At 46.2% G+C, this 72,089-nt stretch overlaps 2 protein-coding genes across 2 annotated transcripts; both read left to right on the plus strand.

The window, feature by feature from the left end:
• Positions 1 to 11,650: 11,650 nt before the first annotated feature.
• Positions 11,651 to 15,923, plus strand: LOC139259412 (secreted phosphoprotein 24-like). The gene is made up of 8 exons (XM_070874874.1): positions 11,651 to 11,753; positions 11,896 to 11,999; positions 12,448 to 12,576; positions 13,293 to 13,424; positions 14,499 to 14,543; positions 15,196 to 15,240; positions 15,524 to 15,568; positions 15,691 to 15,923. Exons 1-8 carry the CDS (start codon positions 11,702 to 11,704, stop codon positions 15,721 to 15,723), a joined length of 585 nt encoding a protein of 194 aa, XP_070730975.1. The 5' UTR covers positions 11,651 to 11,701; the 3' UTR covers positions 15,724 to 15,923.
• An 18,547-nt stretch (positions 15,924 to 34,470) lies between these two features.
• LOC139254848 (secreted phosphoprotein 24-like) lies at positions 34,471 to 45,603 on the plus strand. Its single transcript, XM_070873847.1, has 4 exons — positions 34,471 to 34,522; positions 34,664 to 34,767; positions 44,935 to 45,099; positions 45,448 to 45,603. Exons 1-4 carry the CDS (start codon positions 34,471 to 34,473, stop codon positions 45,601 to 45,603), a joined length of 477 nt encoding a protein of 158 aa, XP_070729948.1.
• Positions 45,604 to 72,089: the final 26,486 nt, after the last annotated feature.

The raw sequence follows: 72,089 nt of genomic DNA on the forward strand, positions 1-72,089 counted from the left end.
GAGAGACACTCATCAAGGACACCAAGGCAGTCAGGATCCTCTGGAAGGAGCACTTCGAAGACCTCATCAGCCGAGACTCTGCCTTTGGCTAGCATGTCCTCGACTCCATCCCGCAGCATGCTACCCGATACCACCTCAGCAAAACCCCAACCCTGCACGAGGTAGAAAAAGTCATAAGTCAGTGGATGGAATCCCCATTGAGGCACTAAAGTATAGTGGAGAGGCACTATTGGCATGAATGCATGACCTCAGCTCTCTCATCTGGAAGGAGGAGAGCATGCCGGGAGATCTCAGCAATGCAGTAATCGTGACCATCTTTAAAAAAGGGAACAAGTCTGCAAAGTCCTTACTCTACAGCATGAAACCACACAAGGCACATTCCAGACAAGGCCACTCTGTGACCTTAACTCTTTATTGCAGGACTCCAGAAGTGATGACCCTGCGTGGGACCTCCCTTTATATACCTGTGTGATCAGGTAAGGAGTGTCTCCCACAAGTTCACCCCCTGTGGTCAAGGTGTGCATCTAAGTTGAGTGTGTACAGTAATACAGTGGTGTTACATTGTAGTTACAAACATGACATCACCTTCCCCCCCAAAGTCTTATTGGGATCACAGGTTTAGTCTTTCAGGTGGTCTACGCTCCCTCGTGGAGTGCCGCAGTTGGGGCTCTGGTTGTTGGACACTGACATGAGTGTCTGTCACCTGTGGTGATTCCGGCCTGTCCGGGCTGACCTCAGGGACTGTGCATTCTTCTGATTGCTCTTTTTGCACGTTCGCTGGTGGTAGTGCGAACTCCATCTCATGGTCTTCTTCAGGTTCCTCCATGTCCATGATGAACCTTTTTTTTACTTGCTCCAGATGCTTACGGCATATCTGACCATTGTTGAGTTTTACCACGATGATCCTATTCCCCTCTTTGCCAATTACAGTACCCTCAAGCCATTTGGGTCCCATAGCGTGATTGAGGACGAATACAGGATCATTTATTTCTGTACATCTCCCCCTTGAATTACGGTCATGGTACTCATTTTGTGACTTGTGCTTGTCCTCAACTATGTCGATCAGGACTGGGTGGGTGAGGGACAACCGAGTTTTGAGTGTCCGTTTCATGAGTAGCTCTGCGGGCGAGACCCCCGTGAGCGAGTGCGGTCGGGATCTATAAGCCAGCAGGAGGCGCGATAGGCGGCATTGCAGGGAGGGTCCTTGAATCCTGAGCATACCTTGCTTAATGACTTGGACATCCATTCTGCCTGGCCATTGGAGGCCGGCTTGAACGGTGCAGTCTTGACGTGGTTGATGCCATTGCCCGACATAAAATCCCGGAATTCATAGCTCGTGAAACACGGGACATTATCACTAATCAGGATGTCCGGCAAGCCATGGGTTGCAAAGATCGCATGTAGGCTTTCCACGGTGGTGGATGACGTGCATGAATTCAGGATGATGCACTCGATCCATTTTCAGTACGCACCTACAACAATGAGGAACATCTTCTCCATGAACGGGCCCGCATAGTCAACGTGAATGCATGACCATGGCTTGGTGGGCCAGGGTTACGGGCTGAGCGGGGCCTCCCTGGGGGCATTACCCAGCTGGGCACATGTCGTGCACCTGCGAACACAGTGTTCCAGGTCTGAATCAATTCCAGGCCACCAAATGTGTGACTGGGTAATGGCCTTCATCAGCACAATGCTTGGGTGCTCGCTGTCGAGTTCCCTGATGAATGCCTCCCTGCCCTTCTGGGGCATAACTACCCGGCTGCCCCATAGTAGGCAAGTCGGCTTGGATGGAGAGCTCATCCATCCGCCTGTGGAACGGTCTGACCTCCTCAGGGCATGCTCCGTGTGCGGGCGCCCAATCCCCAGTCAGGACACATTTCTTAATCTAGGATAGGAGGGGATCTCTGTTTGTCCAGATTTTGATCTGACGGGCTGTGGTGGGGGAGCCTGCGTTGTCAAAGGCATCGACAGCCATGACCATCTCAGCGCTTTGCTCAGCTGCCACCTCAATGGTGGTCAGTGTGCTGAGCGTGTCAGCGCAGTTTTCAGTGCCAGGCCGGTGCCGGATGGAGTAGTCATAAGCAGCCAGCGTGAGAGCCCATCGCTGTATGCGAGCTGATGCATTGGCATTGATAGCCTTGCTGTCTGACCACAGGGATGTGAGTGGCTTGTGGTCCGTCTCTAATTCAAACTTCCTACCGAAGAGGAACTGATGCATTTTTTTTACACCATAAACACATGCAAGCGCTTCCTTCTCGACATCCCATATCCCCGTTCTGCCTGAGAGAGCGACCTGGAGGCATAAGCCACAGGTTGTATCTACCTCAGCATTACCCTGCTGCAACACGCACCCAACCCCATAGGACGATGAATCACATGTCAGAACTAAACGTTTACTCGGGTCGTACAGGGTCAACAACTTGTTTGAACAAAGTAGGTTTCGCGCCCGATCAAAAGCCCGTTCCTGACAGTCCCCCCAAAACCAATCACAACCCTTACGCAGGAGCACATGTAGCGGCTCCAACAATGTGCTCAAGTTCGGCAGAAAGTTCCCGAAATAGTTGAACAGTCCCAGGAATGAACGCAGCTCCAATGTGTTGCAGGGCCTGGGTGCTTGTCGAATCGCCTCTGTTTTGGATTCGGTGGGCCGAATCCCATCTGCAGCAACCCTCCTGCCCAGAAACTCAACCTCAGGAGCTAAGAACACACATTTAGACTTCTTGAGTCGCAGGCCCACCCGGTCAAATTGCTGAACGCCCATGAGTGACTGGCTGGCCCCGGTGTCCAGCTTCATGCGTACAGGGATACCATTCAACAAAACCCTCATCATCATTGGTGGCGTTTTGGTGTATGAACTCTGAATATTCGCTGCATGGACCCGCTGAACCTCGGCGTCCATCAATTTGCCCCAAAAGTCATCCTGCCTCACAGAACCCTCTTCTGGTCCATCTGCCTCATATATTAGTCTGGTTGCAGGTTTTCTGCACATTCGAGCTAAATGGCCACTGAGATTGCAGTTTCTGCAGACAAATTGTTGGAATCTGCAAGATCTGGCTGAATGTTTTCCCCCACACCTCCAGCATGAGTTAAAGTTTCCATTAGGGACAAAGGGACTATGGCCAGGAATTCCGCGCTGACTGTCCCTTTGACTGCTCTTAAGTACCCTATTAGTGGGTGTCAATGGCCCCACCCCGGGCCGCATTGTCCACTGTGATGGCGTGAACGTCCGTTCAGCCTGCCATTGTCTCTGTTGGAGTCCTGCTCTGGGGTCTATTGCTGCCTGGTAAATGTCGGACTGCCCCTGCCTGCCTGCAGGGCTCTGAGTAGCAGTGATGTTGTTTACTCCCAGATCCATCGCCTCGTTAGAGGCAGAATTGCGCACGTAAATCATTTTCATCTCTTCCTCCCCCACCATGAAAGTTTGAGCTAACAACACTGCCGCTTCCAAGGTCAAGTCCTTGGTCTCAATTAACTGGCGAAAAATTCCCTCATGACCGATACCCTCAAGAAAGAAGTCCCTTAGCATCTCCTCGCTGCAGGCGTCTGTGAACTTACAGAGGCTGGCCAAATGGCGGAGGTCCACTACAAAGTCTGGTATGCTCTGTCCTTCACGACATCCGTGGGTGTAGAATTTGTGACGAGCCACATGTACGCTGCTTGCCGGTTTGAGGTGCTAAGCTCTTCAAAGATTTTGTCCGATGGCTTTTCGGGTGCCAGTAAGTCCTTCACGAGCGCATAAGTCTTTGGTCCGCAGCTGGTCAGAAGATGAGCCCGTCGCTTGTCGGCCGCTGCATCCCCCAGCCAGTCTTTCATAATGAAGCTTTGCTGAAGCCTCTCAACAAAATCATCCCAGTCTTCCCCAACACAGTACCGTTCCTCTGTGCTACCGGTGGCCATTCTCATGGGTCGTGAATTCCCGTTTCTCATCGCCAATGTAAAGTCCTTACTCTACAGTATGAAACCACACGAGGCACATTCCAGGGACAAGGCCACTCTGTGACCTTAACTATTTATTACAGGACTCCAGAAGTGATGACCCTGTGTTGGACCTCCCTTTATATACCTGTGTGATCAGGAAAGGAGTGTCTCCTACAAGTTCACCCCCTGTGGTCAAGGTGTGCATGTGAGTTGAGTGTATACAGTAATACAGTGGTGTTACATTGTAGTTACAAACATGACAAAGTCCGGCTACAGAAGAATCTCCCTGTTATCAGCCATTGGAAAAGTCGGCGCTAGAATCCTCCTCAACCATCTTCTCCCTGTGGCTGAGGAGCTCCTCCGGAGTCACAGTGCAGATTTTGACCCCATGGGGTACCATGGACATGATTTTTACAGTGCGACAGCTGCAGGAAAAATGCAGCGAACAGCACCAATCCTTCTTTGACCTTACAAAGGCCTTTAATACTGTCAACCACAGGGTCTATGGAGCATCCTCCTCCGTTTCGGCTGCCCCCAAAAAGTTCATCACCATTCTCTGCCTTCTCCACGACGACATGCAAGCCATGATCCTTACCAACGGATCCACCACAGACCTAATCCACATCCGGACCGGGGTCACACAGGTCTGCGTCATCTCACCAACCCTCTTCTCAATCTTCCTCGCTGCCATACTCCACCTCACACTCAACAAGCTCCCTGCTGGAGCGGAACTAAACCACACAACCAGTGGGAACCTGTTCAACCTTCTCCAGGCCTGATCCAAGACTGTCTCAACCTCTGTTGTTGAGCTACAGTACACAGACGACGCCTGCATCTGCACACATTCAGAGGCTGAACTCCAAGTCACAGTCAACATCTTCACTGAGGCGTATGAAAGCATGGGCCTTACACTAAACATCTGTAAATCAAAGGTCCTCCACCAGCCTGTCTCTGTCGCACAGCACTGTCCCCCAGTCATCAAAATCCACGGCGCAGCCTGGACAACGTGGACCATTTCCCATACCTCGGGAGCCTCTTATCAACAAGGGCAGACACCAAAGGGCAAAAAACGTTAGTGGGAGTTGTGTACAGACCTCCAAACAGTAGTAGTGATGTTGGGGAGGGCATCAAACAGGAAATTAGGGGTGCGTGCAATAAAGGTGCAGCAGTTATAATGGGTGACTTTAATATGCACATAGATTGGGCTAACCAAACTGGAAGCAATACGGTGGAGGAGGATTTTCTGGAGTGCATAAGGGATGGTTTTTTAGACCAATATGTCGAGGAACCAACTAGGGGGGAGGCCATCTTAGACTGGGTGTTATGTAATGAGAAAGGATTAATTAGCAATCTCGTTGTGCGAGGCCCCTTGGGGAAGAGTGACCATAATATGGTGGAATTCTGCATTAGGATGGAGAATGAAACAGTTAATTCAGAGACCATGGTCCAGAACTTAAAGAAGGCTAACTTTGAAGGTATGAGGCGTGAATTGGCTGAGATGGATTGGCGAATGATACTTAAGGGGTTGACAGTGGATGGGCAATGGCAGACATTTAGAGACCGTATGGATGAATTACAACAATTGTACATTCCTGTCTGGCATAGAAATAAAAAAGGGAAGGTGGCTCAACCGTGGCTATCAAGGAAAATCAGGGATAGTATTAAAGCCAAGGAAGTGGCATACAAATTGGCCAGAAATAGCAGCGAACCTGGGGACTGGGAGAAATTTAGAACTCAGCAGAGGAGGACAAAGGGTTTGATTAGGGCAGGGAAAATGGAGTATGAGAAGAAGCTTGCAGGGAACATTAAGACGGATTGCAAAAGTTTCTATAGATATGTAAAGAGAAAAAGGTTAGTAAAGACAAATGTAGGTCCCCTGCAGTCAGAATCAGGGGAAGTCATAACTGGGAACAAAGAAATGGCGGACCAATTGAACAAGTACTTTGGTTCGGTATTCACGAAGGAGGACACGAACAACCTTCCGGTTATAAAAGGGATCGGGGGGTCTAGTAAGGAGGAGGAACTGAGGGAAATCCTTATTAGCCGGGAAATTGTGTTGGGGAAATTGATGGGATTGAAGGCCGATAAATCCCCAGGGCCTGATGGACTGCATCCCAGAGTACTTAAGGAGGTGGCCTTGGAAATAGTGGATGCGTTGACAGTCATTTTCCAACATTCCATTGACTCTGGATCAGTTCCTATGGAGTGGAGGGTAGCCAATGTAACCCCACTTTTTAAAAAAGGAGGGAGAGAGAAAACAGGGAATTATAGACCGGTCAGCCTGACATCGGTAGTGGGTAAAATGATGGAATCAATTATTAAGGATGTCATAGCAGTGCATTTGGAAGGAGGTGACATGATAGGTCCAAGTCAGCATGGATTTGTGAAAGGGAAATCATGCTTGACAAATCTTCTGGAATTTTTTGAGGATGTTTCCAGTAGAGTGGATAAGGGAGAACCAGTTGATGTGGTATATTTGGACTTTCAGAAGGCGTTTGACAAGGTCCCACACAAGAGATTGATGTGCAAAGTTAGAGCACATGGGATTGGGGGTAGTGTACTGACATGGATTGAGAACTGGTTGTCAGACAGGAAGCAAAGAGTAGGAGTAAATGGGTACTTTTCAGAATGGCAGGCAGTGACTAGTGGGGTACCGCAAGGTTCTGTGCTGGGGCCCCAGCTGTTTACACTGTACATTAATGATTTAGATGAGGGGATTAAATGTAGTATCTCCAAATTTGCGGATGACACTAAGTTGGGTGGCAGTGTGAGCTGCGAGGAGGATGCTGTGAGGCTGCAGAGCGACTTGGATAGGTTAGGTGAGTGGGCAAATGCATGGCAGATGAAGTATAATGTGGATAAATGTGAGGTTATCCACTTTGGTGGTAAAAACAGAGAGACAGACTATTATCTGAATGGTGACAGATTAGGAAAAGGGGAGGTGCAAAGAGACCTGGGTGTCATGGTACATCAGTCATTGAAGGTTGGCATGCAGGTGCAGCAGGCGGTTAAGAAAGCAAATGGCATGTTGGCCTTCATAGCGAGGGGATTTGAGTACAGGGGCAGGGAGGTGTTACTACAATTGTACAGGGCCTTGGTGAGGCCACACCTGGAGTATTGTGCACAGTTTTGGTCTCCTAACCTGAGGAAGGACATTCTTGCTATTGAGGGAGTGCAGCGAAGGTTCACCAGACTGATTCCCGGGATGGCGGGACTGACCTATCAAGAAAGACTGGATCAACTGGGCTTGTATTCACTGGAGTTCAGAAGAATGAGAGGGGACCTCATAGAAACATATAAAATTCTGACGGGGTTAGACAGTTTAGATGCAGGAAGAATGTTCCCAATGTTGGGGAAGTCCAGAACCAGGGGTCACAGTCTAAGGATAAGGGGTAAGCCATTTAGGACCGAGATGCGGAGGAACTTCTTCACCCAGAGAGTGGTGAACCTGTGGAATTCTCTACCACAGAAAGTTGTTGAGGCCAATTCACTAAATATATTCAAAAAGGAGTTAGATGAGGTCCTTACTGCTAGGGGGATCAAGGGGTATGGCGAGAAAGCAGGAATGGGGTACTGAAGTTGAATGTTCAGCCATGAACTCATTGAATGGCGGTGCAGGCTAGAAGGGCCGAATGGCCTACTCCTGCACCTATTTTCTATGTTTCTATGTTTCTATGTTTGACGATGAGATTCAACATCACCTCCAGTGTGCCAGTTCAGCCTTCGGCCGCCTGAGGAAAAGAGTGTTCGAAGATCACGCCCTCAAATCTGCCACCAAGCTCATGGTCGATAGGGCTGTAGTAATACCCGCCCTTCTGTATGGCTCAGAGATATGGACCATATACAGTAGACACTTCAAATCACTAGAGAAATACCACCAACGGTATCTCCGCAAGATCCTACAAATCCCCTGGGAGGACAGATGCACCAATGTTAGCGTCCTTGACCAGGCCAACATCCCCAGCATTGAAGCACTGACCACACTCAATCAGCTCCGCTGGGGAGGCCACATTGTTCGCATGCCTGACACAAGACTCCCAAATTAAGTGCTCTACTCAGGACTCTTTCATGGCAAATGAGCCAATGGGGGGCAGAGGAAATGTTTCAAGGACACCCTCAAAGTCTCCTTGATAAAATGCAACATCCCCACCGACATCTGGGAGTCCCTGGCCATAGACCGCCCTCAGTGGAGGAAGTGCATCCGGGAGGGCGCTGAGCACCTCGAGTCTCAATGCTGAGAGCATGGAGAAACCAAGCGCAGGCAGCGGAAAGATTGTGCGGCAAACCAGTCCCACCCACCCTTTCCCTCAATGACTATCTGTCCCACCTGTGACAGGGACAGTGGTTCTCATATTGGACTGTTAAGTCACCTAAGAACTCATGTTTAGAGTGGAAGCAAGTCCTTCTCTATCCCGAGGGACTGCCTATGACGATGATGGATCGATTTGTGTTTGGTAAGGTGGGAAAATGGAGTTGAGCTGTAGATCAGCCATAATCTAATAGAATGGCGGAGCAGGCTCAAGGGGCTGAAGAGCCCACTCCTGCTCTTAATGTTCTGATGTTCCTACAGAACCCATTCCACCTTGTAATGCTGCGGAGAGTGTAACCCCCAAACATTGCCTATTGCCCCTTCTCAATGCCACTCTCTAAATGTTTCTCCTGATCCCATTCTTGTTTATAGATCTGCCTTCAAAATCCTCAGCTCTTCAGACATTATCTTCATTGGCTGAAACTTTGGTTCAAGCAGGTCAATGATCTTCAACATTTAAACATCAGCAGTAGTTGATGTTAAAACATTCTGTAAAGTAAAAGCTTAACGCAAACTAAACAAACAGCAGGAAATGGAGACAAACAGCCTCCTCTCAAAGTAATTAGAGACTTTTATATCATTTCTTATTTTAATGGTTATTTACAGTCACATAATGTTTATTAAATAATTGATTACATACGACGAATATTTTTGTGCAGAGTTTGACACCTGTTTCCCTACGGGATTTTATCCTTTCCTTAAACTAATATTTATCTTCTCCCTGTGTTTATACATTTCTCACTTTTCCTCTCTCCTCCCCCTCCCACACAAACCCTGTGGCCTACACACAGCTCGTGAGGCAGGAAGCCTAACCGCAGATTTCTGCATCACTGTCAATAATCCCCAGTCCAAAACAAATCCCTGTATGCAGCTCCTACGCTTGTGGAGCTGAATGGCCTCTGTTGTCAGGAATATATTGCAGTGAAGGCCTACTAACTGCTGTGATTTGGTATGCAATGGTATATTTTCAAGCACTGGTCAGGATTTAGATGCTGCTATAATCTGTACTCAGAGGGATTTATATTTACCCTGACTGGTCATCAGTTTACGTTTGGTTGTTTCAATATGTGTGGTGTTAGCCAGTCACAGTGTGAGTGTTTAGGTTCCTGTGAGATAATTTTGCTGGCAATCCTTTTGAAACATTTATCTGTCCATTGCAGACTGAGATATCAGCTAACTCTGATGGTGTTTTCCTGTATATGACAGGGAACTGGGAAATGCATTCCACCCGACCACAAAAGAACTTGGGCACCAGATAGAGAGACCATCAGTTCCTCAGATGTAGAATAGAGCGGGCCCATAAAACCACCATAGAATCAGGCACTGTAAAAACACAGCTCCCGGAGTAGTACAGAAAAGTCACACCCACACAAGACACTGTGGATCCCCTCACTGGCCAGCGCTACCCAGAAATACTCAACTGTGTAACATCGTTATTTTGTGTGCCTATGTGAACTTAGATTTACCAAATGTTACATTTTAACACAGTTTTAACCCTTTTAAAATGAATGAGTTAAGATTAGCATTAAAACAATGAAGACTGAAAATTCTCAGATGTGTAACTTACCACAACCCAAGTAAGTGTGTGCGACTACTATTACCGAACTCCCACCTGTCAGCTCAGCAGCGACGATGGAGCCAAATGAATTCAGTCCGTTGTTGACGGTTCTGATCTGTATCCTTCCTGCGACAAGTCTCTCTCGACATTGCCTATCGGAGGAAGACCAAGGAAGCGCTGGATAGACAATGTCAAGTAAGTGAAGAAACTTCAATAAAACTTTGATTTAAGCTCTGTCATTAACTAGTGGATAAAGGCATCTCCCCATCTAGAGGTAAATCTGTACAAGGCAATGGTGAGATCCTCATTATAGGAAGGATGTGAAACCATAAAGCGTGTATTGGACAGGCTCACCAGCATGATATCAGGAATAAGAAACTGCAGTTCTAAGTTTTGAGATACTGGGACTATTTGCACCAGAGCAGAGAAGGTTATTTAATCGAATTTTTTTTAAATTATGAAGCATTTTGATAGGCTGAACAGAGAAAGACTATTACTCCTGATTGGGGAATAATTTACCATGGGTCATCAATTGAAAATTGACACTGAGAAGGGAGGTTAGGAGACATTTCTTCCTGTAGAGTTATTAGAGCACTCAGTGCTTTGCCACATGACATGGTTCATGCAGTGATCATTTTAAGGAATAAGTAGAAAAATATTTGAAGCAGAAGAAATAGAGAGATATGGAAAGACAGCAATGCAATGGAGTAAGTTCTGTTCCAACAAAGAGTTAGCATAATGTACAATGCTCTCTTTCTGTGCTGAAAACGTCTATGGTTCCATAGGTCTGTAAAGTCAAACAGACCAGAAGGGCCCAAGCTCAATTCCTGGTCCGGGCTGAATTAACTCATCTCAGTTCAACAATTTGCCCCATATATGTGGGCTATGGATGGAAATATTCAGCCAGTGTTCCTGCAGTTGTGCAGTATCGCTTGGTAAGAAGATCGGGAGAGAGTAAAATCAATACATTATGCAGCAAAACAGCCTTGTTTCAGTCACTGTCCAGGCTCACACATGAAGAATAGCCAAATGGGTCAGATGCTGCAAGTCCTGTGGTCCCCATGCAAATGTATCACAACAAGAGACAGCACTTCTGTAGATGGGGAAAATGTGGAAATGTGGGCCGAGAATGTGATTTAAATACAAAAGTAACACCACACGTGGCACAGATATAACTTTTACCCACAATATGTCGTGGAGGGCAAAACGCCACTGAATACAGCAGAGTCTCTGCGTTAATGGTTGGTGCAGGAAGGGACCCAATCATTGACACTATCCTCAGTTAGGGTTGCCAAATCTGGTTGCACATATTCCTGAAGGTTTCATCACATGACCTCCCAACACCAACCACTCCCCACCGCCAGGCAAACAATCTTTTTCACCATCATCAATATTATTATAACTAATAGACATAGTGGTCAAAGAAAATGAAACAATAAATAATTTGTTTTTTTGCCCTTATGATTAATCTCCTGTGTTGCCTGCAGCAGATTAATCTTTAATTCCTGGAGACTCCATGATAATCCTGGAAGGTGAGCAACCCGATCGAAACTGAACAATTCCAGGAGTTAACTCCAGTGGCCTGAGTGTGACTTTGTACAGTTTAGAGTTGATCATTTCCTCTCCTGTATCCGTTCATTATTCCATATTCTGAGGAATAATATCTGATCTCATACTTTTGCCACCAAATCTAAACCTGATGACGATATTTGGAGGAAGCTCTGCCCACATTCGAACCCACTTGTCAGCAGATTTCCGTGCCCAGGATCTCCACACTGAGCAAATATGAGTCAGTGTTTGAATGTGGTGGAGGTGCTGTATATAAAGACTGAACGCTGCAAGGGAAAGGCAGAGCAAGAGAGAGAAGCAGCTCCTTTACTCTTAGAAACCAGCCAGCTGATCACACAAGAGGCAGAATGAACTCCTTTCTCCTCACCATTGCTGCAGTGCAGATCCTCCACTGCTCAGGTACGTACTGGAGAGAGCGGCTCCTCATAAAGCAACGACTTATTGGCAATGAACTTCAGTCAGCGATAGTTTACCAATGTTCCAAAAGAATTCACTGAAGGATGATGGAGCGTTTTGTACAACTTTCCTTTTCTCTCTGCAGGAATACCAAGCCCTAAGGATGCTCTGAGAGAGTCAGTTATAAAGCTGAACGAAATCACCGAGACCACCAATCTCTGTGGTATAACCAGGAGAAGAGTGAAGGATGTAAGTGTGACCTGGTCTAAGTGTGTTTCACTGTCTAAAGTCAACAAGAATATTACTGAGTGCAGTTAGACACTGATTATTAAACATGAGCAGAATATTATATTACACACACAATGATGGGTAAATCTCAGTTCAGGAATTTAAATCCCAAATCAGTCTTTGATTTTGGAAAATTGATTTGGAGCAACGTTATTAAGTGAAATTTGAAATTCCTCCAAGGTTGTGATTTGGGATTTATTTTCATATGAAGTATGTCCAAATTCCAATTGTCAGTTGCTTGTTTGTTAATTTACTTCCATTATTAAAGGTTCCAGCACATTGAGTATCTCCACGGCGATGGTTAAAGAGGCCATTTTGTGTTTGGACAAATGGCGTTCTGAGCTTTATCTGACCAGAGTAAGAACACTGGATATGGTAACACACTAATCACCTGTTTCCCTTTCATTAGATTTATCGCACAGGCAAATTGTCATACAAGGTGGATTTAACATTTTCGGTGAAAGAAACCGTCTGCTCCAAGAATTCTGGACTGGAATTTGATGATCCCAGCTGTCACTTCCGCCCCAGAAAGACTGCTGTGAGTCCTGAGTTATATTGTGGCATCGAAACCCCATGTGTACTGAGTTATATCATAGAAAGGGCCACGTGTATTGCGTTATATCACAGAAATGGCCATGTGTACTGAGTTGTATCATAGAAAGGGCCATGTGTACTGAGTTATATCATAGAAAGGGCCATGTGTACTGAGTTGTATCATAGAAAGTGCCGTGTGTACTGAGTTATATCATTGAAAGGGCCATGTGTACTGAGTTATATCATAGAAAGGTCCGTGGTTACTGAGTTATATCATAGAAAGGGACGTGTGTACTCAGTTATATCATTGAAAGGGCCATGTGTACTGAGTTATATCATAGAAAGGGCCGTATGTACTGAGTTATATCATAGAAAGAACCGTGTGTACTGAGTTATATCATAGAAAGGGCCGTGTGTATGGAGTTATATCATAGAAAGGGCCACGTGTACTGCGTTATATCACAGAAAGGGCCATGTGTACTGAGTTATATCATAGAAAGGGCTGTGTGTACTGAGTTATATCATAGAAAGGGCCATGTGTACTGAGTTATATCATAGAAAGGTCCGTGGTTACTGAGTTATATCATAGAAAGGGACGTGTGTACTCAGTTATATCATTGAAAGGGCCATGTGTACTGAGTTATATCATAGTGATTTTCTGTGTCAGTGCTGAACTTAGAGCCATCCATAATTTTAATAAATTCTATGTTATTTTGACAGGAAAAAGGTCTTTGCAAAAGCCGTGTTGAATATTTTGCTGATAAGGTCGTTGATATCGATGTGGAGTGTCGAGGTTTGAAGACAGTTGACAGCAACAGTGATTCATCAGAGTCAAGTGAAGACAGTATTGAGGTAACCTCACAATTATACAATTCAGGGCAATGGGCTTTCTGGACTTTGGGTCAGGATTTTCTCCCCTGTAGGACTTTGTGTTGTTTATTTCCTATCTTCACTCTCTTGCCGAGGAGAACAGTGTGAAGCAGGAAAAGAAAGATTGCATTGATATTGCACCTTTCTCAACCTCATTGTCGTAATTTTGTGGAAGTGCGGGATGTGGCCAGGGTCGTGTAGTGACCTGAATGAAGAGCTCTTCAATTGTGTAAGGATCACACTGGTATGAGTACAGAGAATGTGGATCAGGGTAAAACAATCATAATTGGCTAAAGTCATTCCTGGCACAAAGGAAGATGGATGTGGTTTTTGGGGGCCAATTATCTTCGCCCCAGGACATTGTTGCAGGAGTTCTTCAGGGCAACCTCCTAGGCCCAACTACATTCAGCTGCTTCATCAATGACCTACTCTTCATCAGAAGGCCAAAAGTCAGTCTGTTCCCTGAAGTTCCAAAGTGTTTAGCTCCATTCACAATTCCTCAGTCACGCAATTGATCAGGACATTCAGGCTTGGTTTGCTAAGTGGCAAGTAACGTTCATATGACTGAAGTGCTAGGCAATGTCCATCTCAAGCAAGAAAGAGCCTAAGGGCTCTTCAGCATCGATATACTTTTGACCTAGCATTGATTGAGATAGTCACTAAATTGAAAGAAGATCAGAGCAGCACCTGTTTGATCTCAGTAGCAAAGTGTTCCCAACTAATATATCCAAATATTAAAATGTTATCATAGAAAATAATCACTGCTCACTCTGTATGGTTAAGGCAATAGAGTCCACTTTATTACTTTAATACTTTAACCGCTGGCTCCACACCCACTGTACCAGGGAAGGATTGATTGATTGCTGCATTGTAGATTATCCCAGTGTTCGGTGAGGACTTCATCACCTCAACAGCGAACCATTAAATCTCAACTGTGAAAGCAATGCGTTAATCATTCCCCCGATTACTACCTGTTCATATAGTGTGGAGATGATTTTAAAACTGGAAGCTATTTACAAAATGCCTAAATATCTAAATATTAATATTTTATTCCAGGTGAAAAAGAAGTCAATGGAAATATCACTTGAGGAGACTTCAAATGTAAGTATAAATGAGAACATTGTGTCAAATGATTGCCTCCTGTTCATGATGATCGATAGCAATAAACTGTTGAAACGGAGTCAGAATGGAGTCTGAGGCAGCAATGTGCTTTTATTCAATGCAATGTCCACCCAGAGACATTGGGGGAGGGGCACTGGTGCTCAATTCCTTTTGGATGTTCTTCAGCCTGTGCCAAAGGATTATTGAACTGATGAAAGTAGAGTGGATGAGATTGTTTTCACTGACGACAAAGTGAGCTGAATTCCCACGGTGTTAGGACAGGTTCGTGTGCTGGCATCATGAGGGCAGTGTCTGTTACATTCTCAGCATTTCGTAAATAATTATCAGCTTTTTATCGGCCAGAGAATAAACACAATAGAGACCATTTGATGAATAATCTCACCTTTCATTGGTTTAACCATTGGCCCCACAGCCCCACTGTACCAGGCCCTTATTGATTACTGCACTGCAGAACATGCGATGTTGGGTGAAGATTTCTCTACTCCAACACTGAGCCATTGAATCTCAACTCTGAAATGTCCAAAGTTAACACTTCCTCATTTAGTAAATTTATTTAATTTTTTATTATTTACAAAATATCTCATTGATCCCCCCCTGTGCTAAACATATAAATATTAATATTTTAATTCAGGTGAAAAGCACGTCAAAAGAAACATCACTCGAGGAGTCTTCAAATGTAAGTATAAACTGGATCTTTTACTCAGATTATTATCAACTACAATCTACTGTTGAAAACTGGATTTCAGCTGTGTCAGAATAGAGTCTAAGGCAGCTCTGTGTTTTTAATCAATGAAATGTATGCCTGGAGCCTAGACATTTAAAGAGTGAACAATTTCTCATTTATAGTTTAATAATCTGTGAAATATTTGGTTTAATATAATCCTTAAATTCAATATTATTTACAAAATATCTCATTGATGTCCTGTACTAAATAGATAAATGTTCATATTTTAATGTAGGTGGAGAGCAAGTCAAAACAATTATCGGTTGAGGAGTCTTCAAACGTAAGTATAAACTGGGACTTGGTGTCAGATAATTATCTTCTTGATCATGATTATCAACAACAATTAAACACAGAACTCAATCCATCTGAAAATGACAATTCTGTTGATTCCGTTCACTCCAGGAACACAATGAGGATTCAAGAGCCCGACACTAACCATGAATGAAACTTCTGAAAGGCTGAGCCTAGTGTGAACACAAGAAGACCTCATTCAGATTAGAAGATGTGATCAATTGTACTTTACTTGTTCATATATAAGGGGGACCTGGAGTTCCTGATTGTACATTTTACAGTAACTGAGAGATTCTATAGTTTGTAAATGTTCTGACCTTTGCTGTGCATTGTTGTCTTGTATTCTGTGGATCAAATAAAGAAATGAATAGAATATTTCCTGATGTTCTTCAATTGTTGTTTCTCATTTTACTGATCAGATGGGAGTTCAGTCAGACACAGCACTCAAACCAACTTGTCAGACACTTGTGACAAGTTTCCTAATTGTTATGGTAGCTGCTGGTGAACTGGTGCTTTGCTGCTTGAATTCTGGTATCTGAAGGTGAGCAAGTGGGACTGTATCCATCTTTACGGTAGAGGACACTAACAATATTCCAACAGTGGATAGTCAAGGGGCTGTGGGGCGGGGGGGGGCATAGGGGGGACGGGGGGAGGAACTTAATACAATCACAATCACTAAGGAGGTGGTACTCAGTAAGATTATGGGACTAAAGGCAGATAAAATCCCCTGGACCTGATGGCTTGCATCCTAGGGTCTTAAGAGAAGTAGCGGCAGGGATTGTGGATGCATTGGTTGTAATTTACCAAAATTCCTTGGATTCTGGGGAGGTCCCAGCAGATTGGAAAACTGAAAATGTAACACCCCTATTTAAAAAAGGAGGCAGACAAAAAGCAGGAAACTATAGACCAGTTAGCCTAACATCTGTGGTTTGGAAAATGTTGGAGTCCATTATTAAAGAAGCAGAAGCAGGATATTTGGAAAAGCAAAATTTGATCAGGCAGAGTCAGCATGGATATATGAAGTGGAAGTCATGTTTGACAAAGTTGCTGGAGTTCTTTGAGGATGTAACGAACAGGGTGGATGAAGGAGAACCAGTGGATGTGGTGTATTTGGACTTCCAGAAGGCATTTGACAAGGTGCCACATAAAAGGTTACTGCACAAAATAAAAGTTCACGGGGTTGGGGGTAATATATTAGCATGGATAGAGGATTGGCTAACTAATAGAGAACAGAGAGTTGGGCTAACTGGTTCATTCTCTGGTTGGCAACCAGTAACTGGTGTGGTGCCCAAGGGATCAGTGTTGGAGCCCCAACTACTTGCAATCTATATTAATGACTTGGAAGAAGGGACTGAGTGTAACATAGCCAAGTTTGCTGACGATACAAAGATGGAAGGAAAAACAATGTGTGAGGAGGACAGATAAAATCTGCAGAAGGACATAGACAGGCTAAGTGAGTGCAAAAATTTGGCAGATGGAGTATAATGATGGAAAGTGTGAGGTCATGCATTTTGGCAGAAAAAAATCAAAGAGCAAGTTATTATTTAAATGGAGAAAGATTGCAAAGTGCCGCAGTACAGCGGGACTGGGGGTACTTGTGCATGAAACACAAAAGGATAGTGTGCAGGTACAGCAAGTGATCAGGAAGGCCAATGGTACCTTGGTCTTTATTGCAAAGGGGATGGCGAAAAAGGCAGGGAAGTCTTGCTACAGCTACGCTGGGTATTGGTGAGGCCACATCTGGAATACTGTGTGCAGTTTTGGTTTCCATATTTACGAAAGGATATACTTGCTTTGGAGACAGTTCAGAGAAGGTTCACAAGGTTGATTCCGGGGATGAGGGGGTTGACTTATGAGGAAAGGTTGAGTAGGTTGGGCCTCTACTCATTGGAATTCAGAAGAATGAGAGGCGATCTTATCGAAACGTATAAGATTATGAGGGGGCTTGACAAGGGGGCAGAGAGGATGTTTCCACTGATGGGGGAGACTAGAATAAAGGGTCGCCTATTTAAAACAGAGATGAGGAGAAATTTCTTCTTTCAGAGGGTTGTAAATCTGTGGAATTCACTGCCTCAGAAAGCTGTGGAAGCTGGGACATTGAATAAATTTAAGACATAAATAGACAGTTTCTTAAACGATAAGTGGTTATGGGGAGTGGGCAGGGATGTGGAGCTGAGTCCATGATCAGATCAGCCATGATCTTATTGAATGGCGGAGCAGGCTCGAGGTGACGTATGACCTACTCCTGTTCCTATTTCTAATATTCTTATTGTTATTTATGAAGAAAAAGTCATACTGAATACTGTGAGCTCAAAGTAAAGTGTGACCTTAGTCTTTTATTGCAGGTCTCCAGAGTGCCTCTTCAACCTGTGAGGCCTCCTTCAATATCTTTGCTCCAAGGGATTATGGCATCCCTTGGAACTTCAGGGGATGAGCATTCTGGTGGCTGTACAGAGTATATACAAGTTTACATATATAACAACACTCCCACCCCCCCACCCCCCAACCAAAGTCAACAGTGTAACTATGTACAAGGTGAGTCGATCTGGGGCCCTTCTTGCCCAGGTTGATCGTCTCGGGGCAAATGCTGGTAGTGGTGAATCGTCTGTTGGGCCCTCGCTGGGCTGCTGTGCAGCTGACCTTGCTGGGCTGCCTGGTGTGGTGAGTGCTGCTGGCCTGCTGTGGATGATGGGTTCTGCTTCGTGATCAACCGCTGTGTTTGGTTGCTACTGGTGTGTGTGTGTTGGGGGGGTCACAGAAGGTAGGGTCCACAGTGGGTTGCTCAGGATTGCTCCGTGAATCTGAGCTTGATTTGGTCCAAGTGTTTTCGGTGAATGAGTCCATTTGAAAGTTTGACGCCAAACACCTCTTTGGCCACGACAGTGCCGGGAAGCCACTTGGGACCTTGTCCATAATTCACTACAAATACAGGATCGTTGATTTCAATCTCGCGTGACACATTTGCGCTATCATGATATTGACTTTGTTGAAGCCGCCTGCTCTTTACCTGTTCATGTAGATTGGGGTGAACTAACTAGAGCCTTGTCTTAAGTGCTCTTTTCATGAGCAGTTCAGCAGGTGGGATCCCAGTGAGTGAGTGGGGTCTTGTGCGGTAGCTAAGCAGGACTCAGGATAGGCAAGTCTGCAGTGAGCCTTCTGTTACACTCTTCAAGCCCTGCTTGATGGTTTGCACTGCTCTCTCTGCCTGACCATTGGGATGCTGGTTTAAACGGTGCAGATGTAACATGTTTGATCCTGTTACGGGTCATGAATTCTTTGCACTCAGCACTGGTAAAACATGGCCTGTTGTCGCTTACCAGGACATCAGGCAGGCCATGCGTGGCAGACATGGCCCGCAGGCTTTCAGTGATGGCAGCGGACATGCTTGTCTACATTATCTCACATTCAATCCTTTTGGAGTACGCATTTACAACCACAAGTAACATTTTAACCAAGAACGGGCCTGCATAGTCGACATGTACCCTAGACCACAGTTTGGAGGGCCAAGACCTTAAACTTAGCGGCGCCTCCCTGGGTGCATTGTTTAGCTGCGATCATGTGTTACATCTGTGCACGCAGGATTCTAAGTCCGCATCGATACTGGGCCACCACACGTGGGATCTGGCTATCGTTTTCATCACCTGGGTGGGTATTGTGGAGGTCACTGATGAAGGTGCCTCTGCCCTTCTTGGGAACCACTACTCGATCGCCCCACAGAAGGCTGTCTGCCTTTATAGACATTTCATCTTTGCGCCGCTGGTACAGCTTAATCTCTTCCTGCAGTTCCACTGGGACACTGGGCCAGCTCCCGTGAAGCACACAATTTTTTACTAGGGACAGTAATGGGTCCTGGCTCGTCCAGGTTCTAATCTGTCGGGCTGTGACGGGTGATTGCTCACTCTCGAATGCTTCCATAATGATGATTAAATCTGCGGGCTGCACTATTTCCACTCCCGTGGTGGGCAATGGCAGCCTACTGAGAGCATCGGCGCAGTTTTCTGTGTCTGGCCTGTGGCGGATGGCATAGTTGTATGTGGACAACGTGAGCACCCATCTCTGGATGCGGACCGATGCAATAGTATTTATCCCCTTACTCTCGGAAAACAGGGATATAAGTGGCTTATGATCAGTTTCCAATTCAAATTTTAGCCCAAACGGATATTGATGCATTTTCTTTACCCCATAGACACACGCTAACGCTTCTTTTTCAATCATGCTGTAGGCTCCCTCAGCCTTAGACAGACTCCTGGATGCATAAGCAACCGGTTGCAATTTCCCAAAATCATTAGCTTGTTGCAAATCACACCTGACGCCATTTGACGACGCATCACATGCTAGTACCAAACGCTTACATGGATCATACAACGCAAGCAATTTGTTTGAGCATAACAATTTTCTAGCTTTTACAAAGGCATTTTCTTGGCTTTTACCCCAAACCCATTCGTTCCCTTTACTCAGTAAGGCATGCAGTGGTTCTAGCAGTGTGCTGAGACCCGGTAAGAAGTTACCAAAGTAGTTCAGGAGTCCTAGAAACGATCGCAGCTCCGTCACGTTCTGTGGCCTCGGTGCGTTCTCGATTGTCTCAGTCTTCGAATTGGTGGGCCTGATGCCGTCTGCTGCGATCCTCCTCCCCAGGCGCCAGGAAAACGCACATCGAGCAGTTGATTTGACAAAAAAGCTCCTCTAGGTTCTGCAGATGCTCGACTGTGTCCTGACCTGTAACCAAGATGTCATCCTGGAAGACCACCATGCACAGGACAGACTTCAGTAAGCTTTCCATGTTTCTCTGGAATATCGCCGCCGCTGATCAGATTCCAAACAGGCATGTGTTATAAATGAAGAGACCTTTGTGCATGTTGATGCAGTTGAGGCCCTTCGATGATTCCTCCAGCTCCTGCGTCATGTAGGCTGAACTCAAATCCAGCTTCGTGAAAGTCTTTCCTCCCGTCAGCGTTGCAAAGAGGTCATTGGGCTTTGGTAGTGGGTATTGGTCCTAGAGGGAGAAACAATTGATAGTTACTTTGTAATCGCCACAGATTCTGATGGTGCCGTCTCCCTTGAGGACTGGGACGATCGGGCTGGCTCACTCGTTGAATTCAATCGGTGAAATGATGCCCCCTCTTTGCATCCGGTCTAGCTTGATCTCCAGCCTTTCCCTCATCATGTACAGTACTGCTCTCGCCTTGTGATGGATGGGTCGCGCCCCCGGAATTAGGTGGATCTACACTTTTGCTCCTTGGAATTATCCGATGCCTGGTTCGAACAGCGAAGGGAACTTGTTTAAGACCTGGGCACATGAAGTATCGTCAGCGGGCGATAGCGCTCAGATGTTGTCCCAGTTCCAGCATATCTTTCCCAGCCAGCTCCTGTCGAGCAGCGTGCGACCATCGCCCAGTACCACCCAGAGTGGTAGCTTGTAAACCGCTCCATCGTAGAAGACCTTTACAGTAGCATTGCCGATTACAGGAATCAGTTCCTTTGCATATGTTCTTTGTTTCATGCGAATTGGAGTTAAAACTGGTCTTGAGGCCTTGCTGCACCACAATTTTTCGAAAGTCTTTTTGCTCATGATGGACTGGCTTGCACACGTGTCCAGCTCCATTGAGACCAGGAGTCCATTTAGTTCAACATTCAGCATTATCGGGGGCATTTTGTGGTAAATGTGTGCACCCCATGTACCTCTGCCCCCTCGGTCTGAGGCTCTGGTTCGTCGTGATCTGGCGTGGATCTGTCCTCTGCAACATGATGGTTAGCAGGATGAACAGGATTTTCAGCTTGCCTACACATACGTTGGAGGTGTCCTATTGTTCAACAGCCCTTGCAAACGTACCCTTTAAAGCGGCATGAAGGGAAGCGATGATCACCCCCGCAGCGCCAACAAGGTGTTAATGGCCTTTCATTCATCACGCTTGATGGTGGACTCTGAGACATCTGTGGACGTGCAGCTGCAGGTATGTGTGACCTGCCCTGTATGTTACGATTTGAAAACAACATCACTTTGTTCACGGTACTTATAGCAGCACTTGTGTGCTGAGAGATTTGCTTAGTATTGTCGCTCTTGGCAATGAACACCTGGGCTATCACTATGGCCTTACTCAAGGTTGGGGTTTCGACAGTCAAAAGTTTGCAAAATATTGTTTTGTGGCCAATACCAAGTACGAAAAAGTCTCTGAGCATGTGCTCCAAATGTCCTTCAAATTAGCAATGTCCTGCAAGTTTTCTTAGCTCGGCAACATAACTCGCCACTTCCTGGCCTTCACACCTTTTATAGGTGTAGAACCGATACCTCACCATCAGAACACTTTCCTAGAGGTTCAAATGCTCCCGGACCAATGTGCACAAATCATCGTATGATTTCTCTGTGTGTTTCACTGGAGCAAGCAGATTTTTCATGATGTCATACGTTGTTGCCCCGCAGACGGTGAGGAGAATCGCCCTTCATTTGGCAGCGTTCGCTTCTCCATCCAGCTCGTTGGCCACGAAGTATTGGTTGAGTCGCTCCACAAAGGTTTCCCAATCATCTCACTCTGAGAATTTCTCCAGGATGCCCACTGTTCTCTGCATCGTTGGGTTCGCTATCTGTATCTCGTCACAAGTTGTTATGTATGAAGAAAGATTCAGACTGCATACTGTGAGCTCAAAGTAAAGTGCGACCTTAGTCTTTTATTGCAGGTCTCGAGAGTGCCTCTCCAACCTGTGAGGCCTCCTTAAATACTTCTGCTCTCAAGGAATTGTGCGATCCCTTGGGACTCCAGGGGATGAGCCCTCTGGTGGCTGTACAGAGTGTATACAAGTTTACATATATAACACTTATGTTCTTATCAAGACTGCATACTTCACACAGGTGGAGGTAGGTATCTTTGGGGTAGAAATTTGCCTGGTTTGCGCTTCCGGTTAGCACTTGCGGGGGGCGGTAATAGAAACATAGAAACATAGAAAATAGGTGCAGGAGTAGGCCATTCAGCCCTTCTATCCTGCACCACCATTCAATGAGTTCATGGCTGAACATGCAACTTCAGTACCCCATTCCTGCTTTCTCGCCATACCCCTTGATCCTCCTAGTAGTACGGAATACATCTAACTCCTTTTTGAATATATTTAGTGAATTGGGCTCAACTACTTTCTGTGGTAGAGAATTCCACAGGTTCACCACTCTCTGGGTGAAAAAGTTTCTCCTCATCTAGGTCCTAAATGGCTTACCCCTTATCCTCAGATTGTGACCCCTGGTTCTGGACTTCCCCAACATTGGGAACATTCTTCCTGCATCTAACCTGTTTAAACCCGTCAGAATTTTAAACGTTTCTATGAGATCCCCTCTCATTCTTCTGAACTCCAGTGAATACAAGCCCAGTTGATCCAATCTTTCTTGATATGTCAGTCCAGCCATCCCGGGAATCAGTCTGGTGACCCTTCGCTGCACTCCCTCAATAGCAAGAATGTCCTTCCTCAAGTTAGGAGACCAAAACTGTACACAATACTTCAGGTGTGGCCTCACCAAGGCCCTGTACAACTGTAGTAACACCTCCCTGCCCCTGTACTCAAATCCCCTCGCTATGAAGGCCAACATGCCATTTGCTTTCTTAACCGCCTGCTGTACCTGCATGCCAACCTTCAATGGCTGATGTATCATGACACCCAGGTCTCGTTGCAACTCCCCTTTTCCTAACCTGTCACCATTCAGATAATAGTCTGTCTCTCTGTTTTTACCACCAAAGTGGATAACCTCACATTTATCCACATTATACTTCATCTGCCATGCATTTGCCCACCCACCTAACCTATCCAAGTCACTCTGCAGCCTCATAGCATCCTCCTCGCAGCTCACACTGGCACCCAACTTAGTGTCATCCGCAAATTTGGAGATACTACATTTAATCCCCTCGTCTAAACCATTAATGTACAATGTACAACAAAGCGCTAAGGGGTTAATGATCGGGCGCGCCAAAATCACCGCGAACTTCCCCGGTGGTTTTGCGCTAGCACTAACAGCTTACTGGTAACTGCTGGTGAACTGGGGCTTTTGCTGCTGAACCTGGGTGTGAGAAGGTGGACAAGTGTCACTGCATCAATTCTGCTTACTTCACACATGGTGGATGTTGAAAAGCTGGCCGAGGTTATAGGAACTCCTGTTGTATGAAGTCCTTGCCCATAGCCCTGCCTTGTCTTACTTCGGGACTCATGTTTGGGGTGGGCAAGGAACTGGGGCATCTGGGTCACTAGCAAGTATTGGAGCCATACCTGGCTAGTTCTGAGCAGTTGGCACCAGCCTGCAGTTTGCGACTCTTGTGAGGACATCAGGAGCAGGTGAATGTCTGTACGGAGAAGGAACAAGCTTCCGTGACCTGTTGTGTGGAGAAGAAGCTTGCCAAGTGTGGGGAGAGAAGAGTAAATAAAGGGTGTTTGTCGGGTGGGGTGGGAAATAAATGCCATGGGGAGGTGATACTCCTGTAAATGGAGACAAGATTGTCTGAGATACCTGCACTTCAAATTTTACATCTTTGCTCTGACACCTTCGCAATGGTGTGTGCCAGAAACTCACTGATGGTCATAGCACCCAGCATTGCTATGGTATTACTGGTGACAAATGTATCATCTGGTCTCTCCCTATTATTAACAACTTTGAAGAAGCCTGCCTATATTTGGCATAACGAATCAATTTCCACAATCATTTCTGGCGGAAATTGCTGGAAGCAGCAATGTATTATGGGGAGCAGGCAGAATGGCTCATTGTTTTATTTTTCAGCTCAGCCAACTTCACTCCCAGCCAAAGCATGGTGGTAGCAGCACAGAAAATCTGGGCCACAAGGTCTACAGTAAGCTTCAAAGAGACAAAGGGGGAAATATTCGGTACCTTAGCGCCTCCCGTTTCCGCTAGCAGATAGTGCTCACGTGGCGCTAGACCATTATTGCTCGGGGCAAGGCGAATCCACCGTCGCACGCCAAATCCCCTCTCTCCCCGCGCCCCCCCACCCCCCCCTCCCCCCGCAGCACCACTGCTATCAGCTATTGCCGAGAGCCTCAACACCAGGTGGATCATGAGATCAGTGAGGCTGCAAAATTGATTGTCGCAACCGACTTTTGCAACTGGAGGAAGCAACGAGAAGGACAGCTGGCGTGAAGCACCAGGAAGCTGACTTCAGGGGCATTGCGAGACCACCTTGGAGGAGGAGGAAGAGTAGAAGAAGAAGGAGGAAGAGGAAGTGTAGAAGGAGGAGGAAGATGAGGAAGAACAGGAGCGAGAGATGAGGCAGCCACTCAATCGTCCTTCTGGAAGGGTGGTTTGTGACTGCCTCATCAAACTGCGGTTTGAGTGAATTAAACCCCAGATCTCCATTGCTCACCACATCCCCATCATTCCATCCCTGTCACAGGCCATATCACAGCGCAAAGCTGAAGTGAGCGACACCACAAAAGAATCCAAACTGAATTAATAAATTTATCAATATCAGTGAACACATATTTACAACAAAAGTATTAACTATTCACCTTTGTGCAATCCCTTAGTGCCTGCCGTTACTGTGCTTTTGCCTAATCTAGTACTCGGACACAGTGTTGGCCCAGTGGCTACAGCATGGCTGGTGGAAGGCTGCTGAGTATCCGTGTGGGAGATTTCAAATGGCCTTGCAGTATGCCCTCGATCCTGGAAGGCCAGGATGTAGACTGCACCACCTCAGGCTGGGCGGCAACATTCTGAGCTGGCTGGATGACAGGCAATACGCAGCGGCAGTGGTGTCATCCTGAGAGAGGACAGCAGGTTCTTGCTCCACTGACTCACTGCCCACCCACAGTGCAAAACCTTAGCACCCTTAGCACTCTATTGGAGCACAGATCGCTGGCCTGCTGCAACACCATGAAAGCCCTGGTCGACAGTGGCAGACCCAGCCACGATGGCAGCAGTCAGAGCTTGCGTGGCACCAAGCTGAGACTGCATTACAGCACTGAGATGTTACATCCTTCTGCTTGTGTTGCACTGGAAGCTGCAAGATCACCCATTACATGAGGCATCAGGTCTGAGTTGCCACGGACTCTGTTTGAGTCTGCCATCCTTTGCAGAGTGGAAATGATGGGCTCCATGGTGTGCGCAGAGCCTTGTGCAATGCTGGAGACAGACTCCTTCACGCACCTTATCATTGCTGAGATGCCATTGGGCACTCTTGCTATTGCACCTATTGTCATGTATGTAAGCTTGGGGTTACTAGCCACCAGGTGGCGCCGCTGTCGAAAGTCATTGGGCTGTACGTACATGTGTGCACCCCAGGTATAAAAGGCAAGCCATCATGTAATGTAATCACTTTGGGCCCTAATAAAGCAGAGCCATGTTTGTACCTGTGTTAGTTTACAGTATTCAGTCTATCGAATTATTACATACGTAACATTTGGCAACGAGGTAACTTAAGAACCTTTGCATGCAAAAATTAGCACAATTGGAATTCTGGAGAGATTCGTGGAGGGAGAGGACTGGGCAGATTTTGTAGCTTACCTGGACCAGTATTTCATGGCCAACAAAATGGAGGAACCCACTGATGCAGTTAGGCACAGGGCGGTCTACCTCATGGTTTGCGATCGAAAATCTAGGACTCATAAAGAATCTTCTCTCACCTGCAAGTCCAATGGACAAGGACTATGAGGAATTGTGTGCTCTGGTGCGTGACCATCTCAAACCAGAAGAAGGCATCATCATATCACAACATCAATTCTACAAGCACATTCGTTCTGAGGGCCAGGATGTGTCAGAATTCGTTGCCGACCTAAGACGTCTAGCTGGACTATGTAAGTTCGAAAACGCATTGGGAGACATGCTGCGGGACTTCTTTGTAATCGGCATCAACCACGAGGTGATCCTGTGTAAGCTACTGGTGGCGGAGATGCTTGATTTGAGCAAGGCCATCATGATTGCCTCGGCATGCATGACGATGGACAAAAACTTAAAGCAGATATCATCGGAAAATCAGAACTCGGCAAGTACTGTAAACAAGATGGTATCGTCGTTTGGCAGAGGTGCGTATGGCAGGGCCTACTCGACTGCGTATGCGAAACCTGTGGCTGCCCAAAGTCTGCCAACGGGAATGAATCCGATTTCACCGTGTTGGCGTTGTGGGTGCAATCATCAGCCTCATCAGTGTTGGTTTAAACAGTACATTTGTAAAGGCTGTTCGAGACTGGGGCATCTCCAGTGCATGAGTCCGCAACTGAGCTGATGCTGCGACACACCACGTGGAGGATGATGACCAGTACAGCGCGGATCTGGATATGAAATCTGAGATACCAGAGGAAGAAGTGTATTGACTGTATTCGTTCCAAACAAAGAGCTAACCTATAATGATTAATGTGAAACTTAACGGTGTGCCGGTACCGATGGAATTGGACACAGGTGCGAGTCAATCAATAATGAGCCAGAGGACATTTGACAAGCTGTGGGATACTAAGGCTGTGAGGCCTAAGCTGAGTCCAGTCAATGCCAAGTTGTGTACATACACTAAAGAACTCATAACGGCGATTGGCAGTGCAGTAGTCAAGGTGTCGTGTGATGGTGCAGTTCACGATTTACCATTATGGATTGTTCCAGGCAATGGACCACTGCTGTTGGGCAGGAATTGGCGAGAAAAAAATCAAATGGAATTGGAATGATATCAAAGCGTTGTCGTCAGAGAATCATACTCCATGTGCTCAAGTGCTGAGCAAGTTCCCCTTGCTGTTTGAACCAGGCATCGGCAAATTCCCGGGAGCCAAGGTGCAGATCCACATGGACTCGGATGCAAGACCGGTCCATCATAAAGCTCGGGCAGTTCCATAGTTGATGAGGGAGAAGGTCAAAATCAAACTGGACAGACTCCAGCCTGTAGGGTCATATCACCAGTCGAATTTAACGAATGGGCTAGCCCCATTGTTCCTGTGTTGAAGAATGATGGCATTGTCAGGATTTGTGGAGACTACAAGGTTACAATCAACCGAGTTTCGAAACAGAATCAATACCCGTTACCAAAGGCTGATGACCTGTTTGCAACACTAGCCGGGGGGAAGTCGTTCACTAAACTGGATCTGACATCGGCCTACATGACACAGGAGCTGGTCAAGACGGTGAAGAAACTTACTTGCATCAACACTTTTAAAGGAGTGTTTATCTACAACAGGTGTCCTTTCGGAATTCGCTTGGCTGCAGCCATATTTCAGAGGAACATGGACAGTCTACTGAAGTCCGTCCCTAGAACTGTCGTGTTCCAAAATGACATCCTGGTCACAGGTCATGACACCGCCGAACATCTGAACAACCTGGAAGAGGTTCTACATCGTCTGGACACAGTGGGACTCAGACTGAAATGTTCGAAATGCGCCTTCCTGGCACCGGAAGTCGAATTCCTGGGGAGGAAAATTGCTGCTGACGGCATCAGGCCTACGGACCCGAAAACCTAGGCCATCAAAAATGCACCCAAGCCTCAGAAGTGACAAAGCTGCGTTCGTTCCTTGGTCTACTCAACTACTTCGATAATTTCCTACCTAGATTGAGCACTTTATTAGAGCCACTGCACATGCTGCTAAGAAAAGGCGACAACTGGGTTTGGGGTGCGACTCAAGACAGAGCTTTTGAGAAAGCTACTAATCTGCTTTACTCTAACAAGCTGCTGGTACATTATGATCCGTGGAAGCGTCTAGTATTGGCCTGTGATGCTTTGTCATATGGAGTAGGTTGCGTGCTCCAACAAGCTAATGAGTCGGGTAAACTACAACATGTTGGGTATGCTTCTAAAAATTTGTCAAAAGCGGAAAGAGCTGACAGCATGGTAGAAAAAGAAGCATTAGCCTGTGTGTATAGAGTTAAAAAGATGCATCAGTGTCTCTTTGGTCTTCGGTTTGAACTGGAAATAGATCACAAGCCACTCATTTCATGGTTTTTGGAAAATAAAGGTATCAATACCAATGCATCGTCTCGGATCCAGAGGTGGGTGCTGACATTATCAGCCTATTGTTATGTCATTCGCCATAGACCTGGCACTGAGAATTGTGCCGATGCACTGAGCCGTCTGCCGTTGCCCACACTGGAGGTGGAGAAGCCACAACCTGCAGATCTACTGTTAGTCATGGATGCTTTTGAAAGTGAAGGAACCCCTGTCACTGCTCAACAAGTTAAGACCTGGACCAGCCAGGACCCGATATTATCGGTTGTGAAACGTTGTATCCGTAGTGGTGATTGAGCTGCCATACACAAGTAAATGGGTGATGAGACCAAACCTTATAACCGTCGCAAAGATGAACTATGCATTCAGTCAGATTGTTTACTGTGGGGTAATCGTGTTGTTATGCCTAAGAAAGGCAGAGAGAAATTTGTACATAACCTACATAGCACTCATCCCGATATTGTCGTGATGAAAGCCATTGCCAGCTCTTATGTATGCTGGCCTGGAATTGACTCTGATTTGGAATCATATGTGCATCAGTGCAACACTTGCATGCAGCACCAGCGGTATCGCCGCTGTGTCTGTGGTCGTGGCCATCTAAACCAGGTCCAGGGTCCACATCGACTTTGCAGGTCCCTTCCTGGGAAAGATGTTTTTAGTTGTGGTGGATGCATATTTCAAGTGGATAGAGTGTACAATCATGTCATCCAGTACATCTACCATTGAGATCCTTCGTGTCATGTTTGCCACTCATGGTCTGCCCAACATCGTTGTAAGCGATAACGGACCTTGCTTCACTTGTCTGGAGTTTCAAACCCGCACCTAAATGTCAAGCAGATCGTGCTGTCCAAACCATCAAGCAGAATATGAAACGTGTAACTCAAGGTTCACTGCAGACTCGCTTGTCATGCATATTGCTTAGTTACAGGTCGAGACCCCACATGCTTACCGGGATCCCCCCTGCTGAACTATTGATGAAGAGAGGTCTCAAGACCAGGCTCTCTCTTGTCCACCCTAACTTGAACGATCTTGTCGAATACAGATGTCAAAGTCAGCAGTGGTATCATGATTGCGCTGCTGTGTCACGCGACATTTCTGTTAACGATCCTGTGTATGTACTAAATTATGGTCAAGGTCCCAAATGGATCGCCGGTACTGTTACGGCCAAACAGAGTGTTTATCGTTAAGCTCAAGAATGGACAAACATGCAGGAAACATGTTGATCAGATAAAGCTGCGGCACATGGATGAACCGGAACAGTCTGAGGAAGACACAATCAGTGACCAACCAACCTACCCTCAGTCATCAGAGGACTCCGCTGTCATCAATAAATCTGGACTTTCAATCCCTGACATGGTCAATGCCACTCCCATCAGATCGGCTACCCAGCCCCCAGTCATAACAGATTCAAAACGCTCGCTCATTGCCACTCCCATCAGATCGGCTACCCAGACCCCAGTCATAACAGACTCGGAATTCTCGCCCAAGGCTGGAGTTGAACTAAGACGATCAACTCGGGAGCGGAAAGCCCCGGAGCGTCTCAATTTGTAAAAAGACTGTTACTAATATCTTAAAGGGGGATATTGTCATGTACGTATGCTTGGAGTTACTAGCCATCAGCTGGTGCCATTGTCGGAGGTCATTGGGCTGTGCGCATAGGTGTGCGGCCCACGTATAAAAGGCAAGCCATCATGTAATGTAATCACTCTGGGCCCGAATAAAGCAGAGCCAGGTTCATACCTGTGTTAGTTTACAGTATTCAGTCTATCGAGTTATTACATACATAACACCTATCATCTCCATCTCCCTGCCCATCATCCTTCTTCTAAAGACCTCCCCATCGAGGCCCCCATCTGAGTCCTGTGCAGCATAAATCGTGCGTGAATTCATCCTCCGGGGAGCAGGCCCCCAAGCTACCCTTTCCCCATGGCCATGCTGCAGCTGACTCATCCCCGGTGCCTCAACCCATGCAGATTCCAACACTATCCTAGCCTGTAAAGAACACATAATGCCAGTATCTGAGCTGGTGCCTACGGGTGAGACATGCAGCGATGGCAGTTTGTTTTTCCTCCTCCTCTTTTCCCGCCTTGCTATCTGTCGTGCCTGCAGCGACAGGCTGCTCAGGTGCTTGCTCATTATCTGAAAGCATAAAGGCACAAGTGTCAGGTAAAGGTGAGGGGAGGGGATCAGGAAGGGAGAAATGCATGCATACAGCATGATTAGCTGGAAAGTGCAAAACGCTTGTAGGGTGAGGGGGCAGTGGGATATGAGAAGAAGGTATAGGGATGGACATACCGTTGTTGTCCAAAAAGGGGTCAACGTCGCCGATGGCCAAGATGCCCACCACCTGCCACCCAACAATCTGCAGCACTCGGTTCTCCAACGCAGACAGTGGTTGGGTTTCGGCTTGTCATCCGCCTGTGCGCTGCAAATCCCTCCTGTTGTGAGCCACCTTGGCCAGCAAGAGAAACGGAAGTGTGTGAGTGGGTGTGGAACAATATGTTTGGGTGATGTGCCTGCCATAGTTGAATAGCGTGCAAGTTGTGAGATGTGGGTGTGAGTGTCGGTAGGTAGAGATTGTTGGTGGGTGAGTGCTGGGTGTGTGGTGCTTTGGGAAGTGTGTGAAAACTGTGGGAGAGATGGTGGTATGTTGCATTTGTTGAAGCATTCACTCACCCTGACCAGCCGAGTGAAGTCATTAAATTTCGTCCTGCACTGTGTGTGGGTCCTGGGGACCACAGTGCTGCCCGAGATGTGCTGCGTTATCTTCCTCCACATGGTGCAGAAGACTTGTGGCAAGGACCTCCTGCCACTTGTCAGGTAAAGCACCACCCTCCATCTCTCCACAGCAAAAATCAATGCCTCCAATGTTTCATCGCAGAACCTACGGGCTCTCCCCCAGGGTGTGGATCTGCCAAGAGTACAGCTGCTTCAGTCCTCTGGCTCTTTCTCCTTTTCCTTGACCTGCTTCTACTTGCTAAATGAAGTGTTGCTGTATCAATGAACCTTCCCTTTAGTAAAAAAAAGCCTGTGGCAATCATGACGCGATTAGACTGCACCTGATATTGGCCCACCCTTTGAGTGTAACGTCAATGAGCTTGTGCTTATAGCCTTGGGGGGGTCAAAATTACCCTTTTTTATAGCTCCATTTGTACCACCGAGGGGCGCTAATGGGGCGCGACGAGGTTATCGCCCAGGGGAAGGGGCCGATAGCACCTCCGGGGATATTACCCCGGAGGTTTGGGAAGCATTGTATCATTAGCGCCGTGCCCTGCGATTTGTGCCCCGGGCTGGTGCACGCACGAGGATGATGTCATCGCCGTGCGCGCCAACTCCTCACCACCCAGCGCCGACCCATTTGCACCCCGCGAGTGGCAAGTATGGCGCCAGCCGATGTCACCGCCAGCTTCGCAGGCCATTTGCGCCATGGGCTGTCATATTTTTCTGTTGGCCAACTCTTCTGAGGGCCCGACCTTGACGGCCTTCACCTCGACTAGGCCGCCATCCTGCAGCCCCGCATTCCGTTCTGAGTGCCAGGCTGTTGGCTCGGCCGAGGGTGTCTCTAGTGGCCCAGTGGCGGCCGCTAAAGGGACTGCAGTGTGTCCAGCAACCCTACCTTTTAATTGAAGGGGTGGGACATTCTGCCGCACTGCGTTACGCCGATCATCTGCATAGCCCTGACATTGCCGGCAGGGTGTCGATAGCGCTCCGCCTCTGTTGAGGGGAGGAAGGGCCAATTTCTCCCCCAAGGGGACTCCAATCATTTTTTTGAGCAGTGAGCACGAATTTTGGGTGCAGTCTAAAGCATTAGCGCCTGGTGCTATTTTTCTGACTTTTCTACCCATACTGCCCATTCATACAGTATTAGCTGTGGCTCAGTGGGTAGCACACTCGCCTTTTTGAAGATCAAGCATGAGCAGCAGCCAATGCTGAGCAGACTGATAAAGTAAAAGATTAACTCAAATTAAATAAACAGCAGGAATACTGAGACAAGCAGTCTCCACTAGTAGTAATATGGGATTGATTTAAATATGCTGAAATGGGGAGAGGTTTATTCAAATCGTCCAACTTCTATAATATTATTTATGTTTACAGTCACGTGCAGTTCTGATAAACACTTTAATTGAAACATAATTACAGTTTTTTGTAGAAGTTGACAGCTATTTACTTTCAGAACTTTCTCATTTTGCTGAACTAATGCTTAGCTTCTCCCAAATCTTATCCACCCCTCATCCGCCCCCTTCCCCTCCCACACAAAACCTCATGCCTACACACAGCCTCATGTAACCAGGAAGGCAGGAAGCCTTAACATGGACTTCTCCACAAGTGTCAACAATGCTCCAGTCCAAAATCAATCTCTGGATGTAGCGCCTACGCATGGGGAGTTAAATGGCCTCAGTTGGCAGGAATATGTTGCAGCTACTTTGGTATTTGATGTGATTTCTCTCAATGTTTCTTTTCAGAAACTTACCCAGAGTCAGAAAGTGTACAGTTGGAGCTGGTGTGGTCATGACATTAAGGTCGCACAAATTAATGAGCAAACTTCACTGTGCCAACAGAACTGAAATGACCAAAGCACCTGGGATTCATAAACCATTAACACAGGGATACTATTGATGGTGAAGCTGTGTGTATATCAGAGGTTTACCACTGATTGCATTGGCATGTGGTGATTCGCATAGAGAGTGGTGTTAATTCAGCAAACTCAATCTCGCCAATGATTTTAATGTGGGCTGAGATACGAAAATTTACCATTCAACTTTCTCAGTGTGGGTCTCTGAAGCAGCGCAAAACCTCCAGCAGATTATGGTGTGGCATAAGGAATGACATAAGTTACTCACACCACAATCTCCTGGAATTCCTGCGTCATATTGGACCAAACCTTGCTGGAGCGGGGCATCTCGCGGAGTGCGCTGTTAGTTAGACTCTATCCTGCACCCTTCAACTCAAATATAATTTGGGCCATAACTTGCTGCAAGTATGAGCTGATAATGGCGCAGTGAGGGCAGTGGGGCATCTGGGACTTTAGTGAACGATGGGACCAACAGTCTATCTCCTTAACCAATGTGATTTAAGGATTAAGAAAGAAACAGGAACAACAGAGGAGGAAATAGGATGATTTATAGTCAACTCAGGCGCAGAAAGAGAAATAAAGAGGGAAAAAAAAATTGGATAAAGAGAGGAAGAAAAAAGTGATAGAAGGTAAAAGTAAGAAAATAATTTCTAACAGCAATTGACTACATGCAAGAATGAGACGCCACAGTTTAAATAATTACGTTTGTGCGTCAGAGAGGTTGATTGGCATTGCATAACAATTACCATGTCTTTAAAAAGGTTATGCTGTTAATTATGTGACGTAACTTTCTGCGGGGAGTTTAATGAACAATTAATGTCCAAATCCAGCAAGTTCTTAAAATTAACGTTGAGGTTAAGTGCGAGATGTTGTTGGTGCGAAGCAAGTGTAAGACAGGCATAAATCGACCAGCAAGTTCTGGAGATTCTCAACTCACGGCACATCTATTAATCCTCTGAATGTGCTGGCCAATTTATGCATCAATAATGCATCTTTAACTAGCCATTATTTTGGCAAATGATTTGGTCCAACAATGTATGCCACAGATGCTCCATTTTTATGGTGCAAGATGTCAGTAAATTCAGACCCGTAAACTCCAGTGGACTGAGTGTGACTTTGTACAGTTTACAGATGATCATTTCCTCTCCTGTATCCGTTTATTATTCCATGTTCTGAGGAACAATATCTGATCGTTCACTTTTGCCACAATGACGATATTTGGAGGTAGGTCTGCTCATATTCGAGCCCACTTGTCAGCAGATTTCCGTGCCCAGGGTCACCACTCTGAGTAAATTTGTGTCAGCATTTGAATGTGGTGGAGGTGCTGTATATAAAGACTGAACGCTGCAAGAGAAAGGCAGAGCAAGAGAGAGAAGCAGCTCCTTTACTCTTAGAAACCAGCCAGCTGATCACACAAGAGGCAGAATGAACTCCTTTCTCCTCACCATTGCTGCAGTGCAGATCCTCCCCTGCTCAGGTACGTACTGGAGAGAGCGGCTCCTCATAAAGCAACGACTTATTGGCAATGAGCTTCAGTCAGCGATAGTTTACCAATGTTTCAAAGAATTCACTGAAGGATGCTGGAGTGTTTTGTACAACTTTCCTTTTCTTTCTGCAGGAGTACCAAGTCCTAAGGATGCTCTGAGAGAGTCAGTTATAAAGCTGAACAAAATCACCGAGACCACCAATCTCTGTGGTATAACCAGGAGAAGAGTGAAAGATGTAAGTGTGTCCTGGTCTAAGTCCTCCGGAGGACGCCTCCGACCTGAAAAAATATTACAAAACTACCTGCTGGTGGTGAGACTGTGAAAACTTGCAGTGTCAGGATTCGGGGCAGAGGGTAGTGAAATGGCCCACGGATGCCAGGGAAGCGGTTCCGGAATCATGTGGGCCTGGTTTTAATAATTTATGAAGGGAATCCCCTAATGAGAGGCAATGGAATTCTAACAAGTAATAAATGTTTCACTTACAGAATTGGAATTTTATTCATTATTCCACTAAGCTCACTAAAAATAAATGTTTTTGTTAATAATTTAACACATTTTTAAAACTGTAATCCGAGCCCTATGCCTGCTTACATCAACCGTAAGACTTCTGTGTGCAATTGCAGCCCAATTAGTGGGCAAGTAACCCAAATCTGCGACAGCGATTGCTTTTCCATGGCCCGCATGGATGCCCTGGCACCGCATACGTTGACAGGCTGCAAGTTCGAGATTTCGCATACGCTCAAGCGCGTGCGGAAAACCCGAACTTGCAGTGGATTTCAAACTCTGGGAGTACGCCGTCATATACACTGCTCATTATTGTAATTGGAGATTCAGATTGGAGCAATATTTGGAAGTGAGATTTGAAATTCTTCCAAGGTTGGAATTTGGGATTTATTTTCTACTGAAGTATTTCCAAATCCAAATTGTCTGTCACTGGTTTGTTAATTACCTTCTATTATTAAAGGTTCTCCACTGTGATGGTTAAAGTGGCCATTTTGTGTTTGGACAAATTCAATCTTTTGTCCCTGTTGGTGATGATTCTGACTGCCCCAGTGGAGGCATCTGTAGAAAATAAAGAGCTGTGTTGTTTTGAGCTTTATCTGACCAGAGTAAGAACACTGGATATGGTAACTGTTGCATAAGCATTAACTCAATAGGCTTAGTACTATGAACTCAATCAGTTGCGACCTGACTCTACTTTATTCGCTCTCAAAGTGAGGATTAAACATGGAGGCTTTCTTTATATAAAAGGGCTGCACGTGTTTGTCTGTGGCCCAATGACCTCTGACTGTCACTCCCCCTGGTGGCAGGTAAACCCAGGCATACATACATTACATTATACCCCCCCCCCAAGATCTTGGTCTCAGTCCTATTTACAAATTGAGACAGTCCCGGGCTTTCCACTCCCTAGTTGCTCATCTCAGTTCAATTCCAGATCTGGGTGAGCTCTCCGAGTCATTCATGACTTGAGGCTGGATAACCGATCTAATGGGAGTGGCAGTGTCCATGTCGAGGATTGAAGGTCCAGATTCATTGACAACAGCAGGGTCTTCTGATGGCTGAATATGAATCGGTTGGTTATTGATGGTGTCTTCTTCAAGCTGTTCCAGTTCGTCTGTGTGCCGCAATTTCGTCTGATCAATGTGCCTCCTGCATGTTTGCCCATTAGTGAGCCTGACAATAAGCACCCTGTTACCCTCCTTGGCTGTAACAGTGCCAGTGACCCACTTGGGGCCTTGACCATAATTTAGCACATACACAGGATCATTAATAGAAATGTCGTGTGACATGGCAGTGTGATCATGATACCACTGCTGATGTTGACGTCTGTTTTCGACGTGATCATTAAGATCAGGGTGGACAAGCGAGAGCCTTGTCTTGAGACCTTTCTTCATCAACAGTTCAGAAGGGGGGACCCCAGTAAGCGTGTGGGGCCTCGTCCTGTAACTAAGCAGTATGCGTGACAAGCGAGTCTGCAAAGAAACGTGAGTTACGCGTTTCAGGCTCTGCTTGATGGTTTGGACGGCCCACTCTGCTTGACCATTGGATGTAGGTTTGAATGGTGCTTGTTAGGCCTTGGATAAGGAGTCAGACTAGATACTGCAAGCTCAAAGTAAGTGTGACCGTAGTCCTTTATTACAGATCTCAGAGTGCCTCTCCAGCCTGTGAGACCTGCTTATAGACAGATGCTCCAAAGGGATTGTGGGATCTCTTGAGACTCCAGGGGATAAGCCCTCTGGTGGTTAGACACGACGAGACCCCACACACTTACTGGGGTCCCCCCTGCTGAATTGTTGATGAAGAGAGGTTTCAAGACCAGGCTCTTGCTTGTCCACCCTGATCTTAACGATCACGTCGAAAACAGACGTTAACATCAGCAGTGGTATCATGATCACACTGCCATGTCACGCGACATCTCTATTAATGAACCTGTGTATGTGCTAAATTATGGTAATTACAGGTTTACATACATAACAACAACTCCCCCCCCCCCCCACCAAAAGTCAATAGTGTAATTATTTACAATGTGAGTCGATCTGGGGCCTTCCTTTCCCTAGTTGATCGTCTCGGTGCAAATGCTGGTATTGGTGAATCATTTGTTGGGCCTTCGCTGGGCTGCTGCGCAGCTGGCCTTGCTGGACTGCTGGGGGTGGTGAGTCCTGCTGGGCTGCTGAGGGTGATGGGTTCTGCTTCGTGGTCAACCGCTGGGTCAGTTGCCACTTGTGTGCGTGTTGGAGGGTCGAAAAAGGTAGAGTCTATTGTGGGTTGTTCTGGATTGTCCGTAAACCTGAGTTTGGTTTGGTCCAAGTGTTTTCTGCAGGTGAGTCCATTTGCAAGTTTGACCACAAACACCCTACTCCCCTCTTTGGCCACGACAGTGCCAGCAATCCACTTGGGACCTTGTCCATAGTTCAACACAAATACAGGATCACTTACCTCAATTTCGCGTGACACATTTGCGCGATCATGATATGTATTTAGTTGAAGACGTCTGTTCTCTACCTGCTCGTGTATATCAGGGAGGACTAACGAGAGCCTTGTCTTAAGTACCCTTTTCATGAGCAGTTCAGCGAGATGGACCCCATGAGCGAGTGGGGTCTTGAGCGGTGACTAAGCAGGACTCAGGATAAGCGAGTCTGCAGTGAGCCTTCAGTTACCATTTTCAAGCTCTGCTTGATTGTTTGAACTCGTTCTGCCTGACCGTTGGATGCTGGCTTAAACGGGGCAGACATGACATGTTTGACCCCATTGCGGGTCATGAATTCCTTGAATTCAGCACTGGTAAATCACGGCCCATTGTCACTTACAAGGATATCAGGCAGGCCACGCGTGGCAAACATGGCCCGTATGGTGGCAGCGGACGTGCTTGCCAACATTATCACACATTCAATCCACTTGCAGTACGCATCTACAATCACTAAAAACATTTTTCCCAAGAATGGGCCTGCATAGACGACATGAACCCGAGACCACGGTTTGGAGGGCCAAGACCATAAACTTAGTGGCACCTCCCTGGGTGCATTGCTTAACTGGGAACATGTATTACATTTGTGCACACAGGACTCTAAGTCTGCATCGATACTAGGCCACCACACGTGGGATCTGGCTATCGTTTTCATCATTATAATGCCTGGGTGGGTACTGTGGAGATCACTAATGAAAGTGTCCCTGCACTTTTTTGGCACAACTACCCGATTACCCCATAGGAGGCAGTCTGCCTGTACAGACATTTCATCTTTGTGCCACTTCTTGCATCTCTAACGGGACACTAGACCAACTCCCATGGAGCACACAGTTTTTCACTAAGGACAGTAAAGAGTCCTGGCTCATTCAGGTTCTAATCTGTCGGGCGGTAACAGGTGATTGCTCACTCTCGAATGCTTCCATTACCATAACTAAATCTGCAGGCTGTGCCATCTCCACCCCGGTGGTGGGCAATGGTAGCCTACTGAGAGCATCGGCACAGCCATAGCAATAGCCCAGGCATTTATCTCCACCAGTGACAATACCAAACAAATTTCCCAGCACATTAGTGCTGCTGCAAGTACTGTGAACAAAGTAACGTTGTTTTCGAATCGAAATGTACATGACAGGACTTACAGTAGCACTGCCGATTATGGGAATCAATTCCTTTGTGTACGTTCTGAGTTTGGTACGAATGGGAGTCAGGACTGGCCTTGAAGCCTTGTTGCACCACAACTTATCGAATGTCTTCTTACTAATTATGGACTGGCTTGCACCCCTGTCCAGCTCCATGGACACCGGGAGTCCATTTAATTCAACCTTCAACATTATCGGGGGCACTTTGTGGTAAATGTGTGCACTCCATATACCTCTGTCTCCTCAGTCTGAGGCTCTGGTTCGTCATGATCCACCATGGATCTGTCCTCCTCTGCAACATGATGGTTTGCAGGATTAGCAGGGTTTACAGCTCGCTGGCACATGTATTGGAGGTGTCCCATTGTTACATAGCCCTTGCAAACGTATCCTTTGAAGTGGCGTGAATGGAATCGAGATGAGGAGCAACTTCTTCACTCAGAGAGATGCAGTATAATGTGGATAAATATGAGTTTATCCACTTTGGGGGAAAAAATCACAAAGGCAGAATATTATCTGAATGGCGGCAGATTAGGAAAAGAGGAGGTGCAACGTGACCTGGGGGTCATGGTTCATCAGTCACTGAAAGTGGACATGCACGTACAACAGGTGGTGAAGAAGGCAAATGGTATGTTGGCCTTCATAGCTAGGGGATTTGAATACAAGAGCAGGGAGGTCTTACTGCAGTTGTACAGGACCTTAGTGAGACCTCACCTGGAATATTGTGTTGAGTTTTTGGTCTCCTAATCTGAGGAAGGACGTTCTTGCTATTGAGGGAGTGCAGCAAAGGTTTACCAGACTGATTCCAGGGATGGCTGGACTGTCATATGAGGAGAGACTGGATCAACTGGGCCTTTATTCACTGGAGTTTAGAAGGATGAGAGGAGATCTCATAGAAACATATAAGATTCTGACGAGACTGGACTGGTTAGATGCGGGAAGAATGTTCCCGATGTTGGGGAAGTCCAGAACCAGGGGACATAGTCTTAGGATAAGTGGTACACCATTTAGGACTGAGATGAGAAGAAACTTCTTCACTCAGAGAGTTGTTAACCTATGGAATTCCCTGCCGCAGAGAGTTGTTGATGCCAGTTTATTGGATATATTCAAGAGGGAGTTAGATATGGCCCTTACGGCTAAGGGGATCAAGGGGTATGGAGAAAAAGCAGGAAAGGGGTACTGAAGGAATGATCAGCCATGATCTTATTGAATGGCAGTGCAGGCTCGAAGGGCCGAATGGCCTACTCCTGCACCTATTTTCTATGTTTCTGTTTCTATGGTGGAGATAAATGCCTGGGCTATCGCTATGACTTTGCTCAAGGTTGGGTTCTCTACAGTCAAAGTTTGCGAAATATTACTTCATGATCAATTCCAAGTACAAAGAAGTCCCTGAGCATATGCTCCAAGTGTCCTTCAAATTCACAATGTCCTGCAAGGTGCCTTAGCTCGGCAACATAGCTCACCACTTCTTGGTCCTCAGACTTCTTGTACATGTAGAACCAATATCTCACCATCAGAACGCTTTCCTTCGGGTTGAGATGCTCCCGGACCAGTGTGCACAACTCATCGTACGACTTGTCTGTGGGCTTTGCTGGAGCGAACAGCTTTTTCAGGAGGCGATATGTTGGTGCCCCGCTAACGGTGAGGAAGATCGCCCTTCGTTTGGCAGCGTTCCCTTCTCCTTCCAGCTTGTTGGCCACGAAGTATTGGTCAAGGCGCTCCATGAAGGTTTCCCATTCATCTCCCTCCGAAAATTTCTCCAGGATGCCCACAGTTCTCTGCATTGTTGCGTTGGGGTTCGTCATTTGTATTTCATCGCCAGTTGTTAGGTTTTGGATAAGGAGTCAGATTAGATACTTCAAGCACAAAGTAAATGTGACAGTAGTCCTTTATTACAGATCTCAGAGTGTCTCTCCAGCCTGTGAGGCCTCCATATATATACAGGTGCTCCCAAGGGATTGTGGGATCCCTTGGGCCTCCAGGGGATAAGCCCTCTGGTGGTTAGACATGGTAATTACAGGTTTACATACATAACAGTGTTGACCTTACATGCTCATAAACCCTTGAAACTCCAAACTCGTGAAGCACGATCCGTTGTCGCTCACAACGATGTCGGGCAGACCATGAGTGGCGAACATGGCATGAAGGCTCTCAATGGTGGCTGTGGATGTGCTGGATGACATGATTACACATTCTATCCATTTGAAATATGCATCCATCACCACCAAAAACATTTTGCCCATGAAAGGACTTGCATAGTCGATGTGGATCCTCGACCATGGTTTGGATGGCCATGACCACAGACTTAGCGGAGATTCCACTGGTGCATTTCTTAACTGCATGCAAGTGTTGCACTGATGCACACATGACTCCAAATCAGAGTCAATGCGCGGCCACCAAATGTGAGACCTGGCAATGGTCTTCATCATCACAATACCAGGATGGGTACAGTATAAATCCCGTACAAATCTCTCCCTGTCTTTCTTGGGCATAACAACATGATTACCCCAAAGCAAACAATCACATTGAATGGATAGTTCACCTTTGCGATGTTTTATGGTTTAGTAGCATCACACACTTCCCTGGGAATGGCCGACCAATCACCACTAAGGACACAACGTTTTACAACCGATAAGATCGGATCCTGGCTGGTCCAGATCCTAACTTGTTGAGCAGTGACAGGCGACCTTTCACTCTCAAAGGCATCCATGACCAACAGTAGGTCTGCGGGCTGTGGCATTTCCACCTCCGGCATGGGCAATGGTAAATGGCACAATGCATCGGCACATTTCTCGGTGACAGGTGTATGACAAATGACATAATCACAGGCAGATAATGTCAGCGTCCACCTCTGGATGTGGGATGATGCGTTGGTATTGATACCTCTATGCTCTGAAAACAAAGATATGAGCGGCTTGTGATCAGTTTCAAGCTCGAAACGAAGCCCAAACAGATATCGGTTCATCTTTTTAACCCCATATACGCAGGCTAAAACTTCCTTCTCTACCATGCCGTAGGCTCTTTCCATTTTAGACATGCTTCTCGATGCGTACGCAATGGGTTGTAGTTTGCCCGACTCATTGGATTATTGGAGCACGCAACCAACCCCATGTGATGAAGCATCACAGGCCAATGCTAAACGCTTGCACGGGTCATAATGTACCAGCAATTTGTTGGAACAAAGCAGAATTCTAGCCTTCTCGAAGGCCCTGTCTTGAGATGCACCCAAAGCCCAGTTGCCGCCTTTTCTGAGCAGCATGTGAAGTGGCTCTAATAATGTGCACAATTTAGGTAAGAAATTACCAAAGTAGTTGAGAAGACCAAGGGATGAACACAGCTCCGTCACATTCTGGGGTCTGGGTGCACTTTTGATGGCCTCTGTTTTCGAGTCCATAGGCCTGATGCCATCTGCAGCAATCTTCCTTTCCAGGATTTTGACTTCCTGTGCCATAAAGATGCACTTTGAGCATTTCAGCCTGAGCCCCACTTTGTCCAGACGATGTAGAACCTCTTCCAGGTTGTGCAGGTATTCAGCGTGTCACGACCTGTGACCAGAATATCATCTTGGAACACCATGGCTCTAGGGATGGACTTCAGTAAACTCTCCATGTTTCTCTGAAATATAGAAACATAGAAACATAGAAAATAGGTGCAGGAGTAGGCCATTCGGCCCTTTGAGCCTGCACTGCCATTCAATGAGTTAATGGCTGAACATGCAACTTCAGTACCCCATTCCTGCTTTCTCGCCATACCTCTTGATTCCCCCTAGTAGTAAGGACTACATATAACTCCTTTTTGAAGATATTTAGTGAATTGGCCTCAACAACTTTCTGTGGTAGAGAATTCCACAGGTTCACCACTCTCTGGGTGAAGAAGTTTCTCCTCATTTCGGTCCTAAATGACTTACCCCTTATCCTTCGACTGTGACCCCTGGTTCTGGACTTCCCCAACATTGGGAACATTCTTCCTGCATCTAATCTGTCTAAACCCGTCAGAATTTTAAACGTTTCTATGAGATCCTCTCTCATTCTTCTGAACTCCAGTGAATACAAGCCCAGTTGATCCAGTCTTTCTTGATGTGTCAGTCCCGCCATCCCGGGAATCAGTCTGGTGTACCTTCGCTGCACTCCCTCAATAGCAAGAATGTCCTTCCTCAAGTTAGGAGACCAAAACTGTATACAATACTCCAGGTGTGGCCTCACCAAGGCCCTGTACAACTGTAGTAACACCTCCCTGCCCCTGTACTCAAATCCCCTCGCTATGAAGGCCAGCATGCCATTTGCTTTCTTAACCGCCTGCTGTACCTGCATGCCAACCTTCAATGACTGCAGCCGAGCGAATTCTGAATGCACACCTGTTATAAATGAACAGTCCTTTATGCATAATGATGCACGTAAGTTTGTTCGATGATTCGATAAGCTCCTGAGTCATATAGGCCGAAGTCAGATCCAATTTGGTGAACGACTTTCTCCCCACTAGCGTTGCAATCTGTCTTTGGTAATGGGTACTGATCCTGTTTCGAAACTTGGTTGATCGGAACCTTGTCGTCTCCACAAATCCTGACAGTGCCATCACTCTTCAGCACAGGAACAATGGGACGAGCCCATTCGTTAAATTCGACAGGTGAAATGACCCCTTCATGATGGAGTCTGTCCAGTTCGATTTCGACCTTCTCCCTCATCATGTACGGAACTGCCCGAGCTTTGTGATGGACGGGTCTTGCATCCGAGTCCAGGTGGATCTGCACCTTGGCTCCCGTGAAGTTGCCGATGCCCCGTTCAAACAGCGAGTGAAATTTGCTCAGCACTTGAGCACCTTGAGTGTCATCCACCGATGACAAAGCTTTAATATCGTTCCAGTTCCACTTTATTTTTTCAAGCCTGCCGAACAGTGTTGGACCATTGCCTGAAACGATCCACAGCAATAGATCATGAACCGCCCCATTGTACAACACCTTGACTACTGCACTGCCAATCATTGGAATGACCTCTTTTGTGTAGGTACGCAATTTTGCATTTACTGGACTCAGCTTGGGTTTCACCGCCTTGGTGTCCCACAGCTTGTCGAAAGTCCTCTGGCTCATAATTGACTGATTCGCACCTGTGTCTAATTCCATAGATACCGGCACGCTGTTCAATTTTACTTCAATCATTATCAGTTGGCTCTTTGTCAGGAACAAATGTACACTATACACTTCCCCCTCGGGTATCTCGGGTTGCATTGTTGGATCCGCTCCAGATCGGTCATTATCATCCGCTGAAGGTGCCCCATTTTCACACAGCCTCTACAAATATACTGTCTGAAACGGCACTGATGAGGCCAATGATTGCCCCACAACGCCAACAGGGTGAAATCGGATTCGTGCCCAATGGCGGACTTCGAGCAGCTACAGGTTTTGCAAACACAGTCGGGTAGGCCCTGTCAGGTGCAGCTCTGCCAACCGACGACACAATCTGGTGCACAGTACTTGCCGTGGAATTCCGACTCTGCGAGGATACTATCAATCTGCTTTGTACTATCAATCGTGGTCAGGCAAGCCTGGCCGATCATGATGACCCTACTCAGATCCAGCATCTCTGCAGCCAGCAGCTTCCACAGGATCACCTCGTGGTTTATGCCTATTACAAAGACATCACGCAGCATGTCTTCCAACGTGGTTCCAAACTTACACGGCCCAACGAGACGATTCAGGTCGGCAACAAATTCCGCCACGTCCTGGCCCTCAGAACGAACATGCTTGTAAAAGCGATATCTCGAGATAATGATGCCTTCTTTAGGTTTGAGATGGTCCCGAATCAGAGCACACAATTCCTCATAGGTCTTTTCCGTAGGACATGCAGGTGAGAGCAGATTCTTTATGAGGCCATAGATTTTTGGACCACAAACCGTGAGGGAAACCGCCCTGCGCCAAACTGCATCATATTCTCCATCCATCTTTTGGCCATGAAGTACTGGTCGAGGTGATCTGTAAAATCCTCCCCATCTTCTCCCTCCACGAATCGTTCCAGGATTCCAACGGTGCTTATTTTTTTTGTGCGTGAAAGTTTGTATTGTGCCTCGTCGCCAAATGTTGCATATGAACTAACTCAATAGGCTTAGTACCATGAACTCAATCAGCTGCGACCTGATGCTACTTTATTAGCTCTCAAAGTGAGAATTAAACATGGAGGATTTCTTTATATACAAGGGCTGCACGTGTGTGTCTGTGGCCCAATGACCTCTGAGGGTTGTTCCTCCTGTTGGCAGGTAAACCCAGGCATACATACATTACAGTAACACACTAATGATCTTTCTCTTTCATTAGATTTATCGCACAGGCAAATTGTCGTCACACGTGGATTTGACATTCTCGGTGAAAGAAACCGTCTGCTCCAAGAATTCTGGACTGGAATTTGATGATCCCAGCTGTCACTTCCGCCCCAGAAAGACCGTTGTGAGTCCTGAGTTATATTGTGGCATCAAAACCCCCGTGTGTACTGAGTTATATCATAGAAAGGGCCGTGTGTACTGAGTTATATCATAGAAAGGGCTGTGATTACTGAGTTATATCATAAAAAGGGCCGTGTGTACAGAGTTATATCATAGAAAGGGCTGTGTGTACTGAGTTATATCATAGAAAGGGCTGTGTGTACTGAGTTATATCATAGAAAGGGCCGTGTATATTGAGTTATATCATAAAAAGGGCCGTGTGTACTGAGTTATATCATAAAAAGGGCCGTAAATACTAAGTTATATCATAGAAACTCCTCATGTCAGTGTTCAGCTTGTTTTCAATCAATAATTTTGAATAATTATGTTTAATTTTGACAGGAAAAAGGATTTTGCTGATGAGGTCGTTGACATCGATGTGGAGTGTCGAGGTTTGAAGACAGTTGACAGCAGCAGTGAATCATCAGAGTCAAGTGAAGACAGTATTGAGGTAACCTCACAATTATACACATCAGGGCAATGGCTTTCTAAACTTTGTGCCTGAATTTTCTTCCCGCTGTAGGACTTTATGTGGCAGGGAAGGATGTGTCATGGGTGTTGTCGGGAGCTCAGTGAGTAGCTCTCCAAATAGTGTGAGGGTCAAACTCATATGTGCACAAATAATTAAAAGGCCTTCAGATAAAGAGATGTATCACAAGATTAAAATTAACATAAATGCACTGGAGAAGTTTCTTGATCAATATGTCGTCTCCAGTCCAACAAGGAAGGAATCAGTATTGGATCTGGTTCTGGGAAATGAAGTAGGGAAGTGGAGTGTGTTACAGTTAGGGAACATCGAACTAACAGTGACCACATCATTCGGTTTAAAGTAATTATGGAACGAGAACAGAAAATATCAAAGGCAAAAATGCTTAACTGGGGAAGAGCTACTTTCAATGATTTAAAAAGGGACTGAGCACATGTCGATTGGAAAATACGATTGCTGGATAAAGCAGTAGCGGAGTCATGGAGGGCTTTCAGGGAAGATATAGTTCAGGTAGAAACTAGGCTTGGAGGGAAAAGGTAAAGCATCCAAAACTAATGCATCCTGGATAACAAAGGAAATAAAAGTTAAAATAAAACAGGAAAAGGAGGTTTATGACAAATGCCAAGAGCAACATTCAGTTAATAACCAGGGAGATTTTGGAAAGTACAGGAGAGCCTGAGCCAGTGGCACAATAGTTAACTCATCTGACTATTGATCAGAATATTATAGGTTGGACTTCTACCCAATTTTCCAGCACAGACACGATGGACCAAATGGTCTCCTTCTGTGCCATGAACTTCTATGATTCTATGATATAGGAGGGAATTGAAAAAGTTAATATGGGAGGCAAAGAGTGGTTACGAGTAAAGATTGGCATGCAACATGAAATTAAACCCTAACACATTTTATAAACATCTGGGGCTGAATTTTCGGCTTTGATGATTTTGGGGCGGTAATGGTGGCGGGACGGTAAAGTTTGCGCCTGGGCACAGTTTGCGCCTCAGTCATCAAAATTGGGCAGCTGGGCCCTGAGTCTGGTGTGCAATGCTAAGGGAGGCATTGCACACCTCTTTTAGGGCGCTGGGATGGGAAATCCCGAGCTAAAGAGTCGGGCTCGGAGCTCTCCGAGAGACACCTGCGGAGAAAAAAAAACTGAACAAAAACCCACATAAACATTCCCAATACAGAGCCCACGCCACCACAACATAAATCGCATAAAAAATAATAAAAGAAATAACAATCACACTTACCTTAGGACTGCATTACTTACCTCTCTGCAGTTGGTATACGTTGGACCACCTGATTTCCCAGGCATTCACTGCGAGGTGCGCTGCGGGGCATACGGGTCGGGCGGGAGTCAAAAAGCGCACCGGTGTCGCAACCAAAGGCGTTGCATACTGGCGCAGTTCTTCCAGGTGGTGCTGCTCCACGCCCCCGTAAAACCGGCACTGAAAAACCCCACGGGGCGCTGGAGGCTGACCACTTGCCCAGAAGATCTCACCGCCGCCATTGCTGCTGACTAACTTGATTAAATTCTTTAATGAGGTAACATTTAATGTTGATCAAGGTAGTGCAGTAGATGTTGTTTATATTGACTTTCGGAAGGCATTCGACAATGTGCCACACAAAAGGTTTCTTAAGAGGATGGAAGCCCATGGAATTAAGGGGAATTTTTGGAGGTACAGGTACAACATTGGCTCCATGACAGGAAGAAAAGTGCGGTGGTGGATGGATGTTTTTCAGATTGGGAGGTGGTTTGAAATTTTTATTAATGACCTAGACTCGGGATAGGGAGCAGCATTATAAATTATTCAGATGATCCGAAAATTGTCAAAGCAGTCGATCATGATGAGGTTCAGGAGGCTTCAGGATGACATACACAGGATGCTGAAATGTGCAGCTGCATGGCAGATGGAGTTCAATGCGGAGAAGTGTGAAGTGATGCACTTTGGGAGGACTAATATGGAAAGACTGTACACTATGGCATGATTTGAAAAGTATAGTAGAACAGAGAGATCTTGGTGTCCACATATACAAATCCTTAAAGTTGGCAGAGCAAGTTGATAAGGTGGTTAAAAATGCCTATAGATTACTTGGGTTTATAAATAGAGGAATAGCATATAAAAGCAAAGAGATCATGCTAGAACTTTATAAATTACAGGTTAGGCCTAAGCTGGAGTATTGTGGACAATTCTTGGCAGCACACTTCAGGAATGATGTAAAGGCCTTAGAAATGGCACAGAGGAGGTTTACCAGGATGTCACCAGGGATGTGGGACTTAAGTTATGAGGAGAAGTTGGAAACATTTGGACTGTTCTGCATGGAACAGAGAAGGTCAAGAGGTGACCTAATTGCAGTTTTCAAGGTGATGAGAGATTTTGAGAGCGTAAATAGGGAAATATATTCCCTCTGGCAAGTGTGTCAATAATCAGAGGTTATACATTCAAAATCATTGGAAAAAGATCTAGAGGGGAGATGAGGAGAAATTTTTTCACTCAGAGAGTTGTAGGGATCTGGAACGCTCTACCTGAAAAAGGTGGTGGAAGCTGATTCCATAAATAATCTTAAAAGTGACTTGGACTGGTCCTTGAGGATGAGAAACATACAGGGTTAGGGACTAAGCAAGACTCCTCTTTCAAAGAGTCAGCATAGTCAGCATAAGCACGATGGGCCATATGGCATCCTTCTGTGCTGTACATTTCTATGATAAATGGAGCTAATAAAATGTATCACGTGATTAAAATTAACATATTAGGAAGTGAAATGAATGCAACCCAGTCTCTGTTGTCCATTTGGTAGCAATATTCCAACCCAAGGGTGCCTGCGAGACAATAGACACTAATGACCGGACCTTGCAGAAGGGGAACTGCAGATTCAATACCAGAACATATTATATATAGAAAAAATCATTAGAAAAGGGAATAGTGCCAGAAGACTTGCGGACAGCTAATGTGATTCCTATATTTCAAAATGGAAATAGATCAAGTCCAGGGAACTGTGGACCAATTAGCTTAATGTCAGTGGTAGGAAAGATAATGGAATTCTTACTCAAGAATATAATAGAATCATAGTATCGTAGAATGATTACAGCACAGAAGGAGATCATTTAACCCGTTGAGCGCATGTCGGCTCTCTGCAAGAGCACTGCAGCTAGTCCTTGCTAATTGAAAAACATCTAGAAACCAAAAATATAATAAAGAGACGTCAACATGGATTTCAAAAGGGAAGTGTTATGTATTAATGCTTGGGGGTCACCAGACATCAGAGGGCATCGGGGTCGGAGGTCATCAGGCTGTACACATGTAGCATGTGTGCTTGGTCACCTGTATATAAGATGGGTGTCTTTGTCATGTAGGCACTCTTGGGTTGGAATAAAGATGGATCAGGTTACACCTGAGTGAGTTTACAGTAACCAGAATCTTGAGTCATTACAATTGGCGACGTGGTAATTTACAAACTTTCGCATGCACAATGCCACTGTTGAAATCCTGGAGAGATTCGTGGAGGGTGAGGATTGGGCGGATTTTGTCGACCGCCTGGATCAGTACTTTGTGCCTACGCAGTTAAGCGCAGGGCAGGTCTCCTCACCGTTTGTGGACCGAAAATTTACGGCCTCATGAAGAATCTTCTCTCGCCTGTACATCCGGCGGAAAAAGGGTACGAGGAATTGTGTACGTTGGTGTAACCATTTGAAGCCAAGAGAGGGGATCATCATATCACGCTACCGTTTCTACACACATGTTCATGCTGAGGGCCAGGTCGTGTCGGGAATTGTCGCCGACCTGCGACGTCTTGCTGAGCCGTGTAAGTTCGGGAACATGCTGGAAGACATGCTGCGTGATATCTTTATGATAGGCATCAGCCATGATGCGATCCTCAGGAAGCTGTTGGCTGCAGAGACACTGGATTTGAAAAAGGCCATCGCGACTGCCCAGGCATGCATGACGACGGATGATAATTTGAGGCAGATATCATCGATGAGCCGGAGTTCCACGGCAAGTACTGTAAACAAGATGGCGTTGTCTTCAGGCAGAGCTGCTCACATGAAACCTGCTACTGTTCAGAGCCCGCCAACTGGTTCGATCCAGATTTCACCCTATTGGCGTTGTGGGGGTAATCATCGGCCTCATCAGTGTCGGTTTAGACAATACTCATGCGATGGATGTTCGAAAGTGGGGCATCTTCACAGGATGTGTCCACAATGGAGCAAGCGTGGTACGGCTCACCACATGGTTGATGAGGACCAGTTCAGTGATGGCCTGGATACACAACCCGAGGAGGAAGTGAATGGACTGTATTCATTCCTGAGCAAGAGTCAGCCGATAGTCGTTAATGTGAAGCTGAATGGCGTGCCTGCATCAATGGAGCTGGACACGGGTGTAAGCCAGTCGATAATGAGCCAAAGGATATTCGACAAGCTATGGGATACTAAGGCTGTGAAACCGAAGCTGAGTCCAGTCAATGCCAGGTTGCGTACTTACACTAAGGAACTCATACTGGTGCTCGGCAGTGCAGCAATCGAGGTGTAATATGACGATGTGGTTCACAAGCTACCATTAGGGATTGTCCCAGGTAATGGTCCAACGCTGTTAGGCAGGAATTGGCTTGAGAAAATCAAGCTGAACTGGAATGATGTCAAGATGTAGTCCTCGGTGGATGATACTTCATGTGCTCAAGTATTGAAAAAGCTTTCTTCTTTGTTTGAACCGGGCATTGGTAATTTTACAGAAGCCAAGGTGCAGATTCACCTGGACTCCAATGCAAGGCCTGTCTATCACAAAACTCAGTCTGTTCCGTACATGATGAGGGAGAAGGTTGAAATTGAGCTTGACAGACTCCAGTGTGAAGGGATCATATCACCGGTCGAGTTTAATGAGTAGGCTCGTCCCATTGTTCCTGTGTTGAAGAGTGATGGCACTGTCAGGATTTGTGGAGACTACAAGGTTACGATTAACTGATTTTCGAAACAGGATCAGTATCCGTTACCAAGGGCTGATGACCTGTTTTCCATGCTAGCTGGTGGAAAGTCGTTCACGAAACTAGATCTGACATCGACCTATATGACCCAAGAGCTTGTTGACACTTCGAAGAAACTCACCTGCATCAACACCCATAAAGGACTGTTCATTTACAACAGGTGTCCTTTTGGGATTCATTCAGCAGCAGCCATATTTCAGAGGAATATGGAGAGTTTACTGAAGTCCGTTCCTAGAACTGTCATGTTTCATCTGAACATCTGAACAATCTTGAAGAAGTCATACAGCGTCTGGACAAAGTGGGGATGAAACACTCGAAGTGTGTATTCATGGCAACTGAAGTCGAATTCCTGAGGCGGAAGATTGCTGCTGATGGCATCAGGCCCACTGATTCGAAAACTGAGGCCATCAAAAATGCACCCAGCCCTCAGAATGTGATGGAGCTTCGTTCGTTCCTTGGGCTACTCAACTACTTTGCTCATTTCTTATCCAGATTGAGCACTTTACTAGAGCCACTGCATGTGTTACGAAGAAAAGGCGACAACTGGGTCTGGGGTGCGTCTCAAGATACAGTCTTTGAGAAAGCCAAGACTCTGCTATGTTCATACAAGTTGCTTGTTCATTATGATCCGTGTAAGCATCTTGTATTGGCCTGTGATGCTTCATCATACGAGGTTGGCTGCATACACCAACAAACAAATGAATTGGGCAAGCTACAACCTGTTGCGTATGCTTCGAGAAGTCTGTCGAAAGCAGAAAGAGCTTACAGTATGGTAGAGAAAGAAGCTTTGGCCTGTGTGTATAGGGTAAAAAAAATGCACAGTACCTGGTTGGTCTTCGTTTTGAACTAGAAACGGATCACAAGCCACTCATTTCATTGTTTGCGGAAAACAAAGTTATTAATACCAATGCATCGTCCCGCATTCAAAGGTGGGTGCTGACATTGTTTGCTTATGATTACGTCATCCATCATAGACCTGGGATTTAGAATTGTGCCGATGCACTGAGTCATCTGCCCTTACCCACAACTGAGATGGAGACGCCTCAACCTGCAGATCTACTGTTAGTAATGGATGCTTTTGAGAGTGAAGGAACTCCCGTCACTGTACAACAAGTTAGGATCTGGACCAGCCATGACCCTATTTTATCGGTTGTGAAACGGTGTGTACTCAGTGGTAATTGGTCTGCCATACCTATGGAGATGCGTGAGGAGACCAAACCTCACAACCGTCGCAAAGATGAGCTGTCCATTCAGTCAGACTGTCTACTGTGGGGTAATCATGCCGAAGAAAGGTAGAAAAAAATTTGTACGTGAACTTCATAGCACTCATCCTAGTATTGTCATGATGAAGTCCATTGCGAGATCTCATGTATGGTAGCCTGGAATTGACACTGATCTTGAATCATGCATGCATCAATGCAATATTTGCATGCAGCTAAGTAAAGTACCAGCGGAATCTCTGCTAAGTTTTTGGTCGTGGCCATCCAAACCATGGTTAAGGATCCACATTGATTTTGCGGCTCCGAGGAAAGATGTCTTATGTCATAGTAGATGCATATTCTAAGTGGATAGAGTGTATTATGTCATTCAACACATCTACAGCTACCTGGGCAGGACTGCAAACAATTTCTTAGGGGGAGTGTTTGCTAGTGCTGTTGGGGAGGATTTGAACTAATAGGGCATGGGGGTGGGAACCTATGCAGGGAGACAGAGGGAAGTAAAATGGGGTCAGAAGCAAAAGGTATAAAGGAGAAAAGTAAAAGTGGAGGGCAGAAAAATCAAAGGCAAAAATCAAAAAGGACCACATTACAACATAATTCTAAAAGGACAAAGAATGTTAAAAAAACAATAAAGGTACAGCAGTTAACATGGGCGACTTTAATCTACATTTTGATTGGGCTAACCAAATTGGTAGCAATATGGTGGAGGAGGATTTCCTGGAGTATAATAGGGATGGTTTTCTGGACCAATATGTCGAGGAACCAACTAGAGGGCAGGCCATCCTAGACTGGGTGATGTGTAATGAGAAAGGACTAATTAGCAATCTTGTTGTGCAAGGCCCCTTGGGGAAGAGTGACCATAATATGGTAGAATTCCTTATTAAGATGGGGAGTGACACAGTTAATTCAGAGACTAGGGTCCTGAACTTAAGGAAAGGTAACTTCGATGGTATGAAATGTGAATTGGCTCGAATAGACTGGTGAATGATACTGAAAGGGTTGACAGTAGATAGGCAATTGTAAATATTTAAAGATCACATGGATGAACTTCAACAATTATACATCCCTGTCTGGAGTAAAAATAAAATGGGAAAGGTAGCTCAACCGTGGCTAACAAGGGAAATTAGGGATAGTGTTAAATCCAAGGAAGAGGCATATAAATTGGCCAGAAAAAGCAGCAAACCTGAGGACTGGGAGAACTTTAGAATTCAGCAGAGAAGGACAAAGGAGGGGGAAAATAGAGTATGAGAGGAAGCTTGCTGGGAACATAAACACTGACTGCAAAAGCTTCTATAGATATGTGAAGAGAAAAAGATTAGTGAAGACAAATGTAGTCCCTTGCAGTTAGATTCAGGAACAAAGAAATGGCAGACCAGTTGAACAAATACTTTGGTTCTGTTTTCATGAAGGAAGACACAAATAACCTTCCGGAAATACTAAGGGACCAAGGTCGAGTGAGAAAGAGGAACTGAAGGATATCCTTATTAGGCAGGAAATTGTATTAGGGAAATTGATGGGATTGAAGGCTGATAAATCCCCAGGGCCTTCACTGCATCCTAGAGTATTTAAGGAAGTGGCCCTAGAAATAGTGGATGCATTGGTGATCATTTTCCAACAGTCTATCGACTCTGGATCAGTTCCTATGGACTGGAGGGTAGCTAATGTAACATCAGTTTTTAAAAAAGGAGGGAGAGAGAAAACGGGTAATTATAGACTGGTTAGCCTGACATCAGTAGTGGGGAAAATGTTGGAATCAATTATTAAAGATGAAATAACAGCGCATTTGGAAAGCAGTGACAGGATCGGTCCAAGTCAACATGGATTTTTGAAAGGGAAATCATGCTTGACAAATCTTTTTGTAAGGGGTTTTCAGGGAGTGTTGTTGTGCCTTGGGTGTCTCTCTCTGGGCTTCTGCCCTCACAGCTTATGCCTGGCCTGTGAGGTACCCTGAGTGCTGCAAGAGCACTCCTGGAGAGACTGTGTCCACAGCTTATGAAGGGGGTTTTGAGACTTGTGCGTCCCCACAGCTTATGCCTAGCCTGTGAGGCACCTGTGAGTGTCAAACATTCCTAACCCCTTCTTCCCTAGCCTGTGACACACAGTTGAGCATTTTCGAGGCGCTCCTAGCTTCCCTTACAATGTTCTGACATAAGACTCACGATCAGGAGATGTAATACAATAGAACTGAGACAAGGTGATTCCAAGAGGAACTTAGGATTCTAATTTATTTGACAAGGTGTATCTCAACAAACAGCAATACACCAACAAAACAATCCCCCTAAATCCCACTAAACGGACACAACGAAAATCTTTACACAAGTTTAGCAGTACAATGCCCAACCTCCCACCTTTCCTGGCCTAACTGAGTTGGAAGTTCTGGGGACCAGAGGTTATACTCACTACTGTGCCTTCTGCAGTCTAGTGGTTTGTTTCTTCTATCTTCGGTGTCTTCGGACACTGGTTTTCCTTCAGTGTCGAGAGTCTTGCTGGTTGTTGGATGACGAGGGCAAGGAACCACCCACACTACATCAAAAACCCCTTTTTATAGCCAGATTATATAGCCAGATAGTCCGCCTCTCCTGCTGAAATCGATTATTCCCATTGGTGAGCTTTGTGATTTTGAAAAATGCAGCAGTTTTAGATTATTGCGGGTTTTTCCCACTGATGTTAACCTACTCAAAGTTTGAGTGGGTGTTGATTGCATTGGCCTCCTGTAGCCATTGTGTAGGCCCTTGGTTTGTTTTGGGTTCCCTAGTTTTCTGAAGATCTGCATAATTTCGTTCCATAGTGTAAACATGGGGAAGACAATAGTCCAATAATGGCTGTGAGTCAGTCCCACAGTTTGAGCAAGTGCTCTCCCATTGGCTTGAAAGCCCCATGCTTCGGGCTGACTCTGTCTCACCATTGGCCCTCCGGTGTCCTCCCCCGTCCAATCACTGCTCTGCCACGGTCAAACTGTATCGGTTTCAATTCACAGCACAGACTGATCCCACAGCCCTTTTCCTTCTGGGTAAAATGAGGGGGTTTTCATCCTCCCCTACATTTTGGAATTTTTTGAGGATGTAACTGGTAGAGTGGACATGGGAGAACTCGTGGATGTGGCGTATTTGGACTTTCAAAAGGCTTTTGACAATGTCCCACACAAGAGATTGGTGTGCAAAGTTAAAGCACATAGTATTGTGGGTAATGTACTGACATGGATAGAGAACTGGTTGGCAGACAATAAGCAGGTAGTTGGGATAAATGGGTCCTTTTCAGAATGGCAGGGAGTGACTAGTGGAGTGCTGCAGGGCTCAGTGCTGGAATCCAAGCTGTTTACAATATACATCAATGATTTAGATGAAGGAATTGAGTGTAATATCTCCAAGTTTGCAGACGACATTAAACTGGCTGGCGGTGTGAACTGTGAGGAGGATGCTAAGAGGCTTCAAGGTGACTTGGACAGGTTAGGTGAGTGGGCAAATGCATGGCAGATGCAGTATAATGTGGATAAATGTGAGGTTATCCACTTTGGTGACAAAAACACGAAGGCAGAATATTATCTGAATGGCGGCAGATTAGGAAAAGGGAAGGTGCAACTCGACCTGGGTGTCATGGTACATCAGTCATTGAAAGTTGGCATGCAGGTACAGCAGGCGGTGAAGAAGGCAAATGGTATGTTAACCTTCATAGCTAGAGGATTTAAGTATAGGAGCAGGGAGGTCATACTGCAGTTGTACAGGGCCTTGGTGAGGCCTCACCTGGAATATTGTGTTCAGTTTTGGTCTCCTAATCTGAGCAACGGCATTCTTGCTATTGAGGAAGTGCAGCAAAGGTTCACCAGACTGATTCCTGGGATGGCTGGACTGACATATGAGAAGAGACTGGATCGACTGGGTCTTTATTCACTGGAGTTTAGAAGGATGAGAGGGGATCTCATAGAAACATATAAAATTCTGACGGGACTGAACAGGTTAGATGCAGGAAGAATGTTCCCAATATTGGGGAAGTCCAGAACCAGGGGACACAGTCTAAGGATAAGGGGTAAACCATTTAGGACTGCGATGAGGAGAAACTTCTTCACTCAGAGTTGTTAACCTGTGGAATTCTCTACCGCAGAGAGTTGTTGATGCCAGTTCATTGGATATAGTCAAGAGAGAGTTAGATATGGCCCTTGCGGTAAAGGGATCAAGGGTATGGAGAGAAAGGGGTACTGAGATGAATGATCAGCCATGATCTTATTGAATGGTGGTGCAGGCTTGAAGCGCTGAATGGCCTACTCCTGCACCTATTTTCTATGTTTCTATGTTTTGTATCAAGTTTGCGACTTATAGTTTGCCTGACATTGTTGTGAGCGACAACGGATTTTGCTTCACAGGTCTTGAGTTCCAGGAGCTCATGAAACCCAATGGCATTATACATGTGAGATCAGCTCCATTCAAGCCTGCTTCTAATGGTCAGGCAAAGCGTGCAATTCAAACAATCAAGCAAAGTATGAAACGTGTAACTCAGGGCTCACTGCAGAGACAGTTGTCATGTATATTGCTCAGTTACAGGTCAAGACCTCATACTCTTACTGGGGTTCCTCTGCTGAACTACTGATGAGAAATCTCAAGACCAGGCTTTCTCTTGTTCATCCTGATTTGAATAATCGTGTTGAAAACAGACCTCAAAGTCAGCAATGGTGTCATGATCATGTTACTGTGTCACATGACATCTCTGTCAATGATCCGGTTTATGTACTGAACTATGGTCAAGGTCCAAAGTGGATCGCCGGCACTGTAACAGCCAAAGAGGGTAACAGAGTGTTTATTTCCATGCTCAAGAATGGGCAAACATGCAGAAAACACCTTGACCAGATTAAACTGCGGCATACGGATGAACTGGAACTGAGTGAGGAAGATGCAGTCAGTGACCAACCAACCATTGTTCACTCATCAAAGGAATTTGCTGACATTTGTTAAGCGAATGGGCTAAGGTTTGGCAGATGGAATGCAATGTCGGAAAATGTGAGGTCATCCACCTTGGGAAAAAAAAACAGTAAAAGGGAATATTATTTGAATGGGGAGAAATCACACCATACTGCAGTGCAGAGGGACCTGGGGATCCTTGTGCATGAATCCCAAAAAGTTAGTTTGCAAGTGCAGCAGGTAATCAGGAAGGCGAATGGAATGTTGGCCTTCATTGCGAGAGGGATGGAGTACAAAAGCAGGGAGGTCCTGCTGCAACTGTACAGGGTATTGGTGAGGCGCACCTGGAGTACTGCGTGCAATTTTGGTCACCTTACTTAAGGAAGGATATACTAAATTTGGAGGGGGTACAGAGAAGATTCACTAGGCTGATTCCGGAGATGAGGGGGTTACCTTATGATGATAGATTGAGTAGACTGGGTCTTTACTCGTTGGAGTTCAGAGGATGAGGGGTGATCTTATAGAAACTTTTAAAATAATGAATGGGATAGACAGGATAGAGGAAGAGAGGTTGTTTCCACTGGTTGGGGAGACTAGAACTAGGGGGCACAGCCTCAAAATACGGGGGAGCCAATTTAAAACCGAGTTGAGAAGGAATTTCTTCTCCCAGAGGGTTGTGAATCTGTGGAATTCTCTGCCCAAGGAAGCAGTTGAGGCTAGCTCATTGAATATATTCAAATCACAGATCGATAGATTTTTAACCAATAAGGGAATTAAGGGTTACGGGGAGCGGGCGGGTAAGTGGAGCTGAGTCCACGGCCAGATCAGCCGTGATCTTGTTGGGTGGCGGAGCAGGCTCGAGGGGCTAGATGGCCTATTCCTGTTCCTAATTCTTATGTTCTTATGTTCTTATTAATGTTGGGGAAGTCCAGAACCAGGGATTTGAGTACAGGGGCAGGGAGGTGTTGCTACAGTTGTACAGGGCATTGGTGAGGCCACACCTGGAGTATTGTGTACAGTTTTGGTCTCCTAACCTGAGGAAGGACATTCTTGCTATTGAGGGAGTGCAGCGAAGGTTCACCAGACTGATTCCCGGGATGGTGGGACTGACCTATCAAGAAAGACTGGATCAACTGGGCTTGTATTCACTGGAGTTCAGAAGAATGAGAGGGGACCTCATACAAACATTTAAAATTCTGACGGGGTTAGACAGGTTAGATGCAGGAAGAATGTTCCCAATGTTGGGGAAGTCCAGAACCAGAGGTCACAGTCTAAGGATAAGGGGTAAGCCAGTTAGGACCAAGATAAGGAGAAACTTCTTCACCCAGAGAGTGGTGAACCTGTGGAATTCTCTACCACAGAAAGTTGTTGAGGCCAATTCACTAAATATATTCAAAAAGGAGTTCGGATGTAGTCCTTACTACTCGGGGGATCAAGGAGTATGGCGAGAAAGCAGGAAGGGGGTACTGAAGTTGCATGTTCAGCCATGAACTCATTGAATGGCGGTGCAGGCTCGAAGGGCCGAATGGCCTACTCCTGCACCTATTTTCTATGTTTCTGTTACTGACTCTGAACCTTCAGTCTCTCATGTGGTCATGACCACTCCCATCAGATTGGCTACTCAGCCCTCAGTCTCAATGGACTCAGAACCCTCGCTCAGAGCCAAAGTTGAACTGAGACGGTCGGAGCAGCGTCGGTGAGGCGAGCGTGGGGAGGCCTATAAAGGCCCAATGCCGGCGGGAGGTGGCAGTTGGAGCAACGTAGGTGAGGCGAGCGTGGGGAGGCCTATAAAGGCCCAATGCCGGCGGGAGACGGCAGTTGGAGCAGCGTAGGTGAGGCGAGCGTGGGGAGGCCTATAAAGGCCCAATGCCGGCGGGAGACGGCAGTTGGAGCAGCGTAGGTGAGGCGAGCGTGGGGAGGCCTATAAAGGCCCAATGCCGGCGGGAGACGGCAGTTGGAGCAACGTCGGTGAGGCGAGCGTGGGGAGGCCTATAAAGGCCCAACGTCGGCGGGAGACGGCAGTTGGAGCAGCGTAGGTGAGGCGAGCGTGGGGAGGTCTATAAAGGCCCAATGTCGGCAGGAGGCGGCAGTTGGAGCAACGTCGGTGAGGCGAGCGTGGGGAGGCCTATAAAGACCCAACGTCGGCGGGAGGCATGCTGGTGTAGTTGCAGCAGGGTGAGAAGGCAAAAAAGAAGTAGCAAGAAATTGAAAGGTGACATCACAGCCAAGGGGGTAAGTGATTGGCTGGTGATTGGTGAGTACTTTTTTTTTTCTTTTCTTTATCAGTAAGTAACCTTTCGCATTGTTGTTGCCAAATTAAGTTTATCTAGGGGTTAATTCATGGCAAGAGAGCTCCGACATGTATTATGCTCTTCCTGTACTATGTGGGAAGTCAGGGGCACTTCTGGTGTCCCTGACGATTATGTGTGCGGGAAGTGTATCCGCCTCCAGCTCATGACAGACCGCATTGTGGCCCTGGAGCTGCGGGTGGATGAAGTCTGGAGCATCCACGATGCTGAGAATGACGTGAATAGCACGTTTAGTGAGTTCGTCTTACCGCAGTTAAAGGGTACACAGCCAGATAGTAAATGGGTGACCAGCAGGAAGAGCAGTGCAAGGAAGGTAGTGCAGGGGTCCCCTGCGGTCATCCCCCTGCAAAACAGATACACCGCTTTGGGTACTGTTGATGGGGATGACTCATCAGGGGGGAGCAGCAGCAGCCAGGTTCATGGCACCGTGGCTGGCTCTGCTGCACAGGAGGGCAGGAAAAAGAGTGGGAGAGCTATAATGATAATGGATTCAATTGTAAGAGGAATAGATAGGCGTTTCTGCGGCTGCAACCGAGACTCCAGGATGATATGTTGCCTCCCTGGTGCAAAGGTCAAGGATGTCTCGGAGCAGGTGCAGGACATTCTGAAAAGGGAGGGTGAACAGCCAGTTGTCGTGGTGCATATAGGTATCAACGATATAGGTAAAAAATGGGATGAGGTCCTACGAGATGAATTTAGGGATGTAGGAGCTAAATTAAAATGTAGGACCTCAAAGTAATCTCAGGATTGCTACCAGTGGCATGTGCTAGTCAGAGTAGAAATCGCAGGATAGCTCAGATGAATACGTGGTTTGAGGAGTGGTGCAAGAGATCAGGGTTCAAATTCCTGGGACACTGGAACTGGTTCTGGGGGAGGTGGGACCAGTACAAACCAGACGGTATGCACCTGGGCAGGACCGGAATCAATATCCTAGGGGGAGTGTTTGCTAGTGCTGTTTGGGAGGAGTTAAACTAACATGGCAGGGGAATGGGAATCTATGCAGGGAGACAGAGGGAAATAAAATGGAAGCAGAAGCACAATATAGAAAGGAGAATATTAAAAGTGGAGGGCAGAGAAACCCAAGGCAAAAAACAAAAAGGGCCACATTACAGAAAAATTCTAAAGGGGCAAAGTGTGTTAAAAAGACAAGCCTGAAGGCTCTGTGCCTCAATGCGAGGAGTATTCGGAATAAGGTGGAAGAATTAACTGCGCAGACGCAGACAGCAATAACGGATATGATGTAATTGGCATCACGGAGACATGGCTCCAGGGTGACCAAGGCTGGTACCTCAACATCCAGGGGTATTCAACATTTAGGAAGGATAGGCAGAAAGGAAAAGGAGGCTGGGTGGCGTTGCTGGTTAAAGAGGAAATTAATGCAATAGCAAGGAGGGACATTAGCCTGGATGATGTGGAATCGGTATGGGTGGAGCTGCGGAATTCCAAAGGGCCGAAAACGTTAGTGGGAGTTGTGTACAGACCACCAAACAGTAGTAGTGAGGTTGGGGACAGCATCAAACAAGAAATAAGATGTGTGCAATAAGGCTACAGCAGTTATCATGGGCGAAGTTAATCTACATATTGATTGGGCTAACCAAACAGGTAGCAATGCGGTGGAGGAGAATTTCCTAGAGTTTATTAGGGATGGTTTTCTCGACCAATATATCGAGGAACCAATGAGAGAGCTGGCCATCCTAGACTGGATGATGTGTAATGAGAAGGGACTAATTAGCAATCTTGTTGTGCGAGGCCCCTTGGGGAAGAGTGACCATAATATAGTAGAATTCTTTATTAAGATGGAGAGTGACACAGTTAATTCGGAAACAAGGGTCCTGAACTTAAGGAAAGGTAACTTCGATGCTATGAGGCGTCAATTGGCGAGAATAGACTGGAAAAGGATACTTAAAGGGTTGACGGTGGATAAGCAATGGCAAACATTTAAAGATCACATGGATGAACTTCAGCAATCGTACATCCCTGTCTGGAGTAAAAATAAAACGGGGAAGGTGGCTCAACCATGGCTAACAAGGGAAATTAAGGATAGTGTTAAAGCCAAGGAAAAGGCATATAAATTGGCTAGAAAAAGCAACAAACCTGAGGACTGGGAGAAATTTAAAATTCAACAGAGGAGGACAAAGGGTTTAATTAAGAGGGGGAAAATAGAGTCCGAGGGGAAGCTTGCAGGGAACATAAAAACTTACTGCAAAAGCTTCTATAAATATGTGAAGAGAAAAAGATTAGTGAAGACAAACATAGGTCCCTTGCAGTCAGATTCAGGTGAATTTGTAATGGGGAACAAAGAAATCGCAGACCAATTGAACAAATACCATGTGTCTTTATGAAGGAAGACACAAATAACCTTCCGAATGCAGTAGGGGACAGTGGGTCAAGTGAGAAGGAGGAACTGAAGGATATCCTTATTAGGTGGGAAATTGTGTTAGGGAAATTGACGGGATTGAAGGCCAATAAATCCCCAGGGCCTGATAGTCTGCATCCCAGAGTACTTAAGGAAGTGGCCCTAGAAATAGTGTATGCATTGGTGATCATTTTCCAACAGTCTATCGACTCTGGATCAGTTCCTATGGACTGGAAGGTAGCTAATGTAATACCAATTTTTAAAAAAGGAGGGAGAGAGAAAACGGGTAATTATAGACCGGTTAGCCTGACATCAATAGTGGGGAAAATGTTGGAATCAGTCATTAAGAATGAAATAGCAGTGCATTTGGAAAGCAGTGACAGGATCGGACCAAGTCAGCATGGATTTATGAAAGGGAAATCATGCTTGACGAATCTTCTGGAATTTTTTGAGGATGTAACTAGCAGAGTGGACATGGGAGAACCAGTGGATGTGGTGTATTTTGACTTTCAAAAGGCTTTTGACAATGTCCCACACAAGAGATTGGTGTGCAAAATCAAAGCGGATGGTATTGGGGGTAATGTTCTGATGTGGATAGAGAACTGGTTGGCAGACAGGCAGCAGAGAGTCGGGATAAAGGGGTCCTTTTCAGAATGGCAGGCAGTGACTAGTGGAGTGCCGCAGGGCTCAGTGCTGGGACTCCAGCTCTTTACAATATACATGAACGATTTAGATGAAGGAATTGATTGTAATATCTCCAAGTTTGTGGATGACACTAAACTGGGTGGCAATGTGAGTTGTGAGGAGGACGCTAAGAGGCTACAGGGTGACTTGGACAGGTTAGGTGAGTGGGCAAATGCATGGCAGATGCAGTATAATGTGGATAAATGTGAGGTTATCCATTTTAGGGGCAAAAACAAGAAGGCAGAATATTATCTGAATGGCGACAGATTAGGAAAAGGGACATGCATCGAGATCTGGGTGTCATGGTTCATCTGTCACTGAAAGTTGGCATGCCGGTACAGCAGGCGGTGAAGAAGGTAAATGGTATATTGGCCTTCATAGCTAGGGGATTTGAGTATAGGAGCAGGGAGGTCTTACTGCAGTTGTAGGGCCTTAGTGAGGCCTCACCTTGAATATTGTGTTCAGTTTTGGTCTCCTAATCTGAGGAAAGACGTTCTTGCTATTGAGGGAGTTGCAGCGAAGGTTCACCAGATTGATTACAGGGAGAGCTGAACTGTCATATGAGGAGTGACTGGATCAACTGGGCCTTTGTTCACTGGCGTTTAGAAGGATGAGAGGGGATCTCATAGAAACGTATAAGATTCTGATGGGACTGGACCGGTTAAATGCAGGAAGAATGTTCCCGATGCTGGGGAAGTCCAGAACCAGGGGACATAATCTAAGGATAAGGGGTAGGCCATTTAGGACTGAGATGAGGAGAAATTTCTTCACTCAGAGAGTTGTTAACCTGTGGAATTCCCTGCCACAGAGAGTTGTTGATGCCAGTTCATTGGATATATTCAAGAGGGAGTTAGATATGGCCCTTACGGCTTAGGGGATCAAGGGGTATGGAGAGAAAGCAGGAAAGGGGTACTGAGGGAATGATCAGCCATGATCTCATTGAATTTGAAGAAATAACAGAAATAGTAGATAAGGATAATGTAGTCGATATAATATGTCTTTTAATAAAGGCACCGCATAGTAGACTCATAACTAAGGTCAGAACATGTGGAATCAGGTGTTAAGTAGCAGAATGGCTAGCAAGCTGGATACAAAACAGAAAACAGAGAGTCGGAGTTAAAGGTAGTTACTCACACTGGGAAAAGGCGGGAAGTGGTCTTCCACAAGGATCGGCGCTGGGACCACTGTTGTTCACCATTTACATTGACTATTTGGACTTGGGAATTGGAAGTACAATTAAAAAATTTGTGGATGACACCAAATTGAGGGGTGTAGTTAATACAGAGAAGGACTGCAACAAAATACAGGAAAACATTAATAAATTTGAAGAACGGCATGTAATTGGCAAATGAACTTCAATATTACTTCAACGTGAGGTGGCACATTTTGGTAGGAAGGAATAAAAGGCCACATACTTCTTGGAAAATAAATACTTAAATCGGGTAGAGGAGCAGGAGATCTGGGGGTACAGATACACAACTGACTAAAAGTAGCGAAGAAGATGAATAAAGTCAGAAAGAAACAAATCAAGCACTCGGGTTCATTTCTAGAGGGATAGAATTGAAAAGCAGAGAAGTTACGTTTAACCTGCATTGAAGCTTGGTTAAACCACCTTGGAGTACTGTGAACAGTTCTGGTCTTCATATTATGAAATGGATATAGAGGTACTGGAGAAGGTGTAAAAAAGATTTACTAGAATGATACCAGAAATGAAAGGTTATACCTATCAGGAAACATTTAACAGGCTGGGGCTCTTTTCTCTCGAAAAGTGAAGACTGAAGGGTTACCTGATTGAGGTCTTTAAGATTATGTAAAAGTTTGACAGGGTAGATGTAGAGAAGAAGTTTCCACTTGCAGGGGGGACCAGAACTATAAAGTATAAATATAAGATAGTCATTAATAAATCCAATTCAGGAGAAACTTCTGCACCCAGATAGTGGTGAGAATGTAGAGCAGTTGAGGCGACTAGAATAGATGCATTTAAGCAGAAGCTGGATAAACAGGAGGGAGAAAGGAATAGGAGGAATTATTGATGGGGTTAGATTAAGTACATTGAGTGGAGGCTCTTGTGGAACATAAGCACCGACATGGATTGGTTGGGCCGAATTGTCTGTGTCTCTGCTGCAAAAATTATGTAATAAATCCCAATTGATGGGGAGTGTCAACTATCATTAGTTTAACCATTGACCCCATAGCCCCGCTGTACCAGGGATGTATTGATTATTGCTGCACTGCAGAACATGAGATGTTTCGTGAGGGTTTATCCACTCCAACACTGAGTCACTGAATCACAACTCCGAAATGTCCAAAGTTAACATTTCCTCATTTATAATTTAATATTTACATTTTATGTTTGCAGCTAATTGTAAAATTCATATTATTTACAAATTGTCTCATTGATCCCCTGTGCTAAACAAATAAATATTAATATTTTAATCGATGAAAAACAAGTCAAAAGAATCATCACTCGAGGAGCCTCCAAATGTAAGTATAAACTGTGACTTTTACTCAGTTGATTATCAACTACAATAAACTGTTTAAACCTAGGAGCCAAAATTGATGGCCTTACCACCGACTGCCGCCGAGATCTGCTGACATTCCTCTTCGGGTTCCGCCCTGTGCCAGTTTGCACTTGGGCTGGATCAGGCGGGAGGGGAGAACTGCCGAGAACCGCCCGCTGACGTCAGCGGATGGCCAAGAGGCGCAAGTGACTTCCCGCCCTCCGAGATGCCAGATTGGTGTGGGTGGGAGTTGATGGGAGTTAGCGCCAACAGGGGGAAGGACCGCTGCGTGGAGACTGGTCGATCCCCGACGGTAGATATGAAGACCTGCAAAAAAAGGTTAGTGAACATTTTTTTTTTAATGTTCTTACAGGGACTTACCCGCATTGGGTCCCCTGAAGGTATTCCTTTTTTTTTGCATTGATTTTTCTTTTCAGTTTCCCTCCGTGGGCTCGACTGCATCCTCGGCAGTACTTGGGTGGCAAGAGCCTTTGCCACCGAGATTGAGAGCTCTCGCCCGCTACCACCCAGATTGACGGTGTAAGTCCCTTTTTTGCCACCAGGCACCCTTTCAAGGACCTTTTTGCCAAAACTCCCGCCCAAAGTACCATCAGGTATCTCGGCGGCCATCGGTGGTCCTTTGAGCGGCTCTTGGGCGGCCCTTGGCCTTCACCAATTTTGGCCCCTAGTTTCAGCTGTGTCAGAATAGAGTTCGAGGCAGCTCTGTGCTTTTATTGAATTCATCGTCATAGGCAGTCCTTCGAAGTCGCGGATGACTTCCTTCCACACTAGAAATGTGTTCTCAGGTGACTGAAAAGTCCAATGCGGGACCGACAGTCTCTGTCACAGGTGGGGCAAATGGTGGTTGAAGGAACAGGTGGGTGAGGTGCCTGTGTTGCTACGTGCTCCTTCTGCTGTCGACGCTTGGCTTCAGCTTGCTCTCAGCGAAGAGACTCGAGGTGTTCAGCATCTTCCCGGATGCTTTTCTTCCACTTTGTGCAGTCTTGGGCCAGGGATTCCCAGGTGTCGACGGGGATGCTATATTTTTTCAACGAGGCTTTGAGGGTGTACTTGAAGCATTTCCTCTGCCCACCTGGGACTCACTTGCTGTGTCGGAGCTCCGAGTAGAGCATTATTTTGGGAGTCTCGTGTCAGGCATACGGGGGATGTGGCCCATCTAGCGGAGCTGATCGAGTGGTCAATACTTCGATGCTGGGGATGTTGGCCTGAGTGAGGACACTGACGTTGGTGCGCCTATCCTGCCAATGGATTTGCAGGACCATGTAGAGGCAGCGTTGGTGGTACTTCTCCAGTGTTTTGAGGTGCTTGCTGTACATAGTCCATGTTTCTGAGCCATATAGGAGGGCGGGTATCACCACTGCTCTGTAGACCATGAGCTTGGTGCCGGGTTTGAGTTCCTGGTCTTCAAACACTCTCTTCCTCAGGCAACAGAAGGCTGCACTGGCACACTGAAGGCGGTGTTGTACCTCATCGTCGATGTCTGCTCTTGTTGACAGTAGGCTTCCGAGGTATAGAAAATGGTTCACGTTGTCCAAGGACTGGTCATGGATTTTGATAACCAGGGGGCAGTGCTGTGTGGTGGGGCAGATTGGTAGAGGACCTTTGTCTTACGGATGTTTAGTGTAAGGCCCATGCTCTCAAGGTGTTGACGATGGCTTGGAGTTCGGCCTCCAAGTGTGTGCAGACATAGGGGTTGTCTGCATACTGTAGTTCAATGACAGAGCATGGGATGACCTTGGATCTAGCCTGAAGGCGGCGGATGTTGAACAGATTCCAATTTTTCCTGTAATTTAACTCCACTTCAGCGGGTAGCTGGCCGAGGGTGAGATGGAGCATTGCAGCGAAGAAGATTGAGAAGATTGACACAGTCTTGCTTGACCCCGGTCTGAACATGGAATGGGTCTGTGGTGGATCCGTTGGTCAGGATCACAGCTTGCGTGTCATCATGGATGTGGTTTTGCCCTTGGTGATTTCGAATCACCCCGCTTACAACAGTTCTAGACCTGGAATTATAGTGGTGAACAGAATACACAGTTATAGACAAATCTTTCGGCCTCAACCATCACAATGCTTTTATTTAAGTTAAAGCACACACCTGCTTCCAGTAAAACACACCCTGGTGGTGTGAAACAAAAAAAAAACAGTACAATTCACAACACTGGCCTGTGTGAACAGGACCCTTTTGCGAAGTACCCAGGAGTGCATTGGAATAGTCAAGTCTACAGGTAACAAAGGCATGGATGAGGGCTTCAGCAGAAGAGCTGCAACAGGGGTGGAGTCGGGCGATATTATGGAGGTGTAAAGTAGGAGGTCTTACAGATGGTGCAGATATGTGGTTGGAAGCTTGTCACGGGGTGAATTACAACACCAAGGCTGCCAACAGTCTGGCTCAGCCTCAGACAGTTGCCAGGGAGAGTGTGTGAGTTTGAGGGGGAGTGATGTCCAGGACATTCGAGTAACATAAAGTAATTGGAGATGATAAATGTTTAACCTATTTGTGTGACATTCCTCTATGTGCTATTGAAGGCCCCAACCTGCAAGGACCATCGGCAGGTCGGGGCCTTCAAAGGAGCATACTACTTCGAGGTACAGCACATGTTGGAGAGCGACAGCTGAGAAGAGGGCGACTGGTTTGGACATCACCAAGGTCCAGGTTGCTGATTGGAGCGTGGGCAGGTACAGCAGGAGCAGTGAGGTTGGGGCACAGGAATGGCGAGTGATTGTGGAGCGACGTGATCAGGGCCCAGGAGTGGTGAGGGCCCAGGGGCAGCATGGGTCAGCCCACACTGCGATATGTGTGCGCACTAGGTCCGTGCAGCAGAACTGGCCTCCAGTTGTCTTGGTTAATCCTTGCCACTGGACCAAGACCTAGCTCTATCAAGCCCTCGTGGTGGCTGGTGTGCAACGGCCACCACACGTTAAAAAAATCCACGCGCAGGCATCTTCCACCCTTCAGGATGTAGTCCGAGACCTGGACTATTAGGTCCGCCATTGAAACACCTGTGAACTCATCCCTTTTTGGCGTGGAAGCAAGTCATCCTCGATATGATGATGAATGGTACGTGCCTGCACTTGACATCTCATTACGTAACATGTCTTTACTCTCCCACAGGTCAATCAGAGGAGCTGTCTGTCTCTGAGGGCGCAGTTTTACCTCAGACAACGCAACCCAGCACCAGCATACGCATACCTCGGTGGGTCAATCGCGACAGAGTAGTATTGTCAGCTGGTGTCTCACAGATCACAAGTGAGCAAGAACAGATGGTGGAGACAGTGACAGCAGTGGAACCTCCTTATCGGAGGGCACAGGAGTTTCCTAGCGCTGCTCGACTGCATGCAAACACTGAGCCTCGGGGGCCATCCAAGAAAAGGGCGATCCTGGAACTTCAGGAACAAGTGTAGGAGGCTCTGACTGGTTTTGCAACCGCGGTGATTACGAGTGTGAAGAGAGTGGAGGAGTCCATCTGCAACATGAGCACCACCATGGCGCACTCAATGGCAAATATAGCTTGCTCCGTGGATAGGGTGGCCACCTGCATGGAGGAATCACATTGCCAGTGTAATGACAACATGGTTTCACTTCTGAATTGATGGTCATTTATGGAGGATAGATGGAAAATCTATGGAGGACAGGAACCAGAGGCTTATAGATGTCCTTTGTAGGAGGAATGTCAGTCTTGACATGGGCCCTCATGGCCCCATTGAAGGGTGATCTTGCTAGCAGGGAAGTGCGGGTGGCCCATGAGAGGCATGCTGGTGGGAGGGGACATGGAAGTAGGGGTTCCTCTCCAAGCGCTCCAACTTCCACCCCTTGCTATCCCCTTGGTCAGAGCCCCAGTTCCCTCCCGAGGCAGTGATGGCCGAGTCTGCCCCCCCGCAGAGGAGCAGACTTTGGCGGGGCCCTCACAGGCTCCCCAACCCAGAGGATCACCACCAAAGGCACATAAGCAGAAAGGTAAGGAGGCTGCCTCTACCTCTGCTGAATCCACAGGGGTTGCACCATGTCAAAGCATGTGGAAAAGAGAGAACCCACACAAGTAGTCACAAGTGTATTCATCGGATGTGTTTCACATTACCACTATGAAGGTTGTACTTTATGCACAAATATTATTAGATCATTTACTTATCACACTTTGCAGTAGCAGACAAATGTGTTTGATGGAATAGAGCTGGCAGAGTGATGAGTTAGGGCTGATTTGACATTCAGCAATGCCGGTAGAGATGCAAACAAGGGACTATTCAGTGTTTCTTTCATTTATCATGTTGATGTGGAGCCATATAAGAACATAAGAATTAGGAACAGGAGTAGGCCATCTAGCCCCGCCATTCAAAAAGATCATGGCTGATCTGGCCGTGGACTCAGCTCCACTTACCCGCCCGCTCCCCATAAACTTTAATTCCCTTATTGGTTAAAAATCTATCTATCTGTGATTTGAATACATTCAATGAGCTAGCCTCAACTGCTTCCCTGGGCAGAGAATTCCACAGATTCACAACCCTCTGGGGGAAGAAATTCCTTCTCAACTCGGTTTTAAATTGGCTCCCCCGTATTTTGAGGCTGTGCCCCCTAGTTCTAGTCTCCCTGACCAGTGTAAACAACCTCTCTGCCTCTATCGTGTCTATCCCTTTCATTATTTTAAATGTTTCTATAAGATCACCCCTCATCCTTCTGAACTCCAACGAGTAAAGACCCAGTCTACTCAATCTATCATCATAAGGTAACCTCCTCATCTCCGGAATCAGCCCAGTGAATCGTCTCTGCAGCTCCTCCAAGGCTAGTATATCCTTCCTTAAGTAAGGTGACCAAAACTGGACGCAGTACTCCAGGTGCGGCCTCACCAATACGCTATACAGTTGCAGCAGGACCTCCCTGCTTTTGTACTCCATCCTTCTCGCAATGAATGCCAACATTCCATTCGCCTTCCTGATTACCTGCTGCACCTGCAAACTAACTTTTTGGGATTCATGCACAAAGACCCCTAGGTCCCTCTGCACCGCAGCATGTTGTAATTTCTCCCCATTCAAATAATATTCCCTTTTACTGTTTTTTTTCCCAAGGTGGATGACCTCACACTTTCCGACATTGCATTCCATCTGCCAAACCTTAGCCCATTCGCTTAACCTATCTAAATCTCTTTGCAGCCTCTCTGTGTCCTCTGCACAACCCGCTTTCCCACTAATCTTTGTGTCATCTGCAAATTTTGTTACACTACACTCTGTCCCCTCTTCCAGGTTATCTATATATATTGTAAACAGTTGTGGTCCCAGCACTGATCCCTGTAGCACACCACTAACCACCGATTTCCAACCCGAAAAGGACCCATTTATCCCGACTCTCTGCTTTCTGTTAGCCAGCCAATTCTCTATCCATGCTAATACATTTCCACTGACTCCGCGTACCTTTATCTTCTGCAGTAACCTTTTGTGTGGCACCTTATCGAATGCCTTTTGGAAATCTAAATACACCACATCCATCGGTACACCTCTATCCACCATGCTCGTTATATCCTCAAAGAATTCCAGTAAATTAGTTAAACATAATTTCCCCTTCATGAATCCATGTTGCGTCTGCTTGATTGTACTATTCCCATCTAGATGTCCCGCTATTTCTTCCTTAATGATAGCTTCAAGCATTTTCCCCACTACAGATGTTAAACTAACCGGCCAAGAGTTACCTGCCTTTTGTCTGCCCCCTTTTTTAAACAGAGGCGTTACATTAGCTGCTTTCCAATCTGATGGTACCTCCTCAGAGTCCAGAGAATTTTTGTAGATTATAACGAATGCATCTACTATAACTTCCGCCATCTCTTTTAATACCCTGGGATGCATTTCATCAGGACCAGGGGACTTGTCTACCTTGAGTCCCATTAGCCTGTCCAGCACGACCCCTCGAGTGATAGTGATTGTCTCAAGGTCCTTCCTTCCCACATTCCCATGACCAGCAATTTTTGGCATGGTTTTTGTGTCTTAGAAACATAGAAACATAGAAACATAGAAAATAGGTGCAGGAGTAGGCCATTCGGCCCTTCTAGCCTGCACCGCCATTCAATGAGTTCATGGCTGAACATGCAACTTCAGTACCCCATTTCTGCTTTCTCACCGTACCCCTTGATTCCCCTAGTAGTAAGGACTTCATCTAACTCCTTTTTGAATATATTTAGTGAATTGGCCTTAACAACTTTCTGCGGTAGAGAATTCCACAGGTTCACCACTCTCTGGGTGAAGAAATTCCTCCTCATCTCGGTCCTAAATGGCTTCCCCCTTATCCTTAGACTGTGTCCCCTGGTTCTGGACTTCCCCAACATTGGGAACATTCTTCCTGCATCTAACCTGTCTAACCTGTCAGAATTTTAACCTTTTTTTTTAAGGTCCCCTCTCATTCTTCTGAACTCCAGTGAATACAAGCCCAGTTCATCCAGTCTTTCTTGATAGGTCAGTCCCGCCATCCCGGGAATCAGTCTGGTGAACCTTCGCTGCACTCCCTCAATAACAAGAATGTCCTTCCTCAGGTTAGGAGACCAAAACTGTACACAATACTCCAGGTGTGGCCTCACCAAGGCCCTGTACAATTGTAGCAACACCTCCCTGCCCTTGTACTCAAATACCTCGCTATGAAGGCCAACATGCCATTTGCTTTCTTAACCGCCTGCTGTACCTGCATGCCAACCTTCAATGACTGATGTACCATGACATCCAGGTCTCTTTGCACCTGCCCTTTTCCTAATCTGTCACCATTCAGATAATAGTCTGTCTCTCTGTTTTTACCACCAAAGTGGATAACCTCACATTTATCCACATTATACTTCATCTGCCACGCATTTGCCCACTCACCTAACCTATCCAAGTCGCTCTGCAGCCTCATAGAATCCTCCTTGCAGCTCACACTGCCACCCAACTTAGTGTCATCCGCAAATTTGGAGATACTACATTTAATCCCCTCGTCTAAATCATTAATGTACAGTGTAAACAGCTGGGGCCCCAGCACAGAACCTTGCGGTACCCCACTAGTCACTGCCTGCCATTCTGAAAAGTCCCCATTTACTCCTACTCTTTGCTTCCTGTCTGACAACCAGTTCTCAATCCATGTCAGCACACTACCCCCAATCCCATGTGCTTTAACTTTGCACATTAATCTCTTGTGTGGGACCTTGTCGAAAGCCTTCTGAAAGTCCAAATATACCACATCAACTGGTTCTCCCTTGTCCACTCTACTGGAAACATCCTCAAAAAATTCCAGAAGATTTGTCAAGCATGATTTCCCTTTCACAAATCCATGCTGACTTGGACCTATCATATTACCTCTTTCCAAATGCACTGCTATGACATCCTTAATAATTGATTCCATCATTTTACCCACTACCGATGTCAGGCTGACCGGTCTGTAATTCCCTGTTTTCTCTCTCCCTCCTTTTTTAAAAAGTGGGGTTACATTGGCTACCCTCCACTCCATAGGAACTGATCCAGAGTCAATGGAATGTTGGAAAATGACTGTCAATGCATCCACTATTTCCAAGGCCACCTCCTTAAGTACTCTGGGATGCAGTCCA

This window comes from Pristiophorus japonicus, chromosome 3, assembly GCF_044704955.1.
Source record: "Pristiophorus japonicus isolate sPriJap1 chromosome 3, sPriJap1.hap1, whole genome shotgun sequence".
NCBI lineage: Eukaryota > Metazoa > Chordata > Chondrichthyes > Pristiophoridae > Pristiophorus > Pristiophorus japonicus.

Excerpts from the sequence above, each read along its gene's own strand:
- LOC139259412 (XM_070874874.1), top strand. The coding sequence starts at position 11,702 with ATGAACTCCTTTCTCCTCACCATTGCTGCAGTGCAGATCCTCCACTGC. Across the intron at positions 11,754-11,895 it reads GCAGATCCTCCACTGCTCAG|GAATACCAAGCCCTAAGGAT; the intron begins GTACGTACTGGA and ends TTCTCTCTGCAG. Across the intron at positions 12,000-12,447 it reads CCAGGAGAAGAGTGAAGGAT|ATTTATCGCACAGGCAAATT; the intron begins GTAAGTGTGACC and ends CCCTTTCATTAG.
- LOC139254848 (XM_070873847.1), top strand. The coding sequence starts at position 34,471 with ATGAACTCCTTTCTCCTCACCATTGCTGCAGTGCAGATCCTCCCCTGC. Across the intron at positions 34,768-44,934 it reads CCAGGAGAAGAGTGAAAGAT|ATTTATCGCACAGGCAAATT; the intron begins GTAAGTGTGTCC and ends CTCTTTCATTAG. Across the intron at positions 45,100-45,447 it reads ATTGTGGCATCAAAACCCCC|GATTTTGCTGATGAGGTCGT; the intron begins GTGTGTACTGAG and ends GACAGGAAAAAG.